The sequence below is a fragment of the Akebia trifoliata genome, chromosome 4 (genome assembly GCF_017979445.1).
Source record: "Akebia trifoliata isolate Shusen 1 chromosome 4, ASM1797944v1, whole genome shotgun sequence".
In the NCBI taxonomy this organism is placed as follows: domain Eukaryota; kingdom Viridiplantae; phylum Streptophyta; class Magnoliopsida; order Ranunculales; family Lardizabalaceae; genus Akebia; species Akebia trifoliata.
The window spans coordinates 11,478,693-11,547,769 of NC_141378.1; the positions used below are offsets into that span (position 1 = coordinate 11,478,693).

A 69,077-nucleotide genomic window follows, 5' to 3' on the forward strand; every position below is an offset into this window, starting at 1 on the left:
GTAAAGTTATTACTTATATGAGATAAATAATCTCTCTTTTTAAATATTATTTTTAATTTCATCCAGTAAATTCTAAACAACAGGTTACTAAACAATTCAACATTTTGACAGAACAATTAGATAATGTTATCAAATAATATACTCAATTTTGAAATTATTTCAACAAAAATAATAATAACTTTCACTCAACTTCAATAATTTAATTCAGCATCAGCAAATTTACATATAATTTTACCAAATAAAGTATAATAATGTTTATGTTATTATTTATATTTTAAGTATGATGATCAAATAGAAAATATTATAATTAATAGAGGGAGAAAAAGATTTTAATAACAAATATTTTTGGTACGTGAAAAAACTCCTTGAGTGACATAATGTCTCTTTGACGAAAAGACTAGGCCAGCTTTAATGGATGCAAACTGTTTTAAGAGTCGCAATATCCAGTGGACACAAACTAAAGGTCGAGACGTAAAGAACCCCAAAACTCTCCCTCTTCAAAAGGAAAAAAATAGTTATTATTATTATTATTATTATTTTGAAATACTGAGGATGCCGTAACACCAAAATGGTCCCACACTTGCATCATAGCTATAGAAAGATTTGAGTGAGACAAAAATTAAGAATAATGGGATAGAAATCTAAGAAACATGATCAAGGATATCATGACAACGTGACCCACGTTGGTAATAAAAATGTCACAATTAGGACTGTAAATGAGCCATATTTAAGGGTTTTTATTTTTTATTTCTTTTTTTGAAAAAGGCCGAACCATATATGTATATAGCTAATAATGCCCAAGTGATTTAAGCATCTCATTTCCTTTTGACTTTTCAGGAGGCTTAATTAGGGATTGGTACTAAATTTGTATGGAATCCGTTAAGAAATTTATTAGAGTTGAAGCCCATTGGATTTGTTATCTGAATATCTATAGCCAATTTGATATGATATGCAGTATTCCAAATCCAATCCCAAAAAATAAAATTCTCAGATTAGTCTAGTCTAATCCCATTCAAATAGGAAAATACCACCCCATGGATAAAATTTGTGAAATTACTGGGAATACATGAGTCACTTTTTGCTCACAGTGCCATGAGCAAAGCAGCTACCAAATTAGTCATACACATGGTATATATGTAAGAGACACAACTCATTCTTTCCATATAAATTAAGGAAATACTGAGGCAATTACATGAGCTTGCATGTAATAAGCGGACAATAGAGAAAGATATACCACATACGATTGGTTATTTTTTCTAACATGTTTAGTACCAACTAATTCATTTAGGTGAGACATCTTACGATGTCATGATGTGCCCATTCCTATGACCATTCCTTTAATACTTCTGACTTTCGGGAGTCTCTTCGTAGGATACTTGGCCAAAGTGTGACCCGTTAGGCCATAAGTCAATACTGTGATGAACTGGCTGTTACAAACCCGACACGATTGTGCGAGGTAACAATTCACCCAACACGATCAATATGGCATAGATGACGCAAACAATAAGAGAGAAAATTACTCTCCTACCCATAGTGAAAAAAATGAAATTTCCTAATTAGATCACCTTGTGGAATTCAAAAACATGATCGAATACCCCAATGTTGTAGAGGATAAAATTCTATGAACTTTAAAAAAGGTTAATTTTCACCATTAAAGTTAAGTTTCGCTATTTGCAACACTTCAGATCAAGCTCGAAAAACTTTGTTTTTTGACCTTGAATTTTTTAATGAAATCTAGAAGGTTTTAATGTTTGATTGCCAATATGATGACCCATTTGGTTCCCAAAAGCCTTTTTAAGGTCTGAAATCTTAAAACAAACATTTATGGGCAAAGGACGTGTGGGTAGAAGAAAGAAATTTTCTCTCTGATGCTTATGTCATCTGTGCCATATGTCAAACAAGTATTTGACTGTGAGCAAAAATCACTCGGAGTACATGCTTTCTAAATTAATTACCAAATCATGTTTTATTTTTTATTTTTTTATTATTGATTTTATAATTACATATTTTCTTAAAATAATTAATTATGGGTAAATTTCCAAATAATTATTGAAGTTTTCATAAATACAGAAAGTGTTATATGTATTGACACTACCACCACATAATGTTCACAAAATATTATCTAATTGTCAACATTACATGAAAACTTTATTAACATTAGCAACACTTTGGAAATAGCGAAAACTTTTGTAATTATCCATGAGTTGTAATAGAAAAATACCCTAATTAATTACCCAGATAAAAAATGAATAAAAAAATGGAAGATTTAGACATGGTATGTCTTTCGATGAGGTTCTTTTATAGCAAAGAGATCAAGGCAAAAATTGGCAGCTAAATCTATATAATAAACACAATGGTTGACTTCCCCCAATGTTGATAAAGAAGGTTCAAATTCAATCTCTCATGTATCTCAAGGAACAATTTCAAGATTATTCCCTTCTCTCCCTCTCTTTAAGTTCAGGAATACCCTTTTAAGTTTTTTTTTTTTTTTCTCTTATGCGCCCCCCCTCCCCCCCTCAATTCCAAGGAGGATGATAGCATAGTAAAAAAATTCTCCGAATTTTTTTAAAAATTTGTAAAATTCTCCAAATGAAGGGTAAGCCAATTAATTTGGCGAATTGATGAATTATATAACGATCCCTCACGTAATCATGGAATATGATAACATTTTTAGCTTTCACCTTCAAAATTTTAGTTTTTCCAACATTCAAATATCACAAAGAAGACAGGATTTAGAAAGAGGTTAAAGATGGTAGGTTTTGATAACAAATCTAATAAAATATTTTATATAATCTCCAAAATTTTCCCCATTTTTTTACAAAACTTTCCCAAATTTATCTGAATTAAAAGAATTGAACCCTCACCGAATAATTACCGAATTCAAACTTTGTTACTATGGATGATAGTGCCGTTGGCACAGACAAACGCTAGTGTTCCAATAAAAGGGTTGCTTATGGTATTTAATTTTTTTGCCCAAGTTAGTTATCCGTTAAAAAAAAATCTTAATTCACCAAATCAGTTTTGCAGTGATTTTGTAAACTGTACCATTCAGGTAGTTTTTCGATGTTCATCATCAAATGTTTGCTAAAATGTCATATTATATATCCAAATAAATATATTATATATGCATCATTTTTCTATGCTCAAACACATTGCCAGATCGAGTACTTATAGGATCAGATTGGTTTCTTCATGGTCTTACTATGCCTAGTATCCAAAAACATCTACAATATCCTAATTAAAATGTTGTATTTAATACCATCCATTGCCAAAGTACAACACCGAAACACCTGTGCTCATACAGTATGATCAAGAGAAAAGGCAGAAACTTCTAAGTGCTACTCTAGTAACTTCTAGGCCATTTAGACCTTTTTCGCTTCATTTTTGGTTGTCTAAAGTGATAAAATTGCATTATCATTTAAGATCAAATATTACATGGCTGAATTTTGGTTTGGATAGTCCTCCTGGTGAGGTTTGTGTCTTAGGCAATAAGGATTTATAAAGATGCTCTCCCCATTAATGGAAAAAATCGCCATAATGTGGCAATTTCTTGAACCTATAGCGGTCCTCGACTCTCGGTTGACCTCAGTGTGACTGTTATGTTGATGTTGTTAAGGCCAGTTGGTCACCCAACATTAAATAGAAACATTTAAATCTTTTCTTTCTAGAATCGAACAGTGTGTCATACAAAAATTTAATAAATAAAATGGGAAATAACCATGATGCAAACAAATACCTCTTCTGTCATTTCAAATCCCAAGGCCCTGCATAAAAACCAATTTAGCATCGGCATCTGTATAACATGTCACATTTAAGTTTATAACATGTACCACTAGGAGCATTTATACCTCATTGTGACATTCAGCTCTTTGGCATCAATGGTCCCTTGACAAAATAGGTGCAACAATAAAATCATGTTGATATGTTCAACATATAACAAAGACAAGTTTACATTATAAAAAATAATGTTCATACCTGATCCATCTGTATCAAATAGATCAAATGCTTCCTTTATCTCTTGCTTTTTTTGGTGAGTTAGCCAATGATGGCGCCCTCTAGGTTTATCTATCCTAGATGCTCCTCTATAAAGGCTTGCCTGACAACATATGCCCAAAATCAACGGTTAAAAATATATAGAAACTTTTTCCCTACATGGGCATTATGAATAATATTTAGTTATAGTAAGAAAGGAAGTTAATTTAGAGAAAAAAGATATTTTAGGAACATAATTACAGGTTTGGAAATTTGTTTAAATGACAAGAAAACCTACATTCCTTAATTGTTTAAAGCCACTTTTCCTAGTTTTAGTAAATTTGCTATTGCTTTTTCTCCTATTTATAAAATGTTAATAAGACTCACGTAATTGAGGATTAATAAAGAGATACTCATATTCAGCAACCAAGTGTTTGAAAGATCCTGACACAAATCGTACTGTATGTGTGTGTTTGTTTATGTATGTATGTATGTACGTATGCGTGTGTGTGCACATACACACACACAATTGCAAGGCCGTGCAACATCCAATATCCCAGACTGGATGACCACCATTGGTCCCCAAACATTGACATTCATGGACATTAGGGAAAATAGCTATTTTGGATCAGCACAATCAAAAGATACATAGATTTGTGATAATTATTATCTAATAGGTAACAGAAGATGTCATTCAATATATGGCCAAATCTGATAAGCAGACCTTAAATCATTCATTGACCACACTAATATCAAAATGGGACACACAACTCTTCATCATCATCCATGACTAGCCAATATTACTGAGGCAGCAATGTGAGTATTATTTTTTCCATTTAACTCGACCATAAACCATATCTTTAGTTAATGCATGTTAACCATAAATTTTATTATTCTCTCCATCTATGTCATTTGGGTCTTCCTCTTAGAGATCCATTAATTTGCATCAAAGTGCTCATTCTCACCGGTGTTGATATCGACCTTCTTTGCACATGACCCAACCATCTCAAATGACTTCCCATAATTTTATCATCAGTTGAAGATATTCCAATATTTTCTTAAATATATTTACTTTTCATTTTGTTTTTCCTAGTCTTACTACCTATCTATCTCAACATCTTTATCTCTACCACACTTAACATGTTGTAAGTTTTCCTCCATTTTATCCTCAATATAAATTCTATGAGAAAAATTCTCACCAATTTCTCTATCTTTGTGTTTAATTGAACCTAAGTAACCTAAATTATCTATTTCTTGCATTTTTATCAGTCAATCTTAATTGATGCATTATCCCTAGAACAGTCCTAACTAAAGTTGCATTGCATAAATTTCAGTTTTGTCATACTAATCTTAAAACCCATAGTTTTTATCGTGCAGAATATAGTTCTAGTTTTGAATTTACTTTCCCTCTAGTTCATCTTTTAACACTACATGATCTGAAAATAAAATACAGTATGGAACATCCCCCCATAATTAGTACAAAAAAGTACGATCTTTAGAATAGATCTCTAGTGCAAACTCATTGTAAGTGAGAACTCTTTCATCTCATCATCTGGTAGCACTCAAGTCCAACATACAAATCCTTAATAACATCAATATATTCTCTTGGAACCCCCATCTATTTCCTAATACCCACCAATTCAACTCTCTAGGGACTTACATTAATTCATACAATTTTCACATTACCCTTCTTTTTTAATAAATGGATTCTATAAAATTTCTCTCCCAATCATCTAGTATTCTCTCAGTAACCAAAACCTTATTAAACCTTCAAAAAAGCTAATTAAATATGGAATTCGCATTTCTCTTAATATTTTATTTAAGTGAAATTTACTAATCATGAATTTAAGGAAGACAAATCCGTACCTAAAGCATTTGTATAGCTAAAGTATTGCATTACATTGGGTGTTGTATACAAATTGTTTCCAAATCTTTAACCAGGGCTAAAAGTGATAAATTTTTGTTGTCTCAACAAATCTATCTTCTTGCCCATGAAGTAATATTGAATAAGTCGTTGTCTATATCAAAAGGCTATCCAAAAGCAACCTCACCTCTATACAATTTTCCACACCAATGGGTTTGGCTCAAATTCTTCAACATAAATAGGAAGAATTGAGTTCTAAGATACCCAACTTGTTTTCTAAAATGTTCTAAGATTGATCCAATTTTGCAACTCTAGGAGGTTCAATTTTTTATTTTTTTTTTGGTTTAGAGAGGAAAATTCTTCTTGTTTAAAATAAATAAATAAACAGAGTCTGATTCTTCTCACATTGATGATCATGATGCTAATATTGAGATCAAATAATCATTAATTCCAAAAATTCTGAATTTAATCCATTAGGGATGAAATATGGGTTGTAAATTAAAATTTTAAAAATGTATTAATTAATTTCGAAAACATCAAAACCCACAAATAAAATAAATTCGAAGAAAAAAAACAATCCCTTGTAACCTAACAGGAATAAAAAAGAACTCGAAATCGAAATAAAATCGGACAGAGAGAGAGAGAGAGATTAATTTGATTAACGCACCATCGATTTGGCTTACGATCTCTCGCCTAGACGTTTCTCGCGCTTTCGGATTGAGTGTCTCCGCGCTTTCTGCCTCGAACGAGTTCCTAATAAATAAAAACCAGACACCCTTTTGACTTGTCAAAATTACGAGTCACCTCGGACGAGTACTCCAAAAATCCAAAAGCATTCGCGATTTTAGCAAACCTTGGGGGGCGTTTGTTTGGAATGTAGAACCTGATTCCTGATTCTGATTATGGATTGTCATAACATAATCCAAAATTTTATTTGCAAAAATCGATTCTACAATCCAAAATTAGAATCTCGTCTGCCTAAGATTGTTTATGAAACTTCACTTATGCAAAAATTTACCTGATTATACATCTTGAAACCGAAGATGAGGGTAAAAATATTTTCCATAAAGAATGAAGATGACAGATTTTGGGGGAGAAAAAAAAAATTAAGAGATCTTAACTAGAGGTCGAAGATGAGCAATTATTTTTCTTTCATTGATCCTTAAAATAAATTATATGGTCAATATGTCTAAATTGCCAAAAAATAAAGGTGGTTTTGTACTTTCTACGAAAAGGCATTTTAGTCATTTTATACAATAGTTTAACATTTTTCAAGAAAAATTATTTTGATATTAAATTGATGTTTTCAAGTCAAAAATAAGTTTTCAATGTGAGGAATGATCCTAGATAGTTTAGGATTGGCTTTAAAATAAATAGGGGTGTCAATGAGTACCCATTTAATCATAATCAAATCGGAATTGAAATAAAAGATCTTGGTTCCGATTCATTTTTTATTGAAACCAATTAGAGGGTATAAACTTATCCGAACCGATCGATAGGAACCGAAACCGTTAGGTTCTGTCTGATGGGTACCCATGAGCATTTGGAACTGATTTATTTTGTCATTTTTTTTTTAATATATATTATAGATAATTTAAGTTTTTTAATATTTTAAAACTAACACATTTCACATAAAAGTTCTTCAATTTTTTCTCATTTAAATTATATATTGGAGTTTAGAATGAGTCATCTCTTCTAAAAGTTCATTACTTTTAAAGTAGATACATTTTAATTTTTAAAAAAATCATTAACTCTTGTCTTTAATAGAACAAATTGTAATTAAGTTGATATTTTTATAGATTATATGTTAATTTTTTTAATGGAAAGAAATAATTTTTTTCTCATTTGATTCTCAAGAACTGGAGTTGGCGAGGTCTTCAAGTCTTTGAATTGTCATCGATATTTTGTCGCTCGATTGAAAGATTATTCGGGTTAATGCTTAAGAGCGAATCGCCTTCACAAGAATCACAGAGCTGGTCCACACTTATTCGAGTCAAAAGGGCCAGGCCAGCCGCATTTTGGTGGTTATGGTTCTAATTCCATTTATTTTAGAATTGAAAGTCATAATTTAAAAAATATGTAATGGTTCCGATTCTAAGTACCTTAGGAGTTGAACCAAGATTGACCCATTGACACCCCCTAAAAATGACTCACGATGGCCTTAGGAAATGTTGCTCATCAATAGAAAGAAGTCACAAGTAATGTGACTTATAGACTCTGTAACAAGGGTTAGGTCTTATCCTATGTCTAAGGTTTGGGGGTCAAATAATTGGATTTAAAAGGTGTTAGGCCATGATCCCACTTGACTAAACTCGGACCCTTTTGATTCAATAATCAATTTAGGTTAGGCTATTAGATTCTAAACTAATGTTTTAAAAATCAAACTAATGATCAAATTCAAATATTTGTTAAATTGGTTGGGCCACAGTCGGACCATGGTTCAATTCAATTGGACCCATGGTTTTAAAACTCGTTTTGATATCTCGTCTCGTCCGTGAACAAGATCGAGTCATATCGGACGAGTTTTTCGATACATTTGAGATGTCTTATTCAACAATGAGAAAAATGAATGTGGGTTTTAAATCTCATCCAATACATTAACTTGTCCACCTGACGCGTTGCTGGGTGATATCAAGATGACTTGGGTGATACCTCTCGATCTTGGATGGGTTTTGAAACCATGGTTGGACCAATGTGTAACCTATTGTAATTTTTAGAAATTTGTATATATTTTACATAAAATACATTAATTTATATTCATAAAAGGATAATACTCATAGAAATCAATGGATCATCAGTCAAACAAATTTTATTACAAAATTTTTGTCAAACCAAATCAGATCGTGGTTCCATTTGTTTTGTAAAACACTATTATAAACATATAAACCACATAACACAACGTGAAAAAAAACTTAAATTTGACGGCCTAAGACCGTCGAATTTCATAAAATTAGATGGGACTGGCCAAGGTGTTGAATTTTTCATTTTCAATATTTTTTTTCCAATGGACCGAAACCATCAAATTAACAGAGGATGGGAGAAATTTGATGGCTTTAAGCCATCGAATTAGGAACATCAAAAATTTCAACGGCCATGGGCTGTCAAAATTTGATTTCTAAAGTTTGTGGGCTTTGACTATTCGAATTTTCTTGTCAAAATTTTCAATTTTCACATAGTGTAATAAATTAGAAAATATGAATGAAAATCATAAAACATGCTGAAAATTCAAAATCATGAGACATTTGAGCAAATATGCTCAAAATAGGAGGCTGTTAATCTGTTCCAATATTTGCACTGCGAGTGGTTCAAATAACTTGGCCAAATCTAGTGCATTATATGGGTCAAACTTGATTCCTTCAGGTGAAAAAATGATCATCATTGAATATGATTCAATTTTATTGGTCAAGGCCAAATAAAGATTATTTTTAACTTCTTTTGATAAAAAGAAAAGATAGAAAATAAATCAAGTTGCTTTTAAAAGTGTAACTTTTTTAAATTCTATTTTCTTCTTTGCAAGAGCCCAACCACCTAACCATTTTCACTATGGTCCTACATAGCTTTGCTTTTGTATAATGCCCTAAGGGGCAGGCCCCGACAGAAAGTTGGAGTGCCACATCCTATGGTACCGATTATAAGGGTCAACTTAGGGACCTCAAAATCTCGAACATGTTGCTCATAGCCAAGTTGATGCAAGACCCATAATCTCAAAGTAGCACAAGCACCCTTTAAGAAAAAAAGAAAAGAAAAAAAAAAAACTTAGCTTAAAAAGCATTTAAGGATCAAGAACACCAATATGTTATTACCATGATTTTAAAACTCGTTTTGACATCTTGTCTTGGATGAGTTATCAATGTTTGAATCATCTTGTTCAACAATGAGACAAAATGAACTATGATTTTAAATCTTGTCTGATATGTTTGATTTGTCTATCTGTTTCGTTGGTGGACAATACCAAGACATATCAGACGAGAAATCTCAATCTCGGACGAGATTTAAAATCATGGTCATTACTAAACTAGAGGTGGATAGTCATGGGTTCAAAATACTCATAAAGAATCCAGCAAGAGAGCCAATTAATGGATGCCTCAACGAAACATCCTACCCGAAGGTCAATCACAATATTGAATAAACATGTAGAAAACTAATCACAAGAGATTAGTTTCAAAATCAAGTTAGTCCACCAAGGACCATAGCCCATATGTGCCATTACACAGTGGTCCCTTCTCCTCCACTAACAATTATATTAAATGTGGAAGGTATAAAGGTAAGCTATTTTTTTTTTCTTTATCATGAGAAATTATGGATTGGCATGTTCCTAGTACTCCTATCTCATATAAACAATGATTTAAATTCATAGTCCTACCTTTCCCCATCTATTATATTAGTAAATAACTGGGACTTACATTTCCTCGACAATTGTTCCAGAGGAGAGACAAAAATAGTTTGTTTTAGACAAATTATCCTTGATTTTGGTATGCTATCCTTGCATCCAAACAACCACTACTATATGTGAAGAAAGAAATAGTAACCATGGTCATACTATTCTAGTATCTTAAACATCTACAATAACCAAATTATTTTAATACTACCCAATACCCATTGCCAAAATACAGAATTCAAACACCCATGCCCATACAACGGAACACCCATAAACTATGGCTTAGGGAGCAAAGACAGAAACTATTGGACTTGTTACAACATGGTTCCCATCAACCTCGGACCAGCTGAGATACCCATAATTTCCTAGGTAATCATCCCGAGCTCTAAAATTTCCCAAATTAATCTCAACTGTTACCGAAAACTTAGCTTTGCTATATTTACTTCCGAAGGAGAGAGTATTGGGCTTCACAGTGATCTTCATTCCAGTTTGAGCCCTCACCACAGCACGATAAACTGTTCGAGAATCAGCAACATTCGTTAATACCCTTTTAAAGGTGTACTTTGAGGTGTTGGTGCTGTTTAGGATGACAACGAACGATGGATAATTGAGATCGAGATTGACCTGATCACAATGGTAAGTCGATCTCCTAGAAATAACCCTAATTTGCTTACGAGTGTAGTTTAGCCCACATAGAAAATTGATGTAGTCCTGTGTTTCTATATCATAAACTAGACCTGGGTCCATGGCCTTGTTAGGGTTTATATGCCCCGCTCCAACATCAAGAGGGCTCCCAGATGTTCCTGTAATCATGTCAATGATCGCTCCATTCATATTATCTTTCAAATCTGCAGTGGTCATCATTGCCGATCGGATGGCAGCTGCACTCCAATCACGGTGCCTCACTTTTAGCAAAGCAGCAATGCCAACTGCATGGGGCGATGACATGGATGTACCAGATAGTAGTTTATAATCAGAGAGCAAGTAATCATTCCCAATTTTTGCACTGATCTTATTAGGCACAAACGCTGCCAAGATATCAACTCCGGGGGCTAATATATCTGGTTTCAATATCATTGGAGCGAAAAGATTAGGTCCTCGTGATGAGAACGAGGCCACCTGAGGAGCTGGTTTAGTACCTAATATTGTTATCTGAAATTTGATGTCCACAGTTGGGGGTTGCTTCGCCTTTGTTATGTACTCTTCCACCACCTTTCCGTCAATTGGACTAATGGCCACAAATGGCATAAAGAAGTTTTCTGGTTCAAAGAACGGAGCCAAGTAAGTTGCAAAGATTGCTCCTCTAGCACCTGTTCTCTTTACTTCATCAAATTGTTGTGATATATTCGATTTTTTGCTTGATTTGCAGAAAACAATCTTTTTTGAAACATCTTTGGGATTTAAAGAATGAAAATCACATTTCTCCTTGCTTTTATTACCATGTCCATAATAGAGGGGAACACCGGATACTAACAAGTTCTCAGGAAATATTGATCTTCCTTTAATGGTTGCAACACCTTCACCGAGAGTCACATAAGCAAAAAAATCTCTATCGATAGTGCCAGCACCGACGGTTGTGATCCAAGGAGCACCATTATTGATAGTATAAGCACCAGGGCCACTATTTCCAGCAGAACACGCCACAAAGATCCCTTTCTCCATGGCTGCAAATGCTCCCAATGCAATTGGGTTCTTGTAGAACGGTGTTTCGGCAAATCCCAATGACAATGACATGAGATCCACACCGTCTTCTATGGCCTGATCCATTCCGGCTAATGTGTCAGTTGCTGCAGAAGCTAAAGTATCGTTCTCAAAAAGCACTTTGTACACGGCGAGCCGAGCAAGGGGTGCAGCCCCAATTGCTGTACCCTTAGCGTATCCAAAGTAGTTAGCATTGGGCACTCTATTTCCTGCCGCTGTCGATGAAGTGTGGGTGCCATGTCCATCATAATCCCTTGGAGAATCATAATCACCTGTGATCGCTAAGTTTGTGCCTATTTGCTTCGCTCCTTTACTAAAATAACGAGCTCCAATAAGTTTTCGATTACAATTTGAGGAGTTGAACTTGACCCCTGCCTCACAGGCACCGCGCCACCGTTTGGGCACTGGTGGCATACCGTGATCATTGTAACTCTCATTTTCAGGCCAGACTCCAGAATCAAGAATACCTATGATCATGTCATCTCCAAATCCTCCGGCCGGCCACAATCCAAAATGTTTGTTTAAGCCTAGAAACTGTGTGGTGTGGGTGGTGTGGAGCTTTCCAAATGTTTCTGGGTATGTGGCAATGTGACCTGGCATTCTTTCCAGCACTTCGAGCTGGGACTGGGATAGCACTGCGCTGTAGCCATCCATCACATGGTTGTAGGTGTATAGATGGATTGGGGTAATGCCATCTGGTGTCGATAGTGAGGAGAGTGTTGAGGTGTACCAGTTATGGTGAGTGGAGAAAGGAGATGGCATGGCTGATTTGTCCATGTGGATGATATAGGTCTGACGTTGTTCCACAGTTGAAGATGATGAGGTGATTTGAGACAGAAGGAAGAAGAGAGATAAGAGAAGGTTGAGAGTAAAGATCTGATCCATTGTTAGGGACATGGAACATTGGTTAGCTGGAGTAGGATATATATACACACATATGAAGGCTTCCTTGCTCTTCCAAGATAATGGGGTTTAATCGATAGGGCACTTAGAAAATCTTCCCATCTCATACAATTTTGGAAAAGAATATAGGTCCACCAAAAAGGGCAGCAACTATGACAAATAAGTTAGTGGGAGTAAAAGACTCCGTGCCCCGTGCTCCACGTTGTGGTTTTAAAAGAGGCAAGGAGTTGGGGTAACCTTGTAATATTTCTTCTATGTTCAAATCACAACAAAAAATCAATATTGAAATCATGCAATAATGGAATAAAACATGCAATAATAAAATTAAAGTACAAAAAAAAAAGTAAAATTAATCTAAATCAAGTATGTTACGACATTGTTTCCCATAAGTCAATGACAAGGAAAATATAAAATACTCCACATAAGTGGGAAAAACTCTCAACACTTAAAAGCAAAAGAATGGTGATTTTATATCACCAAATCGAACAGATTATAATCAATGCTACCCTCCCTTGATAATCATATGTTTCTTGTGAATTTATTATCTAGATTATGATGTACTTATATGGACTTGCTTTTGAAAAAGATTAATTTATTCCTATTAGAATATTCGATCCTCATTCATTCTTGGCTTATAACTTTTCAGGGTGCTCTTTGATGGGTTTTTGTAGGCAGCACCATAGTAGCATTCCATGTATTTTGCGTCTTGTACAATTTCTCTGAGTGTGCTATGGAAAAATTCTAATTGGGGTGCAATAAGTAATAGTTGGACTATTAATAGGAAAAAAACCTATTAACAACTCAAGGAAATGGATTAATTTGATGCTTGAGATCATATAAAAATCTTGATTTGGTTACATACATTCAAATAATGTTAGGTCGTCTGAAAGTATAAAATCCAAATTTTGAGAAATCATGAAAAAGGTTGAAGGCAATGGTCCAATAACATCATTTTCTTCATACTTGGAACCAACATTCAATGGTGTGTTCATACAAAAGATCATGAAAATTCTAATGGTTAAGATAAGATCTCCTGTCCACAAATGAAAAAAAGTGGGATAGGTGTCCTACATAGGGGCCTTCATAGGTACCCATTTAATTGTAACCAAAATAAAATTGGAACTGATTACATGATTTTGGGTCCCTTTTATTGGAACCAATTAGCATTGGGTCTCTTGTAATCGAAAAAATTGATAACCAAAATCAAAGAAAACAGTTTAAACAAAGAAACAGAACTGTTTAAAGAGAAATTTTTTTGATGGTTTTTGTTCTGGTTCCATTGATTTAAGAAACAGAATTAGAACCGATAAGAATCAGAACCTCTAAAAATTAATGGTTCTGGTTCCAGTAGGACCCCAACCAGACTAGGATTCATTGACATCCCTATAGTGCTACATTATGATGAGTGCACTGCAAATGATCAGGGGTCCACCATCCCACCTCTCCCGCAATAATAACACTGGTTGAGCAGCACTTGCAAAAAAGGCTTGGATAAAAAGCAATATTCGTTTGTGGCTTTCATGATAAGAAACACAAAGTGTTGTGGTAGCTGCACTTACTGTACATCCCCCACAGTTCAAATTGTTTTGATTGAAGGATGGCAGACTAGCCTTTACAAAACATATAGAAGGATCTATCACAATTTTATTATTGAAACTTGCTAGGTGAATGTTTGAGTGTTCACATTATTGTGTGGAGATTTTTTGGAAATCTCCGGTTTCATGTTAGGAATCATTTGTTTACCTATCTTTTTTTTTTTTTTTTTTTCCATGAATTTAATTATGATTGATGTCATAAAGATACATTGATATTCAAGTTAAAAGGTAATCTAATAGCATGTAAATAATACAAAATAAACATAACAGGTACTACACCATCTAAAGTGCAGTGGGGTTATGCACCATTTTTTTTTTCCCTGGAAAACACTAGCCTCAGCCATGAAATGATTCAGATGCTACAAATTACAAAGAATATATCTCTATAAAAATTGTGTTAATCCCTATAAAACAATAATTAATCTTTAAGAAAATTTAGTTTTTTCTTATTATCTGAACTTTCTATTTGATGAAGAGTCTCAAATGTGGGCTGATATTAGAAAATTCCCTTTTTAAGTGTGTTAGTGAGTAAAGCCAGGTTTTGAACGTGGTCATGAAATCAACACTCACAGACTTCAACCAACTTAGCAAGTTAGCACTTAAAGGAGGGTTAAGTACCCATTGGATGGTAGCTAGCACCAAAAGCACCGTGCCAACACTTATCACACAGCACCCAACCCAACCGAACATATTTAGCATCTATTTTTGTCAAGCTTTCAATACATGAAGAAGAAAATTTGAATCCGAAATTTGATTTCTAAAATTTGTGGGCCTTGGCCCATCGAAATTTTCAGTTTTCACATAGTGTATGCCAAGGTTTGTTGATTTTGCTTGGAGCAGTGTTCCACATTTATGATCTAATTGAGCCTGATCAAATCCTGCCCTCCCTCAAATATGGAAAGAAATACTATTATAAATCCATGTTCCCATTGGGTGCCTGATGAAAATAGATACCTAAATAGAGAATTAAAATCGCTAGTTTGAACTTTAATTGTTCCCACATGACGTTTAGTAAAACCAACACGAACCCAACAAATATATGAGATCCATTCATAGAATGAACCCAACTGATCTAATAGTCCGTTTGTTTTAGCCTTCGCACGGCTCAAAACATGTTGAACACGTTCATTTTTTGGAAGCTATGCGTTTCGGAGCATTAAAGAATATTTTCCATTGTTGATTCTTTTAGAAAAATCAGTTGAATCTCTCGACCACCAACACTTCAACGAGCCTCCACAAAAGATACACGGCGTATACAATTCTTAAGATATTTTCGGCATTCTCTCTCTTATTGAATCCCTCTCAGATTTTTTTTGAAGAGTTTGACCTTGCTCTCCTTAGGTTAGTTCTTTTTCTTCTCTCTTCTTCTTCTTTTTCTTCTTCAAGTTAATAGCAATTCTATAATCACATTTTTCCTATATTTTTTTTAATTTTAGATTGATTTTTTAATTGATTTGATTTTTTTCCTAAAATCAATATCAGATTTATGTGTTTAATTGCAAATTTCACCTTAACCTCCATATTTTAACTTTCATCGTCAAAACCCTAAATTTTAAGAGTTGCTATTGGCACCCCAACTTTTACTTATTACACCCAATTAAAAATAAAGAAAATAAGTGAATGGGGTATAATAAATAAAAGTTGGGGTGCCAATAGAATCTTAATCATTTTCTTTTTATTTTTTTTTGGCTATATTTATATTTGTATTGATTTAAATTTATATGAATCTAAATATAATTGTAAAGAAATTATGTAATAAGTAAAATTTGAGTGCCAATAGAAGTTTATTCTTTTTTTTCACTAGATTTATATTTTTTAGGTTTAAAATTTTATGAGCCAAAACATAATTGTACAGAGCTTCTGTCAACTAGTGTTATAATGTATCGCAGTGTTGAGATTACCATTTATAATGTTGGAAGAATGTGTTTTAATCTTTAATTAGTGTGATAAATAATTTAAGAAATTGGGGTGTAACAAATAAAAATTGGGGGTACCAATCAGATTGTAATAAGTAAAGTTGAAAACAACTTTTGGGTACACATTGGGGTGGATTGGAGATCTTAAATTGCAAATCACATGATAATTCTCTAATTCAATAAAATATCATATTGCATGGTTTAAAGAATCAGGTTGATGCATAGACACATTTGTGGGTTGATTAATTTATTACTTTCTTTTTCTTAATTTTTTTTTTAAATTTAAATTTTATTTTTATACTTTTATCAAGATCATATCTAGCCAACTATCAATAAAGGCATATTAGGATTTAGTGATACATAAATTTTAGGTGGAATGTTATGTTGAAGTATTTCAAAAATATGGTAAAGGAAGGGGAGGTCTAACCTCAAAAGGATATGATTATTTTACAAATATATTTAAAGAAAAATAAAAATAAAAATCTTATACCAAAGTTCAATACAAGCATCGTTGGGATTACGTGAAAGATAAATGAAAAAAAATGAAATAATCTTAGGATGAAATCTAAATTATGATGTGATGCAAATACGGGATCCTTTGAAACAATTGATGAACAATGTAAGTCATATATTTTGATAACTTTTTTTATTTTCATATAATAATTGAAGTTAAATGAGTTGGTTAATTTTTTTTTTATATTATATTTTATATCTTTTATCAGTTAAATAAATATTACAATCAATTTCAATATAAGGCATCAAAGTACGAAGATAAACTAGACCAAATATTTGGTGGAACCGTTGCAATTGAAAAACATCATATGACCTCAAACAAGACTTCTTCTTCAATCGTGCAAGATAGTCATATTTTTCTTGATAATTTAGATGCAAATATTGATGATGTGAATGAAGGATTAACACTTGAAAAAATATCTAGAAGACGTCATAAGAGATCGAATAAGTTTCCTCTTCTACCACAAGTGTGAATGCAAAAAAAGAGTACAAAAATAGGTGATGTTGAAGTCCATAGAATATTTTATGTGCTGGCTGACAATATATATGCTAATTTTAAAAAAATAAGAAATTATGCAAAACGCAAAATGCAAACAAATATGCTTCTATTATCTCATACATCAACCTGTTGAGTACTTTTTATAACATTGATCGATGTAGATCAGTATGAATGTTTTTAATTGATAAATTATTCAAAAAGTTTTCTAACAATGAGATTTTTATTGGATTAATGGATATTGACTGCATGTCTTCATCAGAGTGGATTAAAATGAAGTTTGAAGAAGCTTATAGGATCTCGTAATAGACAATCTTTTGAGAATAGAGTAAATTTATAATTACAATTTCTTAAATGTCATAATATAATAGTAATATTTTTTTTTTATTACCATTAGATAATTTGATCATTCGGGGATGGATTACACCTAATTGTTGCCCGCTTTGTTTGAAGGATGAAGAGTCTGTTGACCATATTTTAATCCATTGTTCCTTTTCTCACAATATTTGGTCATATTTTCTTGGGTTATTTCATAGTCAGTGGGTCTTTCCTAGTAAGTTCTCCTCGTTGGTAGAAGGGTGGGCCAATAATGATTTCTCTCCCAGAAAAAGATTCATTTGGGCTATTCTTCCCTCGACTATTACTTGGGGGGTGTGGAACGAGAGAAATAATAGGGTTTTCAATGGCAAGACGAGAAGTGATCACGGTAGCTTCTTAGAGATCTTAGGTTTGTTGTACTTATGGTCCAAGCAGAACATACAATTCAAGGGGACTACTTTTGATGATTTTGTCTTTAGATGGAGTTCTTTATGTAATTCTTGATGTTTTTGCTTTTTTTCTATAGCTCTTTGAGAGGCTTTCTCGGCCTCCTGTAATTTGTTTTCCCTCCTTTTTCAATATATTATACTTTTCAAAAAAAAAATATATTTTTTTATTACCATAGTTGTTAAAAGTCATTATTTTAGTTTATTAAATTTCTACATGCATTTTTTACTTATTAATTTTAAGTTATGATTGATAGAAATGTTTGTGTTTATTTATTTTTTATTTTTTTCATTTAAACTATATATGATTGGATGATTATGAATTGTTATATGGTTATAGTCATGCGTTTTGCATATAATTATAACAGATGGATGTTAGTACAAAAAAAAAAATTAATTTACTTTAATATGGCATTATTACCGTACAAGAAATTGACACATGAAGCAATCATGTTGGACTTTACTACTTTCTGGTGACTCATATGTCAGAGAAATATTGGATTCAGACAACCTAATATCTTGCGACAACAACTTTCATATGAATAAATATGCCGTAAATAGATTATGTTATTTTATTAGAGATAGAAAATTACTTCAAGATAGTAGAACGATGAAATAAATAATTTTTTTTTAATATTATTTTTAATTTCATCTAGTAAATTCTAGACAACATGTTATCAAATCGTTCAACATCTTGATGGAATGATTAGACAACATGTTACCAAAAAATATATTCAATTCAACAAGTTACTTAAGCAACAACAACAACAACAAATTTCTCTCAATTTTAATAACTTAATTCAGCATCAACCACCTTACATGCACCTTTTTTCAAATAAAGCATAAGGTTGTTTACGTTGTTATTTATCTTTTAAGTATGATGATCAAATAGAAAATATTATAATTAATAGAGGGAGAAGAAGATTTTAATAGCAAATATTTTGTGTATGTGAAAAAGCACCTTATTTGAAATAATGTCTCATTGAAGAGACAAGACCACCTTTAATGGATCCAAAATGTTGGAAGAGTCACAACATCTAGTGGACACAAATTAAAGGTGGAGACATAAAGAACCCCACGACCATCTCTCTTCAAAAGGCGGACCAAAAAAATACTGAAAATAGCTTTTGTGCTGATGTGAGGACGCCGTAACACCTAATTGGTTCCACACTTGCATCATAGTTATGAAAAGATTTGAGCGAGACAAAAATTAAGAATAATGGGAGAGAAATCTAAGAAACATGATCAAGGATATCATTCCAACGTGACCCACGTTGTTAATTAAAATGTCACAATTAGGATTATAAATGAGCCTTAATTAAGTTTTTATTTTATTTTAAAGGCCGCACTATATATGTATATAGCAAATAATGCCCAAGTAATTTTAACATCACGTTTCCAATTGATACTAAATTTGTACGGAGTCCGATAAGAAATTTTTTAGGCTTGAACCTGAATGGATTTGTTATTTGAATATCTAGATCCAGTTTGATATGATATGCAGTATTCCAAATCCAATCCCAAAAAATAAATATTTTCAGATTAGTCTAGTTTGATCCCATTCATGTAGGAAAATACCACCTCATGGATAAAGATTGTGAAATTATTGGGAATACATGAGTGATTTTTTGCTCACAATGCCGTAAGCAAAGCAAGTACTTAGATTAGTCATACACATGGTATATGTAAGAGAAGCAACTCAATCTTTCCATATCCATTAAGGAAATACTGAAACATCCGGCAATTACATGAGCTTGCATGTAATAAGCGGGCAATAGAGAAAGGTATACCACATATGATTGGCTACTTTTTCTAACATTCTTAGTACCAACTAATTCATTTGGGTGAGACATCTTACGATGTCATGATGTGCCCATTCCAATGACCATTCCTTTAATACTTCTGATTTTCGAGAGTCTCTTCATATGATACTTGGCCAAAGTGTGACCCATTAGGCCATAAATCAGTATTGTGATAAAACGGCTGTTACTCACCCAACACGATCATACGAGGCCACAATTCACCCAACACGATCGATATGGCATAAACAATAATAGAGAAAATTTATCTCTCCTACCCATAGTGAAAAACTGAAATTTCCTAATTAGATCACCTTGTAGAATTCAAAAACATGATCCAATACCACGGTGTTATAGAGGACAAAATTCTATGAATTTTAAAAAAAAGGTTATTTTTCACCATTTAATTTCGATCTCGCCATTTGCAACACCTTGGATCAAGTTCGAAAAATTTTGTTTTTTGACCTTGAATTTTTTAATGGAATCTAGAAGGTTGTGATGCTTGATTGCCAATATGATAATCCATTTGGATCCCACAAGTCTTTTTTAAGATTTGAAATCTTAGAACTAACATTTGTGCAAAGGATGTGTGGGCAAAAGAAAGAAATTTTCTCTCTGATGCTTATGTCATATGTACCATATGTCAAACGGTTATTTGGTTGTGAGCAAAAAATCACTCAGAATACATGCTTTCTAAATGAATTACCAAATCGTGTTTTATTATTATTATTATTATTGATTTCATAATTATATATATTTTTTTAAAACAATTAATTATGGGCAAATTCCCAAATAATTGTTGAAGTTTTTATAAATGCCGTTAAGTGTTACATGTGTTGACACTATTAGCACATAATGTTGACAAAATATGATCAAATTGTCAACATTACATAATAGCTTTGTCATCATTGACAACACTTTTGAAATACCGAAAACTTTTGTAATTATCCATGGATCGTAATAGAAAAATAACCTCATTAATTATCTAGATTAAAAATGAATAAAAAAATGGGAGATTTAGACATCATATGTCTTTCAATGAGGTTCTTTTATAGCAAAAAGATCAGGGCAAAAATTGGCAGCTAAATCTATACAGTAAACACAATGGTTGACTTCCCCCAATGTTCATAAAGAACAGTTCAAATTCAATCTCTCATGTATCTCGAGGAATAATTTCAAGATTATTCCCTTCTCTCACCTCTCTTTAAGTTTAGGAATAACCTTCCATTTTTATTTTTTTTTCTTTTTTCTCCTATGCCCCTATTCAATAATCCCCCCTCCTCCTCCAAAACCCCTATTGCGTTTAACCTTCTACCCTTTCTCTCCACTATATCCCTACAGTTTTATTATTTTTCGTCTTTTACCCCCCTTAAGTTCCAAGGAGGATAATAATATGGTCATAAAATTCCTCAAATTTTTTGAAAAATTCATAAAATTCCTTGAATAAAAGGTAAGCCAATTAATTTGGCGAATTGACAAATTAATCGACGATCCCTCAAGTAATCATGAAATATAATAATATTTTTATCTTTGACATTTAAAATTTTAGTTTTTTCAACATTCAAATATCATGAAGAAGATATGATTTAGAAAGAGGATATGGATGGTAGGTTTGATGACAAATCCAATAAAATATTTTTTGTAATCTCCAAAATTTTCTCGATTTTTTTACAAAACTTTCTCAAATTTATCCAAATTAAATGAATTGAACCCTCACCAAATAATTACCATATCCAAACTTTGTTACAATGGATGATAGTGCCATAGTGTGATGGTCATGCACTACGAAACCTAGAGTTAGATGTAATTCGCCTCGATGTCATTCGGGAGTACCCATGTAAATCTATGTAAAACTTACATATGAAGTCATATTAGCCCCATGCCAAAACATATATGTTAGGTTAGTGACATTATTATAATAAAAGAGTAAAAGTATGACCAATCTCTACTTTTGATGTTTCCTTCTGAAAATCTAGGAAAGACTAAACGTACTCTTCGTAGAAAAGGTGTCTTTGATCCCAATCCCCGACCTACACCCACGTTGACTTTGAGTCCTCGCACAAACTACGTGGTTTCCTATGTATACTAGATCACTAGTTGCTTATAACACATCTTATTAACTTTATTAACGTGTTACTTTATGTAATTGCGTATTATATCAATAAAGTTGTCTCCAGACTCTACATCGTGTTGCTACCGTTCTCTTATTTTTCTAACTACATTTTTATATGTATGAGATATTTTTGATAGGCTTACTTGCGGATTATCACCTCAAGCACCACACGACCTCGCTTCGAAAGAACACAACCGTGACACGTAGGCACGGATAAACTCTAATTTTCCAATAAAAGGGTTACTTACGGTATTTAATTTTTTTACCCGAATAAGTTATCTATTAAAAAATAACTTATTCACCAAATCAGTTTTGCAGTGATTTTGTAAACTATACCGTTCAGGTAATTTTTCAGCGTTCATCATCAAATGTTTACTAAAATGTCATAGTATATTTCCAAATAAATGTATTATATATGCATCATTTCTATATTCAAACACATTGTCGGATTGAGTCCTTAGCGGATCGGATTGGTTTCTTCATGGTCCTACTACGCTTAGTATATTAAAACATCTACAATATCAAAATTAAAATGTTTTACTTAATACCATCCATTGCCAAAGTACAACATTGAAACACCTATGCTCATGCAATATGGTCAATAGAAAAGGCAGAAACTATGTAAGTAACCACTTGACGTGGAGAGACATAAAGATTTGAAAGTATGACTTGGGTAGCAAACCCAGTTGGTCTTACCGTAGGTGGGGCTGATTGGATGTATCGTCCATTATGCATGTGCACAATGAAGATATTGTTATTAGTCACAATCCAGTATTAAGTTCCTATAATAATAAATGGTGTCTACATGGCATTATTTTTTTGTTTGAGATTAAACACATTTGACTACGTGTTTTGTAGAAAACAGCTTGTTTAGGAGTCGATCCGTTTTAAAGTCCAATCAAAACATGTCATGTAGACATCATTCCTATTCTATAAGAATCGGACACTGTTCTAGATCCTCATCCTTGTTAGTTGTAATTATAGAGCTCCAGTGACTTGTAATAACAGTCAAAGTGATATTGTGTACATAGAGTAGGGGTGGGTCAGGTCAGGTCGAGATAAGGATATTACGAAAAATTATCAAAGCCAAACCTAACATATTTATTAAATGAGTAACTTGATCCAACCCATGTAACATGTTTAATAAAATTCTAATCTTAATTGAAAAAAAAAATTTATTTTCACCAACAAAAATAAAATAGCATAACTAAAAATAAAATCACATAACCTTAAACTAATATCTACCAACATAAATTAAGTTTCACAAAACATGAACTAAATTTCATCACCAAAAATGTATCACAACTGATTATTGTGTGTTTATTATGCGAATTTTAAAGTGAGCTGTGACGGACCAAGAATGAACATATGTTAAATTTTTGGATAATTTACTCTCACTACGTGAAAATCTCGAATTTGCATAAAAAAATTTGTTGGACCTGGCCCGTCGAATTTTAAAACCCAAAATCCGCGGCCCGTGAACCACGTTTTAAAACTCAAATTATAATCATACTCTCTCACTGTTTCTCTGCCTCTCTCACTCTCTCATGGCTTCTCACGGTCTCTTTCTCACAGTCATCCATCGATCGATCGATCGCCTCTCACGGTCTCTTTCTCACAGTCATCGATCGATCGATCGCCTCTCACGGTCTCTCTCTCTCACAGTCATCGATCGATCGATTGCCTCTCACGGCCTCTCGCTTTCTCACAGTGTCTCTCTCGAACGATCGACCTCGTTTTTTCATTCGCTCTCTCGATCGATCGACCACTCCATCGATCGATTGACCTCTCTATCTCTCTCTCACAGTTTATTTCTCCATCGATTCTTTAAGTTTTTTTCTTAAACTGTTGAGGATTGATGTTCTAGTTCGATCTGAAAAGCTACCAGGACCGCATCCCGGGAGATTGCGATTCGCAGCGTTGGCTCGATCTAGGGATTCGAGACGAATTTTGATGAGTTTCGCTTTTTTGAGTGAAAGTGCGACATCGGAGTCCATTCGAGATCGAAGATCTTTAATGGATTTAGCGTTGTGCATCGTTTTGCTTTCTTCATGAGAGGATTGAAGCTTTTGATGAAGTTTTTCTACTTCTTTGAGCTCATCTTTGATTCCTTCGACATCTGCGAAGAACTTATCCAAATTGGCTCCCATCGCGCCCATCTCTATATCTCCATCTTCGTCTCTGGATCGAGAGAAAGATCGTGACATGAGATCGTTCATCTTTGGCTCCTGAATTGATCATAGATGGAAGTATCGATGAGGGAAACTGGTTTTTGAGAGAGAATTTGGAAGAATTGTGAGGTTGGGACTTTGGGGGAGAATTGGATTATAGATAGAGGAAAAAACACGTTTTGAAAGTTTGAAATCGTGGCATTCGAGTCTGAGTTTCCTTCCTTGATGGCTACCTGACTAGTATGTCTCCCTCGATAGATCTCATCTCGATAGATCGGATTGTGCGCAATTGGTGGATCAGGGAAGACTACATTGGCTGCTAAGCTTTGTCGAGACGAACAAGTGAAAGGTATATCTATCTATTCAAAACTCACATTGAACATTTTTTTTAACTTATGGTTATATGATCTTTCTTAGTAGATTAAAAAATTTAACATTGAATTTTAGACACAATTGAATCGTGGTGAAAAGAAGAAAAAGATCACTTTATTCACCTTTGATAAAGAACTTTGAATCCACAAGGAAAACAGAGAGAATTATTCTAAGAAAGCTAACATTCTATTGATAGTCTAGATGTTGCAAAATGTATCTCTCACCATGGTTTGAAATATCAGGATGTATCTATCGATACGTATCGGTATCAGCCGAGCTGATATGAAACATTGAATGTTTTAGGTATGTATCAATTGACACCATATTGAAACTTTCATTAACCGAAAAATTCAATCAATACGATATTTTAAACATTGTTGCTCACCATCATTTAAATAGACTTTCAAACTTGTAATGTGGTGCAACTTCTACTAATCTAAAATAGTAAATCTTTCTAAAAAAAAATTCAATTTTGTTTGAACTTCCTCTACTAACACTAGAATACTTACTAATGACCTTCTAAAACAAATCCAGGCTCCAATTTAGACTCTTAAATGATGAACCTGCCTGTAATGCTTATGCTTTTTATTGGTGTTGTTGATTCTCTTCATAGACTACTATCGTTCAAATTTTAATGATAATTTTGCAAAAGTGAAAAAGAAAAACGATTTTGAGAAAAGTTTACGGGAAGAAGAAGTACTTGCCACTTGATCTTTGGGAGACACCTTACTAAACACTATGTAATCATCTTATTTTATGTATAATTTCTAATTGGGATCTTATTACTTTTGTTATAAAATTATTTTAATTGGTTCAGATTTTTATTTTAGAGATCCTGATTTTTACTTCAAGATGCTTAGTTACATTAATTTATGGACTAATCACATTAATCAATGGATCTCATACAAGTCAATCCACTTAATTTATATTTCTGACTTAGGTTCTCATGGACTAATCACATTCAGCAATTACAAGATTCTCTGTTTTTTAATCTTCAATTCTTATATGTTTAGGTGTTAAAGGAAGTAATTGTGTCTTTTCCACGTGCATTGATGAATAGATTACATGGTTTCTTTCTATATTGTTTGATTCTCATCTGGGAAGTAATTACAATATTTGATTTGTGAAGTTTGGAATTTGGGGTCCTAACAACTACATATTATATATATTATAGCAAAAATTATTTTGAGTCCTCTATAAGGACTTGGGACCAACAATGTAGTGTATAGGAAAACATTATACAAGTAGGCTTGTAATTTGAAATTCACTCATTGGAAAAATTCTAACCATTTTGTGATGACTTTCATTCTTTAATCAGTAGCATTCAGGAAAAAAGTGATTTTTGATGGTCCAAAGCAACGTGGATGGTTCATCGAATCATTGTTAGGGTCTTAATTTTGTGTACCCAAATTGATACAGTATTTTACACCATAAGGAATTCACTTTCCTTTTAAAAATGTAGCACTTTTGCTTTGTTACATTAGGTACCCTTTGAAACAAAAAGAAAAAAACAAAACAAACAACCCATACCTTATGTCTTCTAGTAAACACCGATTACCTCACTCTTGCTACTGCTTTGTGGAACTAAGTTGAAAACCCCCACACCCTAGTTGACTTCCTAGCCTTCTATCTCTTCAAACCCCTAAAAACCAGCAACTAGTCTATCTGCATGGGTTATGGAGAGTCTTATTTCTCTATGCACTACTCTAATGTATCTATGTTTCTAATCTATGAATTGTCATTATATAAAGGAAAAATTACTTAATACAACTTAACATATAGGGTAATCTTGCTAAATGCCCCAACCTTTAGGCCACAACTATTAATGTAATTAGTAATTTATTTTAGCAAAATTCTTGCTCACCTTAAAAAATGTCAACATAAATGTCTCCATGTGTATCCTTGTCAGTGTGTGGCAACATGACCAAAACCCCTAACAGTGTTGTGTCATTGTTGCATTGACAAATCCAAACTCATTGTGTCTTATATGGTGTACATGGCGAATACTGCCACGTACATGGTGTATTTCTGTCCATTCCAATGGTTCATTAAGATTGATTGGACTCACTTTCATTTTCAGTATTTGCTCTCATCTTGACTGGACAAAATAGTTTGGATGTGGTATGTGGCTAGCAATTCTTGCTTGAAAATGTTCTAACACAATGATTATGGTGAGTGTAATGTAATGTGATCTCATAATGGAATTCTCTATGTTCCTAATCCTTGATGTTCTAACTTTGGTGCTTGGTTTTGAAGCTTTCCATCACTTCTGATTTTAATATCTGGTATGCAATATTATTGCAAATTTACACTGCTATTTTTTAGATTTTCCTTGACACAATAAATAGTTTAATGAGTTAACTAGTTGAATGTTGTGTTAACAACATTTGCGTTAACAACCAGGGATATCCCGCAGGACCTGCCCATGACTGGTGATTCACTGCCAGAAATTATGTGCGTGTGGGGGGCAGAGGACTAGTTGGGTATTATTGTGTTAGAGTCCCTAGCAAAGATTGACCAAATCGAAATTGGTTATTGTTTAAGCTTTCAACTTGGTTGGATCAACAAAAACTCACCCACCAACTTTTCTTTGACTTGACTTTCTATTAAATAAGAAAAAGACTCCAATTTCAACTTGTTAGACCAACTGTTCCAACTCTATGTTGGCTTGCGATGTAGAGGATGCCTTTGCTTTCTCACTACCCTTAACAAATGTATTTTTAAATGACACAAATATTATGCGTGCGAGCACACACACATACACAAATGATTTCCCTTTGTCATAATATATCTTTCTTGGAATCTACTGCTAATAACTTATAAGAAAATGATTGTTGTTGGAGCTATTTCATTCATATGTGGAAGCATTCAAGATAAATCTAAGACAATTAAAAGTTCTTTAATGATACGGCTTACATTCTTTTCATATTTGTCGGGAAAGATACAGCGGTGGAAAAATTAGTCATCTACATTGTTGAAGAAATGCCTTATTCTAATAAAATTTCACTTGTTTGAAATGGCAAAAATCAGAGAAAGGAAATATGGAATAGTGAAGGAGTTGCAAGTTCATAAACAGCCCAAGTCCTTTTTTCATTTGCCTTTCGATTATTGAATGCATTTCCTCAGATATGGAGTATATGACTTCCTTCTAGGTAACAATCATTTTCAAGCTCACAAAACTCATTTCAGGCATCTCCTTCTTATCACTTTCTAAAGTGATTTTGTTTTTTGGATCAGTTTGATCCATATGCAGAAGCTATTTGCAAATATTTATTTATTCTTTTGATGAATTGAAGTGTGAAGATGGTTATCAAAACTAGATCTGTGGCACTACCACTTGCAGACTTGAAAATAATTCTATGACAGCTAGATGTGCTTTATTACTGTGGACAATATAGTTTTTATTGTAGTAAAATCTCACTCTGTTTGATAGGGGACAAAAATAAAATCATCAGAAGTGGTTTTTTATTTTATTAATATATTGGATGCTGTCAATTCATTGGTTTGCCAATTAGGACACCAATTTATTAGTGAAAAGTGTAATTAGATCGTTCTACATTGGAAGCATTCACCTATTTATTGGCCGAAGGCATAGTTACATTGTGCATGATTGCATATATCATGTGTTATCAATCTTCCCCCCCCCCCCCCCCCCCCCCCTTCTTTCAGAATTAGATACTAGACCATCCAATTTTTGTTTTTCTTCTCTATATTTCTGGTATTGATATTTATTTTGTATATCTTGTTTACATAATCATATTCTAGATGGAAGGGAGTGACATTGTGGTGGAGGGGCCACGGTGCAGTTTGCATAGTAAGAAGTTATGCACTGTTAGATATTTCAATCTTCTTCTTGGTAGTTTGTCATTATGGACATTGTGTGTAGAACAATAAAGAATAGACAACTGTTTGTTGTATGGATTTTGACTGCACAATTTGTTGTGCCTATGGATTGGGCTAGGACAATGTGCGTCTTCTGGACTCTCTATCTTCATCTTAATCTCTCATCTCTTGGAGCTCAAGTTGGACTTTTGAATCTTCTGGAGCACAGTCTGGTTTGAACCCAGACTCTCCATCCTACAATTTAATGATGGCAAGGGTGGTGTTATTGGCACCCTTTAACGGGCTCAACCACCCTCTAACTTCTCTTCCTAGGGAATGTAGGACTATTTCAATTATAGGATGCAATGCATCAAATCACACTATATTCATTATTTTGGCTATGAAACCTATATGTATATAGGAACTTACCCCAACCACACTTTCATTATATAAATTATTTGTTTAAAAGCATTTAAATAACACTTCAAAAAAAAAAAAAAAAATACTCCAATAGTCTTGCTTCTAAAAATTAATGAGTGTGGGTATGGTTAGTTATTAGTTGTTTATAACTCCAAGCTTTGTCCTTATGAATGGTGCTGATTATTTTCTATTGTGAAATCTTTTAATCCTATAATCAGTTACATGTAATATACACTTGTTTAATGTTTAGTGCTGCTCCTTTGTGCTATTGTAAATAGCTTAGTAATGGTCATCTCCTCTTACTATTGGTCCTTGTGATTAGCTAATGTATAACATTTTGCAATGTAACCAATATTTCTCACTTGACAGTTTGTGAATAAATTGCGATATGCTAAAGAAGGTGCCAAGGATATAATGGATAGAACATGTGCAGACCTACCATGGAAAATTCGCCTCGAAGTTGATGGAAAAGACATTGAGATTCCAAAGGTGAAGTCACGCTTTCTTTGTTGGGGTCTTTTACTATAAAATTTTGTTATTATTGACATAATTAATACAATAGGCCATTGTCGATTTTTTTCTCGTCGGTCCTGATGTTCCTTCGTAATCTTTTTCAGACAGGATGCTGAGGGTGTCATCGTGCTCAACATCGGAAGTTACATGGGAGGAGTAGATCTTTGGCAAAATGATTATGATCATGATGATGATTTCAATCTTCAGTCCATGCATGATAAACTGCTTGAGGTTGTATGTATCAATGGAGCATGGCACCTTGGTAAACTTCAGGTATGGGTTTTGCTGTTTTTTTGCATTATTTCTGAAGTTTTAAATATAGAGATTCTATTGCCACACCAACTTTTGATAATGCCACCCCAATTTATTTTCTAAATCACCAAAGAATTAGCACACACTTGCAGTGATATTAGCAAAAGTTCGTGTGACAATAGAAGCTCTCTTTAAATAGCATGCCAATCATTGCTGAAATGAGTTGTTGTTTTCATCGTTATAATTATTGGGGTCTTATTCTACAGGTTGGACTTTCACAGGCAAGGAGATTAACCCAAGGAGGAGTGATAAGAATACAAATTTCAAGTTCTTTCCCCATTCAGATAGATGGAGAGCCATTTATACAACCACCTGGCTGTTTAGAAATAACACATCATGGACAGGTATAATTTGTTCGGAGTTTCATTCACACTGATATGTCCTGGCACAACATCCTCGGTTGCGTACTTCACACACACACACACACAAGGTTATCCAATTCATTCGAAAGGTACGAACTGCGAACCGGTTCAAACCAACCTGTTCGCTGTGGGTTTGTGAAATGTAGCAAATCTGATGAATTCCATTCTACTTTATTGTTTTTAAATCCCCCTCCCCATGATAATAGTTGTGAAAGCCTATCATGCTTCCCGTTCTCGTTCTTTTTTTTTTTTTTTTTTCTTTTAGTATGTAGTTATAGTTCTTCCCCTTTGAATGGTTTTTACTTATCGATGGATGCAATATAGGGAAAATGATTAATGAAATGCTGCATGCAGAAGGATGTGCTGGAAAAGGCGAAAAAGGCCAAGGAAAAAACGGCACGTGAAGCACAAGAGTTCATTCGTCAATCTACAACGATAACAACACCGACCTCCATCAAAGATGTTGCCGATCCAGTAATTTCAATATCATTTGGTCTTATTTAGTTTAATTATTGTTAGTTATTTGTAGCTTCGACAGAATTTTCGATCTTAACAAAGAGGTTTACATGTATATTAATTTTGGGTTATTTAATTTAATTTGGAGCTTGTTTTATGATTTTTCTTTTTCTAATTTTTTTTAAAATTATTTCGTTCATTGTGATTGGTGAATTAGAGGACCGTGTTATTGTTTGTTAAACCTCCAAAATTTGACGGTCATACTCTATGGATTTTTTTTTTTTTTGTTTTTTTTGAAGTCCATTCTCCAATAATTTGATAGTCTAGGGCCGTCAAAAAAAAAATTCTACAAGAGAATATTTGACGGGCATATTTGACGGGAGGGTCCGTCAAATTTCTCAAAATTTAGGGTAAGATCTTACCCTACTAAAAAATTGGCAAAATTAGTGATACCCCCATCTTGCATTTTACAAGGGGGGGTATCACTAATTTCACCAATTTTATAGGGCAAGTGAACCGAGTTTTAAATTTTTTGTTTATATTTAAAGATATAATATAATTTTTTTGATTTGTCCGAGTCAACTCAAAAGTTGTCAACTTTGAGTTGAGTTAACGGACATTCAAGTTGAGTTTTAAAGTGAGCCATGAAGGGCCAAGAAAACCTAGTTTTTTAATTTTCCTTTTTAGTATTATTAATTGGTTGAAAATGCTGGAATCAAATATTAAAAGTTTTTTTTTATATATATTAAAAGTTTTAATATATTTTCATTTGATTTTTGCCAACTTGACTAGACTTAAACGGACACGAATTGACTAGACTTGAGAAGGGGGGTGGGCAAGTTTTAAACTTAGCCATGAAGAACCAAGAAAACCTCTTTTCTTAAGTATTAATTCATTGAAACATTAAAAGTGGTTGACTTGACTAGACTTAAGGGGCATTAAAGACAAATTTTAAAATTAGACGTGAAGAAATCGAAGAAAAATCACTTTTTTTTTTTTTTAACACGATTGATCATCTGACTTAGGCACGTGGCATACTCAACAAATTTACCTGATGTGACAGACTCGAAAATCATACATTTTCTCTCTTTTAGGATACAAATTACAATTCTCCATGAAAGGTGTAATTTTGTATTCGAACAGGGTAAACCTACAATTTTCAAGTCCATCACATCAAGTAAGTCAATTGAGTATGCCATGCGCCTAAGTCAGATTATCACGACTCTTTTTTGAATATTTAGCTGAAAACATTGGAGCTTGAACTCCTTTATAGCAGGAGGTTTTTTTTTTTTTTTTAGTATAAATTATTTGATTAAAAAGCAACAATTTTTTTAATATTACTTGATTTAAAGTTTTAAACAAGTAACACTACAACATTTTGGGCTTATAGCAACTGGTTTTTCCGTTGCTAACCTATTAGGACGGAAGTTGAATCCTTACCTATAATGACGGATTTATCTGCTGCTATTGGCATGAATTTCCATCCCCAAAACCTATACTACAAAAGTTGAATCCTTATCTATAGTGGCGGATATTTCTGTCACTATAAATATTTTGATTTTAAAATTTAAATAATATCTTCCACCAACACAAATATTATCCACCACTATAGTCCATTTTTTAAAAATTATATACAATATACAAAGAACCTCACAAAACACTGGAAACTGATAAATCTAAACATTGCAATACAGAGCAAAATTTAAACAATATTTTACAATGAATTGAAGACAATAACTATTGTACCAATTGAATAAATTGCATTGGGCATTTTTGATTCCTTGATAAAAATAATGTCCTGTTTGATTTTATTGTCCAAAGTGCCTACTAACTTTATAATACATAGGGGTGCAACTTGGTTCGATTTGAGGCCAAATTGAAACCGAACCAACCTATGTCAGTTATAATAAATAAGAACCAAAGCTGAACGAAAATGCCATTGCAATACAGAGCAAAATTTAAACAATATTTTACAATGAATTGAAGACAATAACTATTGTACCAATTGAATAAATTGCATTGGGCATTTTTGATTCCTTGATAAAAATAATGTCCTGTTTGATTTTATTGTCCAAAGTGCCTACTAACTTTATAATACATAGGGGTGCAACTTGGTTCGATTTGAGGCCAAATTGAAACCGAACCAACCTATGTCAGTTATAATAAATAAGAACCAAAGCTGAACGAAAATGCCATTGAAACCAACCCAAACCAAACTAAGGCCAGCTTGGATGGTTTGGTTCTATGGGTTACCAATATTCTATAAATTTTTGGAAGTAACATACTTTTTATGCAAAAATAAACATAAAATTTCATACAATAAATCATTAATCTACCTATAAAATATCATTAATTTATCCATAAAAAAGGTAATTAATTGATGTCCTAACTCCTAATATATTTGGTTCTCAGTTTGATTCTATTTTATACAACTTGATCCGAGAATTGAACCAAATTGATCGGTTCTCCATTTTCTTAACCTAGAACCAAACTACTACTTGTTCAAAACCACCCCAAAGCTATCAGTTTGATCGATTCTTGGTTTACACCAAACCGAGTTACACCCCTAATAATACATAGAGGATCATTTTTGAAAGACATGACCAAAAAATTCATCAAACGCTAATCTATAGCTAATAACTAGAACCTTAACAATTGACAACCAAGCTTGCTTGCAACAATCATTATCTTAGTAGAAATAGGAACGATAATGGTAGATCGGTTCCAAATATATATTCCTAGGGTGTGGAGAACCCTTGCATGCACTTTGATGGATATCTTCACCTTCAGTATCCTATAAACAGAAATTAACATTGGTTAGTAACTACAACCAATTGGCCATAACCAACTGAACAAACAAAATGATGTTCCTTAGTACAAGGAAGACTACACTGGCAGATTTATGCTTTTTAAGACCAAAATTGTAAATATTATCCATACGTAACATATATCATGTATGTTTGGAGAAGGAAAACCATAGGCAGTATAAATTTGAATGTGTTTCTAGTGTTTTGAGATTTTTACAGTTAACAAACAAAATTCTCAACTGCTGCTTTATTATAACTTAGACCCTTGTAGGAGCCATGCGTCAACATGAAATGGATGGCCTATAGAATGCATCTTGGATCACACTTCTACGAAAAATGTTAAGGAGTGACTAACAAAACCATAAACCAAGGAATTAACTAAGGAAGCCTATGGACGGCATATTATCCCAAAGGCAGAAGTGGAAACTCCCATTGTTGCTTAGGAACTGTGATGACATACGACACAACCTGCGAAAAACCGAGGACTCCTACAAACCGCCAAAAAAAAGGAGGAAGATAAGATCCAAGATGGTCAATCAGCATTTATTAATATATTATATGTGTAGAAACATGCCAAGACAGCTGCAGCAAGAGAACAAGGAGAGCTATAAAGCATTGATGTCTCCTATGTTTCACAGTGAAACAGATTAAGAAAACCAAATTCCAAGCACTCACTAAGGTTTCTAAGTAATTTGGAAACAAATTAACTATAGCAAAAGGGAACCAAGTAACTGAAGTAGAAGATCCAATAAGGAGAGCAACAATACAAAGCAAACAACATATAACAAATTTTTTCTCGTACAAGATTTAAACATGGCTGTCTCCAAGTGTCTCCAATTGGTGTTTAACTAGGTTCAATTCTCTTTAGAGGCACAACCAACTCTTTTGTGACTAACAAAATTTAGTCTAACGGAGATTTGAAACCATGTTGAGAAGAGGTCTCAACCTCACCCATGTCTATGTTGGTTGGAAAGTTTGGTATTTTACATAACAAAATTAAATTTGTATGTAACCATACAAGTTGATGGAGTGAAATTGAAAGGTATGGATGATGATGAGGATTTATCAAATAATGATTATGTTGGTTGGAAAGTTTGGTATTTTACTTAACAAAATTAAAGATTTGTATGTAACCGTACAAGTTGATGGAGTGAAATTGAAAGGTATGGATGATGATCAGGATTTATCAAATAGTGGATTGATTATAGTGTTTTTCATCATGTTCCGAATGAATCATCGGCAAATTTTCAATAGAAAAATTAAGGGGAACCTTAGTAAAAGAATAAAGGAACGAGGATTCCTATATCAAAAAACTAGTGAATTTGAATCATAAAGATGATGCATGATTACGTTACAGAATATTTGAATTGTCACACCCTAAAAATTTTGAACCTTGATTCGATCAATGACCTGGTTCAAGATCCTAATTTAAGGGTATAAGAAGAAATAAGAACCATTAAATCATATCAACTAAATATCTAAAAAGAAAGAATTAAAATAAATAGAAATTAATGCTTATCAAAATGGAGAGCATCATCCTAAAATCCAATCAAAATGTCAAGTAATACTTGTTGGGTACTTATTACATTCAAACCAAATATAACAAAGTAAAATAAAACTATTCTAAATCTGAATCCTAAAGAGACTAAACAACTAACTAAAAAAAAAAACTATGTCCACTGATGATTCTGCATTTCTATCGCCCTACTCTAATCTCAATACTCATTATCTAAAAAAAAAAATTCCGATAGAATCGGTAAGCTAAAGCTTGCAGGAAAGTCAACGCTACACTAACATCGATTCATACATACATACAAATAAAAAAATATATATGATCATATTATCATCAATTAACCAAGTCATTCCAAAAAAAGCAATGCATTGAATGATGACAAATTTTCACATCGGTTTCGATATAACCATCATCACTGATTTTACCAACAGCTCAGTCAAACTCTCTGTTCTAAAATGCAAAACCTTCCTCAAGAGCCTTTCAGGTCTTTCACCCAATGACCTAAGCCCTAACTAGTTCAATTTATCATTTCAAAACGGGTCCATAATTATGCAATTTCACATTCATTTTCTAAAAAAACATTCCATACAATTTCAACATAAACATTATCATGATAATCAAAGATTTATCACCAAAATCTATCAAATATTTATATCTAACATTATTCCTCGATAGGAACATAAAAAATATATACTCAAGTTATATACTTAATTTTTATTTGTTAGATGTGTCGTGAGAATCTACCTTAATCAATGTTGAAATCCACTAATGAAATCCGATTCCTTTTTCTCCATTTTGCGTCTTCTTGATTTTCTACACTAAATAATTATATAGATAAAAATTAAATGACTACTAATAGTGATCAAATTATCCTAATATAATTTTTAGCATCTCTCTCATCCCAAAGATCTTATTTTCTTTTAAAAAATATAACACAAAAATAAAATAATACAACATTCAAGAAAATAAAAAAAAGACTAAAATAACAATCTTGCATTACAAGTTGACTTCTTTGAATACAAAATTTATTTAAATTTTTCTGATTTTTTTTTTAAAGGGACTTCCGGGTCTTTCAAACAATATATAGATCGTTGAAAACGGATAAGTAACAAATTCTCAATAAAATTTATAAATTAACCTCACAAACCTACCTTGAATGACGAAAATCATAGATTCTTCAAAACGATGGGTTTTTTTTCTATATATATATTTTTTTACAATAGATAATAGATTTTTCATTTAAAGCTACAATACATAGAAATCTAAGACCATTAAAAGATCTAGAAGTTCCCTACCTTAAATTTATACCAAAAAATATCTGAAGAACGTAGAAAATTTAGTTGGGTTGAAGGTTTCGTATCGGATGTGATTGAAAACGCTATTTATTTGATTCCCCCTGAAGCTTACAATGAATTGAGCAATTTTCTCTAAGTAGATGAAAATCTAACGGATCCTCTAATTGAAAAAATTTCGTGAGTTCTAACATTTATAGTGTTAAAAGGATATAATGGTCATTATTCCATTTGTTTTGTTTTAATTAAAAGGTTTATGTCCCGAACTCCAATTTTTGCGATCTTATAATCTATTTCAATTAATTTTTCGATGCGGATCTAATGGTGTAATCGATTTCATAAATAAAGTGCAAAAGTACTTATCGAAAAGAAAAAAAGTGCACTCTAGTATCCATGAAAATGGTTTTTGATGATGAACCATGAAAAAGGTCAATATTATTAGGTGATATAAAGAAGGCTATTCTATTTCATAAAAATTTAAGTTCATTCTGAACTATCTAAGCAAAGGGTTTTGAACTGAATTTCCACACCACTACCTGTTCTAAATAGGCTTTTGAATCGGATTTTTTAAGGGCTTTCATGGAACTATCATCAGTTTTTGGCTTAAATTTCATCAACTGTTTTCACGTAGAAATCAGGCATGAGAATTGAGTTTAAATCATTTTCCTAATAAGAATAGAAAGCAAACAGGGGTTGCTCGTTTTGACTGAGCCAATCTCGTTTCCAATCTCAAAAATTATCGAAAGCTCCATGGTATTCTTAAAGCACTCAAATGGAAAGTCTGGGCAACTTGTGAAAGATGGAAAGGTGAACATTCACACCTGTTTTGATTCACGAATGGTGGCAATTCCAAACCATGTAGTTGAAGATCCAAGAATCCATGAAAAACACGGTAGAGCACCACAGACATTTTTTTTGTTTTTCTCAAGTACAATAAAATCTAGAATCAATAACAATTGAAATTAGAACAAAAAATCACTTACAAAATCGGAACTTTTCCTTTGGAGCATTAAACTCCAATTTGATTAATAAGATTGCCTCTTTTGAACGATTAAGTGAAAAACAGAATTGATGAATGTCAGGATAATTAAAATTAATTAACCTTTTGCATTTCTCCTTTTGATGAAACGAAGGAATGAGCAACATTTTCTAAGCTATTGTTCAAGACTTGGGTTAGAGGCGCAACAGTTATCGCCTCTGGGTTGTTTCGTGGGAACACCATGTTCTTCCAATTTTCTAACCTGGACATTCAAACAAACACTACATTTGCACAATTACACGAAATTCTCATCAAATTACACGTTCTTCAACCCTAGACCAACATTGCTTTCTTCTAATCTTTTATCAGTAATTTTCATCCATAAAAGAACAAATAAAATAAAATAAAAATTACGATGATGAAGATTAATTAGTTACCAGATTTGACAAGTTGAGATATCTGCTCACAATCAAATTTGTTAATTCGAGAACTCAAATGTGGAGAAGCAAATGACCTGATCAATGAGTCATCGATTGGAAACCGATCAACATTTGAAGAACTAAACCCTCTCAATTTGATCAATGAAACCCCCGATTTCTTCCCATACTGCAACACCCGCTTCAAAACTCCAAAAGACTCCTCCGCCGAACTCTTACATCAAATGGACTAAGGTTGCAATTGACCTTGTAATGACTCTTGAAAATTTCTGATGCCAATCGAAAGCTTGACTGGCCTTGTTGTTCTAAAGATCAACAAGAAAAGCTTGACTGCAAGCGATCTAGGGTTTTATAAACGAAGAAATTGGATGAACAATCAAAGAGAAGAGAGAGAGAGAGAGAGACAACGCGCATATAAGTCAGTCGCGAGAATTAAATTTATGAGTTATTTCAGACGAGATTTAAAAAAAAAAAAAAAAATTAGAAAATTAGAATTAAAACAAACCATGTCTCTGAGATGACTTGTCCACTCGTCTTGTTGGTGGATGGTACCAAGACAACTCAAACGAGTCGTCTCTATCTCGGACAAGATTTAAAATCATGACCCCAATTAAAGAATGTATTCACAAGAAAATCAATTGCTAGAAAAATTGGGTCTTGAATCTGTCAAACCCTTAAAAAAAAACTCATTCATTTGCTATGGAGAAGACCTAAAATAGGTTGGCTGAAGTTGAACATATTTAGTACATGTGAAGATCATCTTGGTCAAACAGGGTTGGATTGAATTGTATCATTAAAGATGAAGATGGAAAAATCATTGGAGCAATTGCTTGGTATTTGCAAGGGTCACCAGCTGATTGTTCATCTATTCTTCACTAAACTCTTGGAAGAATTGAAGTTGCTCCAATGTGGAGAAGGTACTAAAAGTAATAGAGTTGTCGATGGATCAAGTCTATTTGGTACCATCCAATAAGGATTGGATCAGATCGGAGACTAATCCGATAAGTATCTCAACAAATTCTTATTAGATCTCACTATTAAGGTCTAGACTTGATCCAATAACAATAGGCTCGCATCCACATCGGACCAAACCCAATTTTATATCTAAAATCTATATAAAACTTCCCATATTTCAACAAATATATATATAGGGAGCGGTTCAACAGCCCCTTATGGTGCCCCATATGGTGCCATGCATTTTTTGTAAATCACTTTTGATGGGGTTACAAGTTTTGGAATAGGCTGATTTTTTGTGAGGATGATCTCTACGGTGAAGAGATCATCCTCACAAAAAATCAGCTCATTTTGAAACTTCTAACCCTAGTTTACAAGTTGAAGAATCGTGGACCGTCCAATTTTTGTAATTCACTTTTGACGGGGTTAGAAGTTTTGGAATGAGCTGATTTTTGGTGAGGATGATCTCCTCATCATAGAGATCATCCTCACAAAAAATCAGCTCATTCCAAAGCCTGTAACCCATGTTTTGAAAAATGCATGGCACCATATGGGGCACCACGATGGGGCTGCTGAACCGCTCCCATATATATAGAGGGTGGGGTTCCGTAGACACATAAAGCTACTCATAAAGCTACAACGTTTTTATCTTATATGGTTAAAAAGGTTCGGAATGGCCTGATTTTTTGTGATGATGATCTCTGTGGTGAGGGGATCATCATTGCAAAAAATCATTCCATTCCAAAACTTCTAACCCCATCAAAAGTGATTTACAAAAATAGGACGATCTAAAATTTTTCAACTTGTAAACATGGGGTTAGAAGTTTCATAGTGGGCTGATTTTTGGCAAAGATGATCTCCTCACCATAGAGATCATCCTCACAAAAAATCAGCCCATTCCAAACATTTTTGCCCATATAAGACAAAACACGTTGTAGCTTTATAAGTAGCTTTATGTGTATACGGATCTTAATCCATATATATATATATGGAATTGGATCCTTATTGGAATCCAAAATATTGATCTAGACCCAAAATAATCAGATCAAAATGGATTGGATTTCATCTGATTCATTGACAGCCTTGTAAAGTATTACATTGACTATCACTGTGTCAATTTTGGGTTGGTTTCACATATACCCATATCTGAACCCTAAATAAAATCTCGGTTCCGATTCCTATTAATTTCAATTTTGGGTATGAGATCCTTGGAATCAAAATTGACCTAACAAATATCCGATACCCATCGGGTACCCGTCGGGTATCCATTAAGATGAATTATTTTGAATGTGAAAAAAATTATGAATATCCAATATCATAAACAATTATTTATAAATGTAACAATACATCTTACAATTCCTCAATTAAAAGTTAAGATGAATAATAAATTCTTCAAGCAAATAAAACTTTTGACAATAAAATCATAGAAAGCTATAGTATGAAACATTTATTTGTCATTCAAATTGTATAAAAATACAAAAAATGAATGGAAGTACATGGAGGGAAAGAGTAAAAAATTAAAGACTTTCACATTTTCTTTGTATTGAAATTTTGCTTCAACTATATTTACTTTAAGACAGTTCTTTATAAGGATTTAATTAGACTATTGATTTAGTATAATATAATAAATTTACTATTCGGATACCCATCGGATACACGTTTCATACCTGAAGGAGACCTGATTCTTATTGGATCCTTGAGATAGCTACCCACAAACAAACCCAAAAATGAACAGGTCCATATCGATAGACCCAAAACCGACTAATTGATTTTGGGTACATCGGGTAATTAGGTATCTATTGACACCCTTGAATCACACAAGTAGTACGAAAAGAAGGAAATGTTGTAACAGAAGCTTTAGCTATTCACTTGTTAAAGTTGAAGTCCCTCTGTACTTTCAGCTCCATTAGGAGAGTCCTCATAGGATGTTTATTGGATTACATGTGTTGTAGGGGTATGCCCCTAAAAACAATGTAAAACTATCTTTTTTTATTAATCAAATAATTTTTGTTTTCTTAGAAATAATAAAAAATCTGTTCGCAGTCATCATTGTCGATCAAATGGCAATTAAAGCATCTTTCTCTTTTTGATTTTGTGGAGTCACCACCTAATTATAGGTCTAACAACCAAAATTGAATATGAATAAGAATTTTGGTTAGTCTACGATAGAGGTCACAGACACAGGCTTAGATTATAAATTTCGAAAGATGTTATGCATCAAACACACCTGATTAAAAATCAATCTCTACTATGATTCATTAATTAGAGTAAGGACAACCTAATTTAACTAAAGCAGAGTGCTATCCGATGGGAAATGTAAAATCATTCTATGTGGGATGCAATGAATCAGTTTTCAAACATGTATATTTATCGAGTTGACATGATGGTGTCAACTTTCACGGGTGGTTATTAGCGAGTCAACGTGATGATTTATTATGAAAAACCAAATTTCTGCTAATATAAAACAGATTGGTCGCATAGATTTAGCACTCCAAAAATCTTAATTGAGGAAACCAACTCAGCCTAAAGTGCGCATGAGTATTTATGGCCAAACTTTTCGCAAGTGGTTATTAGTGAGTTAATTTGATGATTTATTATGAAAATCACAATTGCTGCAAATATATGAGGGATTGGTCACATATAGTACTCCAAAAATCTTAATTGAGGAAACCAACTTAACCAAAAGCGTGCATGAATATTTAAAGAAGCCTACACTTTACCTCTCATAGTCACAAAATTAATGCAAACTAAAATTAACATCCCCAAGATCTAACATGAATCCCCAATAAAGAGAGATGTAAAATCAGTCCAAAACATAATCAACCATCAAACTTATGGAGAAATTCAAAATCAATCACATGAGAAGTCAATAACATGCCTTAAGGTATGTCAATAATCAAGAATCTTAGACCAACACATAGGGAGGGATCAATGAATCAACACGATCAATGCCTCATGGGAATGCTTGCATTATGGCACCCCAAGTTTTACTTAATACACTTCAATTTCTTAAAATATTATAACACCCAAATGAATGATTAAAGGGTAGCGTTTGGTAGCCAATGTTAAGGAGCCAATGTTGGGAGTCAAAATTTGTCATATATGATTTAAAATTAGGTTGATTTTTTTGTGAGGATGGTCACTTTGGTGAGATTATTCTCACAAAAAATTAGCCCAATCAAAAATCTCATCAAAAGTGATTTACAAATTAACAATAAAAATAGATGGTTCACAATTTTAAACCACTTTTGTTGGGGTTAAAATTTTCAAATTATGCTGATTTTTTGTGAGGATGATCTCCTCACTCGTAGAGATCATTCTCATAAAAAATCAGTCAAATCCAAAAATTTTTAAGTCTTATAGGACAAATTTTGGCTGCCTAACCGGATCCAAGATTAAAACACACAATTCAAACATGAGCGGTGTTTGGAGATCCTAAAGAGAGTCAAACATGAACATTTTTTCAATGTATGGGTTCGAAATTTTGGAGTGCACTGATTTTTTGTGAGAATGATCTCTTCAATGAAGAAATCAGTCCATTCCAAAATTTCTACTTCTAACCCCAATAAAGTGATTAACAAAATTTAAATGGTCCATGATTCTTTAACTTGTAAAGCAGGATTAGAAGTTTCAGAATAAACTGATTTTTGGTGAGGAGATCATCCTCACAAAAAATCATTACAAAATTTATAATTCCTATTTTAAAAATTATCAGACACAATGTTTAGCTCTCTTTAAAGTCTTTTAATGCTTCTCTTTAAACATTACAAAATTTTACTTAAAGTTATTACCTCAACGTTACATAGAATTATAACACATATGATTAAGCTTTTATAAAATCTTAACAAATAGAATTCTGGAGGGAGAGCGAGAGAGAGAGAGAGAGAGAGATTTTGGTGTAATAAATTAAAGGTAAGGTGCAAATAGCAGCTCTCTAAAAACGAATTGTAAACATATTATTACGACTCTCAGAAATACTCTTCTTAAACGTCGAACATTAAAAAGCTCCGCCGCCACCACCGCCACCACCACCACCACCACCACCACCACCAAAATCATGATGCCCACCGCCAACATCATGATGATGATGCCAACCGCCACCGTCATGATGATGATTATGCCCACCGCCAACATGATGATGATGATGATGATGCCCACCACCACCGCCACCATCATCACCAGGATGCCCACCATGATGATGATGAGTATCGCTTCCAGCGTCTCCTGCTGCTTCTCCATCAGCTCCTCCTTCATCTCCTCCTGCTTCTTCATCACCTCCTGCTGCTTCATCACCAAACGAAGCTTGTAGTTGACACAGAAACTTGCAAAACGCAAAAACAACTATTATTCCAAATAAAGATACAAAGATTATGATGGGAAAATACTCGTTTCTCATCTTCTCTTTGATTGATTTCTATAAATTCTTTTTCTATCTTCTGAACTCTCTGGTGGCAAAATAGTTTTTTTTTTTTTTTTTTTTTCGAATGACTAATGATTTCCCTATTTAAGGTATTCAATGTTGAAATTTTCTCATCTGCGATGTTTGGTAGAACACAACGACTTTTGATTGACTTTAAGTGCATGATACGAAACTCCAATCGAAAATGCCACGATACAGAGGATCCGTGTGCCATGATACTGTCCAAAAGCGCTACAGCAGGACAAACGAGCTACAGAGGATCCGCTCCCGTACTTGTGAGGATGAATAAAAAAAATTGGGAGATTAGACATCGTACGTCTTTCGATGAGGTTCATTTATAAGAAAGAGATCAAGGGCAAAAATTGGCAGCTAAATCGATATAATAAACACAACCCCCCCTCTTAAGTTCCAAGGAGGATGATAGCGTAGTCACAAAATTCTCTGAATGAAAGGTAAGCCAATTAATTTGATGAATTAACGAATTAATCGACGATCCCTCAAGTAATCATGAAATATGATAATATTTTTATCTTCCACCTTCAAAATTTTACTTTTTTCAACATTCAAATATCACGAAAAAAAAGATAGGATTTAGAAAAAGGTTAAAGATGGTAGGTTTTGATAACAAATCCAATAAATTATTTTTTCTAATCTCCAAAATTCTCTGGATGATAGTGCACGGATAAACTCTAGTTTTCCAATAGAGGGTTGCTTATGGTATTAATATTTTTGCCCAAGTTATCCGTTTAAAAAAAAATTCTTATTCACCAAATCAGTTTTGCAGGGATTTTGTAAACTGTACCATTCAGGTAATTTTTCAATGTTCATCATCAAATGTTTGCTAAAATGTCATATTATATATCCAAATAAATATATTATATATGTATCATTTTTCTATCTTCAAACACATTGCCGGATTGAGTCCTTCTCGGATCGGATTGGTTTCTTCATGGTCCTGCTATGCTTAGTATCTTAAAACATCTACAATATCCAAATTAAAATGTTTTATTTAATACCATCCATTGCCAAAGTACAACACCGAAACACCTGTGCTCATTCAGTATGATCAAGAGAAAAGGCAGAAACTACGGGACTTGTTACAACATGGTTCCCATTAACCTCAGACCACCTGAGATACCCATAATTGCCCAAGTAACTAAAAAAAGATCCCAGCTTGATGTCAACTGTCACTGAAAATTTAACTTTGTCATATTTACTTCTGAAGGAGAGTGTCTTGGGCTTCACTACAATCTTCATGCCGGTTTGAGCCCACACTGAAACACGATAAACTGATGGACAATCAGCGACGTTCTTCAATACCCTATTAAAGGTATGCTTTGCTGTGTAGGTATTATTTAGGATGACGATAAACGATGGATAATTGAGATCGAGATTGGCCCGATCACAATTGTATTTTGATCTCCTAGTAATAACTCTTATTTGCTTACTTGTGTAGTTCAGCCCACACAGGAAATTAATGTAGTCCTGTATTTCTAGATCATAAACTAGACCTGGATCCATGGCCTTGTTTGGATTTACATGCCCAGCTCCAAAAGAAAGAGGGCTCCCAGATGAACTTCCGCCCGTAAACAGGTTAAGGATCCTTCTATTCGTATTATCAACCCAATCTGCAGTAGTCATCATCGCTGATCGGATGGCAGCGGGACTCCAATCCTTGTGAACTGATTTTAGCAAAGCAGCGATGCCGGCTATATGGGGCGTGGACATGGATGTACCAGACATAAGTTGATAATCACTGTGCAAGTTAACATTCCCAATTAGAGCAGCTGGCCTATTAGGCACGTATGCTGCCAAGATATTTACTCCGGGAGCTAGTATATCTGGCTTCATTATCATGGGAGCTAAGCTATTAGGTCCTCTAGAAGAGGAGGCGGCCACCTGAGGAGCAGGTTTAGTACCCAACACGGTTATTACAAACTTGATGTCCACAGTTGCCCGTTGCGCCACCTTTGTTATGTACTTCATCACCACCTTTCCATTACTCGGGGTAATGGCCACAAAGGGCATATGGAAGTTGCTGGGACGCAAGGATTGTGCAGAATCAGTTGCAAAGATAGCACCTACAGCACCTACTCTGCTTACTTCATCAATTTGTTGATCTATATCTGAATTCTCACTAAACCTACAGAAAACAATCTTGTTTGAAACATCTTTAGGATTTAAGGATTGGGAATCACAAATCTCCTTGCTTGCATTACCGCGTCCAAAATAGAGGGGAACTCTTGATAAAAACAAGTCCTTAGGAAATATTGATCTTCCTTTAATGGTTGCAACACCTTTACCAAGAGTCACATTAGCAAGATAGTCTCTATCGATAGTCCCTGAAGCAACCGTTGTGATCCAAGGAGCAGCATTAGCGACAGTGTATGATTCATCACCTCTATTTCCAGCAGAACAAGCCACAAAGATCCCTTTCTCTGTGGCTGCAAATGCCCCAATTGAAATTGCACCATCGAAAAATTCTGTTTCACCGGATCTTATTGACAATGACATGATATCTACACCATCTTCTATGGCCTGATCCATGCCAGCTAATATATCACTTTCCGTAGAATCTTGCGCAAGCACTCTGTAAACTGCGAGCCGAGCAAGGGGCGCTGCCCCCATTGCCGTGCCCTTAGCATATCCAAAGTAGCTAGCGTTGGGCACACGACTTCCAGCAGCGATCGATGCAGTGTGGGTGCCATGCCCAGTATTATCCCTTGGAGTATCATCTTCACCGGTCTGATCACCGCTGTTTTGCTTCGACCCTTTGTTAAAATAACGAGCTCCGATAAGTTTACGATTACAATTTGAGGAATTGAACATGACCCCAGCCTGACAGGTACCACGCCAACGTTTGGGCACTGGTGGCATATCATGGTCATTGAAACTCTTGCTTTCGGGCCAGACTCCGGTGTCAAAAATACCTATAATCATGTCATCTCCAAACTTAGAAGCCGGCCACAATCCAGAATATTTGTTTAGGCCTAGAAACTGTGGACTGTGGGTGGTGTCGAGGTGACCTAATCTATCAGGATATGTGGCAATGTGACCTGGCATTCTCTCCAGCTCGTCGAGTTGGGTCTGTGACAGCACAGCACTGTAGCCGGCCATAACATGGTTGTAGGTGTAGAGATGGGTTGGAGAAATGCCATCTGGTGCTGACAGTGAGGAGAGTGTTGAGGTGTACCAATTATGGTGAGTGGAGAAAGGAGAAGGAATGGTTGATGTGTCCATGTGGATGATATATGTCTGACGAGGTTGGTCTATGGTTGAAGAAGATGAGGAGATGTAAGACAAAAGGAAGATAAATAAGAGAAGGTTGAGAGTAGAGATGTGATCCATTGTTAGAGCGATATAGAACTTTAGTTTGGTTGCAGATGAAGGATCTATATATGCATTACAAAGGCATAAACGTAAGAGTAAAACAGAGCAGAGTCTGGGAAATCCACAATAATTTGTTTTTTTAATTTCTTAATCGAAAGATAAAAGAAAAAAAATATATCCATGGTTTATCCCCCAATTCCACTTTCGGAAGTCAAAGTCTTTGCCCAATTGCCCATCATTACTTAGGGCTCCAATCCAGCTGGTTTAATAAAATAGAGATTAGGGCTCCAATCCAGCTGGTTTAATAAAATAGAGCAAACCACATCTAGATCTAGTGGCATCAGATCATTTGCCGACAATTTGTGTCCTTTTCAACAAGAGAACCATTTTTTTACTAACTTAATAATTATCACATTATCAATCCAACACACAGCCCTCTAAATTTCATTGAGAAACTGAGATCTGAGAAAAAAAAATCCATAAAATAATTTCTTTTGAGCTTGATCTATGGTTTAGTGTTCTAACAAACTTCCACCTCACTTTGAAAATTCAAATTCAAATTCAAAGGTGAAAAATAATTTATTTTTTGTTTTTAAATTCATATAATTTTCTCCTCTACAACTCTAAAGGTTTGGATCATGTTTTTTAATGTCACAGGACCTTGGTAAAGATGAAATCATTACTTAGTAAGGCTAATTAATCAGACATTTTGAACAATGTGGATTGCTTTTGTCACTAATGTACAAAATAGCATTCAATAATGTAGGAAAATCTTTAATGAAGAGATTTGATTCAATGTATGGAAGCGGAAATCGTCAAGTCTTCTTTAAAACTATTTTTTTTTTTAATTCTAAACTTTGGTCATGTTCCAAAAAATACAAAAAGTTAATTAGAAGAAGGCCCCACTTTTGGATAAGACACCCATTAATTTTTTGTTGTAGCATTAAAAAATTATTTCCAAAAACAATATAAAAAAAAGTATAGCATACCAAACTAATTCTAGAAAATACTATAAAAATTCTTTAATGAGTCGTGCTGGGGTGACAAAAACACGTGATGTCATGCACATTACCGTACATGCTTTTCCACGAGATACAAATAAAAAAGCATTTACGGTTATATGAGTGCCACCACATCATTTTTGTCACCGTTGTGTCGCCGTTTGTGTCATTCCAACATTTTCCTTCTTTAATTGGTTCTTTGAACATCATTGATGGTATGTTTTGCTGTCGTACATTAGAATAGGGAGGTGTTTTCCAAAAATAAAATTAGAGCCCTCGTGGAGTGACCTCAAGATTGGATCTCATATTGCATATCTTGACATGAAAGTGGATAGGAACCATAAATGCTTTTTCACTCATAGGGGAAAGCATCTATAGTCCCCATACACTTCCACATTGAGGTCACTTCAGCATCATTCATAAAATTATTTAACTCCCGTATACATTGGACACATAGGCGTTGGGAGGATTTTCAACAAAAATAAATTCTAAAAGATTTCCCAAAATCTCTTAGATAAGATAATCATGCTTGTTAGTCTCCAAATAAAACAAATTCTTTCATTTCTCTCTCTCTCCTAAGCTACACGTTCCATCTAAAGTATAAATAAAAACAATAATAATAAATATAAAAAAAAACTCAAATCAATGTTGGATCGTATTCTACTTTTTAAAAAAATAACTTATTCCATCAAAAGTTATAAAAAAAAGTACATAAATAAAAATACTCCAATCAACTTAGGTTTAGATCTCGATTCCATTTAGACTTAAAAAAATTTAACCTATTCCATTTAAAGTTAAAAACAAAAAACTCAAATCCACCCATGTTGGATGGGATCCACACAAAAAAAAATGGTTAGTTTTAAAAAATAATAATAATCTTTGAACTAAGGTCGGTTTGGTTGGTTCAATTCTATGGGTTGCCAATATTCTATAAATTTTTGGAAGTAACACATTTTTAATGCAAAAAAATAAACATATAATAAATATAAATTTCCATACAATAAATCATTGATCTATCTATAAAAAAATCATTAATTTATCCATAAAAAAGTCATTAATTGATGTCCTAAATCCTAATATATTTGGTTAGTGACTACGACTAATTGGCCATAATCAACTGAACAAACAAAATAATGTTCTATTGTGCAAGGAAGACCACACATGCGGATTTATGCTTTTTAAGATCAAAATTGTAAATATTATCCATACATAACATATATTATGTATGTTTGGAGAGAAAACCGTAAGCAGTATAAGCTTGAATGACTTCCTAGTGTTTTGAGATTTTTACGATTAACAAACAAAAATCTCAACTGCTGCTTTATTATAACTTAGACCCTTGTAGGAGCCACATGTCGACATGAAATGGATGGCCTACAGAATGCATCTTGGATCACACTTTTACAAAAAATGTGAAGGACTGACTAACAAAACCATAAACCAAGGAATTAACTAAGGAAGCCTATGGATGGCATATTATCCCAAGGCAGAAGGGGAAACTCCCATTGTAGCTTAAGAACTATGAAGACGTATGACACAACCTGCGAAAAACCGAGGACTCCTACAAACCGCAAAAAGAAAAAGAGGAAGATAAGGTCGAAGATGTTCAATCAGTATTTATTAATATATTATATGTGTAGAAACATGCCAAGACAGCTGCAGCAACAGAACAAGGAGAGCTATAAAGCATTGATGTCTCCTCTGTTTCATAGTGAAACAGATTAAGAAAATAAAATTCCATGCACTCACTATAGCGAAAGGGAACCGAGGAACTGAAGAAGAAGATTCAATAAGGAGAGCAGCAATTCAAAGCAAACAACATATAACAAATTTTTTCTGATACAAGATTCAAAGAAACTGGTGCTTAAATGGTTGTCTCTAAGAATCTCCTGAAGATGTTTTAACTAGGTGCAATTCTCTTTCGAGGCACAACCAACTCTTTTGTGACTAACAAAATTTAGTCAAACCGAGATTTGAAACCATGTTGAGAAGAGGTCTCAACCTAACCCATGTCTATGTTGGTTGGAAAGTTTACATAACAAAACTAAAGATTTGTATGTAACCGTACAAGTTGATGGAGTGAAATTGAAAGGTATGGATGATGATGAGGATTTATCAAATAATGTCTATGTTGGTTGGAAAGTTTGGTATTTTACTTAACAAAATTAAAGATTTGCATGTAACCGTACAAGTTGATGGAGTGAAATTGAAAGGTATGGACGATGATGAGGATTTATCAAATAGTGGATGATGATAGTGTTTTTCATCATGTTCTGAATGAATCATCGGCAAATTTTCAATAGAAAAATTAAGGGGAACTTTAGTAAAAGACTAAAGAAACAAGGCTTGCTATATCAAAAAAACTAGTGAATTTGAAACATAAAGATGACACAAGATTACGTTACAGAACAATTGAATTGTCACACCCTAAAAATTTCAAACCTTGATTCAATCGATGACCCACTAATGCAGAATCATTAGTGGAGATTGCCAAAGTACAACATTGAAACACCTATGCTCATGCAATATGGTCAATAGAAAAGGCAGAAACTATGGGACTTCTTACAACATGTTTCCCATTAACCTCAGACCACCTAATATACCCATAATTGCCCAAGTAACTAACAAAAGGTCCCAACTTAATGTCAACTGTCACTGAAAACTTAGCTTTGTCAAATTTACTTCTGAAGGAGAGTGTCTTGGGCTTCACAACAATCTTCATGCCGGTTTGAGCCCACACTGAAACATGATAAACTGATGGAGAATCAGCGACGTTCTTCAATACCCTATTAAAGGTATGCTTTGCTGTGTAGGTATTATTTAGGATGACGATAAACGATGGATAATTGAGATCGAGATTGGCCTGATCACAATTGTATTTTGATCTCCTAGTAATAACTCTTATTTGCTTACTAGTGTAGTTCAGCCCACACAGGAAATTAATGTAGTCCTGTACTTCTAAATCATAAACTAGACCTGGATCCATGGCCTTGTTTGGATTTACATGCCCAGCTCCAAAAGAAAGAGGGCTCCCAGATGAACTTGTGCTGGTAAACAGGTTAAGGATCCTTCTATTCGTATTATCGACCCAATCTGCAGTAGTCATCATCGCTGATCGGATGGCAGCGGGACTCCAATCCTTGTGAACTGATTTTAGCAAAGCAGCGATGCCGATTATATGGGGACACGACATGGATGTACCAGACATAAGTTGATAATCACTGTGCAAGTTAACATCCCCAATTTGTGCAGCTGGCCTATTCGGCACGTATGCTGCCAAGATATTTACTCCGGGAGCTAGTATATCTGGCTTCATTATCATGGGAGCTAAGCTATTAGGTCCTCTAGAAGAGAAGGAGGCCACCTGAGGAGCAGGTTTAGTACCCAACACTGTTATTACAAACTTGATGTCCACAGTTGCCCGTTGCGCCACCTTTGTTATGTACTTCATCACCACCTTTCCATCACTCGGGCTAATGGCCACAAAGGGCATATGGAAGTTGCTGGGACGCAAGGATTGTGCAGAATCAGTTGCAAAGATCGCACCTACAGCACCTACTCTGCTAACTTCATCAATTTGTTGCTCTATATCTGAATTCTCACTAAACCTACAGAAAACAATCTTGTTTGAAACATCTTTAGGATTTAAGGATTGGGAATCACAAATCTCCTTGCTTGTATTACCGCGTCCAAAATAGAGGGGAACTCTTGATAAAAACAAGTCCTTAGGAAATATTGATCTTCCTTTAATGGTTGCAACACCTTTACCAAGAGTCACATTAGCAAGATAGTCTCTATCGATAGTCCCTGCAGCAACCGTCGTGATCCAAGGAGCACCATTAGCAACAGTGTATGATTCAACACCTCTATTTCCAGCAGAACAAGCCACAAAGATCCCTTTCTCTGTGGCTGCAAATGCCCCAATTGCAATTGCACCATCGAAAAAATCTGATTCATCAAATCTTAATGACAATGACATGAAATCCACACCATCTTCTATTGCCTGATCCATGGCGGCTAATACATCACTTTCCGTAGAATCTTGCGCAAGCACTCTGTACACGGCGAGCCGAGCAAGGGGAGCAGCCCCCATTGCCGTGCCCCTAGCATATCCAAAGTAGCTAGCGTTGGGCACACGACTTCCAGCAGCTGTCGATGCAGTATGGGTGCCATGCCCACTATTATCCCTTGGAGTATCATCTTCACCGGTCTGATCGCCGCTTTTTTGCTTCGACCCTTTGTTAAAATAACGAGCTCCGATAAGTTTACGATTACAGTTTGAGGAATTGAACATGAACCCAGCCTGACAGGTACCACGCCAACGTTTGGGCACTGGTGGCATACCATGGTCATTGAAACTCTTGCTTTCGGGCCAGACTCCAGAGTCAAAAATACCTATAATCATGTCAGCTCCAAACTTAGAAGCCGGCCACAATCCAGTATATTTGTTTAGGCCTAGAAACCGTGGGCTGTGGGTGGTGTCGAGGTGACCTAATCTGTCAGGGTATGTGGCAATGTGACCTGGCATTCTCTCCAGCTCGTCGAGTTGGGTCTGAGACAGCACAGCACTGTAGCCTGCCATAACATGGTTGTAGGTGTAGAGATGGGTTGGAGCAATGCCATCTGGTGCTGACAGTGAGGAGAGTGTTGAGGTGTACCAATTATGGTGAGTGGAGAAAGGAGAAGGAATGGTTGATGTGTCCATGTGGATGATATATGTCTGACGAGGTTGTTCCGTGGTTGAAGAAGATGAGGAGATGTAAGACAAAAGGAAGATAAATAAAAGAAGGTTGAGAGTAGAGATGTGATCCATTGTTAGAGCGATATGGAACTTTGGTTGCAGATGAAGGAACTATATATATGTAATACAAAGGCATAAACGTAAGAGTAAAACAGAACAAAGTCTGGTAGATCCACAATAATTTTTTTTTTAATTTATTAATAAAAAACAAATAAATTAAGCCAGGCAGCCAGGGTGTAAAATATTTATCCCCCAATAGGATTCACATCACTTTCAAAAGTCAAAAAGTCTTCGCCCAATTGCCCCTATCATTATTTAGGGCTCCAGTCCAGCTGGTTTAATAAAATAGAGCCAACCACATCTAGATCCAGTGGCATCAGATCATTTGCCGACAATTTCTGCCCTTTTCAACAAGATAAACATTTTCCTTACTAACTTAATAATTACTACATTAGCAATCACAACACCACAGCCCTCTAAAATTCATTGAGAAACTGATATCGGACTACCGAACTTCCACCGCACTTCGAAAGTTAATATTCAAATTCAAAAGTGAAAAATAACTTTTTTGATTCAATGTATGGAGCTGGAAATCTTCAAATCTTTGTTAAAAACAATTTTATTTTTTTTATTCTGAACTTTTGTGATGTTCAAGAAAATATAAAAAAATTAATTAGAAGAAAGAAAGAAGTTGTTTCGAATACAGGGGCATCTCAAGCATAAGAGAAGGCCCCCACATTTGGATAAGACACTCATTACTATTATTTCACATTTGGATAAGACACTCATTATTATTTTTTGTTTGTAGTATTAAATAATTATTTCCAAAAACATTATAAAAAAGTGTAGCATACCATACTAATTCGAGAAAATGCTATGAAAATTCTTTAATAAGTTATTTGAACGTCAGTGATGGTATTTTTTTGTTATAGTAAACCTCCTTACACATTGGAATTGGGAGGTGTTTTTCAAAAATTAAAATTAGAGTCGTCGTGGAGTGACCTCAAGATTAGATCTCATATCGCACATCTTGACATGAACGTGGATAAAAACCATAAATATTTTTTCACTCGTATTTCGGGGGAAAGCATCTATGGTCCCCATACACTTTCACATCAGGATGTACGATGTGATGTGAGGTCCCAAAATCTCTTAGATAAGATTATCCTACTCATTAGTTTCCAAATAAAACAAATTATTTCATTTCGCTCTCTCCTAAGCTACACATTCCATCTAAAGTTTAAAAAAAATCAATAATAAAAAACTCAAATCAATGTTGGATTGTATTCCACTTTAAAAAAATTAACTTATTCCAGCAAAAGTTATAAATAAATAAAAATACTCGAATCGACCTAGGTTTAGATCGGATTCTCCAAAAAAATGGTCAGTTTCCCAAAAAAAAAAAAATTTAATTTAAAATTTCTCTTAAAACGTAATAAAACCAAATCCATCAACGATTCCATTTATGTAGAAAGCTTCTACCAAACATCGTAGATGAGAAAATTTCAGACATCGAATACCTTAAATAGGGAAATTATTAGTCATTCGAACAAATTTATAATAATAAAAAATATATATTTTACGGGCAGAGAGATGAGAAGATAAAAATATAAATCAATCAAGGAGAAGATGGGAAAAGTGTATTTTGCCTTCATAATCTTTGTACCTTTATTTGGAATAATAGTTGTTGTTGCGTTTTGCAAGTTTTGTCTGGTGATGAAGCAGGAGGTGACGCTGGATGCGATCATCATCATCATCATGTGGCGGTAGGCATCATCATCATGGTGGTGGCGGCGGCGGCGGAGCTTTGTAATGTTCAATGTCTAAGAAGAGTTTTTCTTAGGTGTTTGTTAAACTGAAAAAAATAAGTGCTGAATAGCATGAAGCGTTGAATTTAAGTGCTGAAAAAGTTATTTGTTTAGATGCTGAATCATATTGTTACACATTGCTGAAGCTGGTAAATTGTCTTTGTTACCCTTACAATCATATTATATATTTTTGCATGTTTCAAATGCCTATTTCTTATCAAACACAATAAAATATATTATTTTTTATAAAATTAAAATACAATTCATTTTTGAATAATAAATAATACTCAAATCTTCAATTTATAAAAATAATTTCTATTTATAAAAGCCCACAAATTTCAAATTAAAAATAATAATGTCATACAAGTCATCAAAATTTTAAATCAACATTAAAATAACTTAATTTTGGATGAATAATTTTCGATGGAAATGAAGGATGTGTAATTATAAAAGCACTCTATGAATTAATAAGGGCAACCCACACCATAGTCAATTTTTTTTGTTTTATATGGGTTAAAGTTTTTGGAATGAACAAATTTTTAGTGAGGATGGTCTATATGGTTTAGAGATCATCCTCACCAAAAATCAGTCCATTTTGAAACTTCTAACTCGTCAAAAATAGTTTTCAAAAAAAAAGAGACGATTTACGGTTCTTGAACTTGTTTTGATAGGGTTAGAGGTTTCAGGGTGTGCTGATTTTTTGTCAGGATGATCTTCTCATTGTAGAGATCATTCTCATAAAAAATCAACTTATTCCAAAAAATTTAACCCATATAAGACAAAATAATTTAGCCATGGTGTGGGTTTATTAATTTGTGGTGGTTTTATATACTGATAAGGAGATCATCCTCACCAAAAATCAACTCATTCCAAAAATTTTAACTTATATAAAACAAAATAATTTAGCCATGGTGTGGGTTTATTAATTTGTGGGGTGCTTATATACTTATCCATGGGATATAAGAGGTAATATCCTTTTAAGAATAAGGGCATACTTGTACATGCTCAAAAAGATGAAGGGCATATTTGTCCGTGTTGAAAAAACAAAGTGCTTATTAATCGGTTGTAGATCTTGCTATAGAGATGCAAAGATTAAGATATGAATTAAGACTTTGGGCAAGTCGAATTCGTTCCACAGGGACAATGAGGATTCAAAGATTCATTCGGTTAGAAGTCCAAAACAGAATTGGAAAACAGATTTTTCTTAAAAACAAAACAGATTTGTTGCATAAATGAAATGGAAATTAACTTGCAATTTGAAATAAAAACAGAAAGTAGAGATTGAAGATATAAGAAAGGAGGTTTAGAGAAATCAAATCAGCTTTTGCAAACTATCCATAATGTAGATCAATTCCAAGAATAACTCAATCCATGTAGCAAGTCATTGCTCATGGATCGGAAGGTGGAGCGGTTTAATTATTAAAGGTAACCAAGAGACATTCATGAAAATTCAGATTTAATTGAGATTGCCTAGCTTATATTCAGATTCTTCACAAAGCATAGCCGTTCTTGAGCTTATCTAAGTAATGGCTATCAAAGTTTGAATCAAAAATATAAGTAGATCATCTAATCAAAGTAGAATTTCTAGAATAGTAAACATGTAAGCAAAATAAGGAATTAAAACTACATTAGAGGGATAAACTTGCTTCGGCATCATTGATCTCTCTAAAGAGGATCTAGCCGATCATCGCAAGGATCATATTGCAACAATACTAAAAAGCAAAGAGAAGATGGGAGAAGAAGATGAAGATGCAACTTGATTCCTTCTTGAATGGATCTCTCAAAAAGTTACAATAGAGCCAATGGCTTACTCTTGATGTTCTCACTACTCTCAAGATCTCACCAAAAGGAAAAATTACAGAAAATTAAAAGAAGAAAAAAATCAAAACTTATGGAACAAGAGAAGAAGAGAAGAGCCCCCAATTTATAACATTGTATTCGGGTAATCGGGTCAACTTTTCGGATGATTTGCTTCGAACTACCCAATCAGTTACAACCACCGAAGCTTCTAGAAGCTTCTGTAAAAATCTCGAGGATAAATTCCTCGAAATGACCGTGGCGCGGTCATGCCTAGCCGCGGCGCGGTGACGTGGCGCCCAAATCGATCGATATTTTTCTAGAAACTTCCTTTCGGCCCGCGTATTGTAACCATAATTGTTATTTCTTTTGTTGGTTTCCGAATGTGCCCTTTTCACCTGAAATTAGTAACAAACTATTGTTAGTCACATTAATTTGGGATTTAATAAAATTTATTATTATTGTAAGGGAACTAGTATTTATATGATGGTAATCTCGGTGAAATTACGGTCCCAAAATGATATTATTGGGACCTTATCACTTATCGCTTCAGCACTTTTTTTCAACATCAAAATAGTGTTGAATTTTTTTCACTTATTTTCAGCAATAAGCGTTGAAAATATAGAATAAACAAACACGTTATTTTGACAAAAAGTGTTAAATTTAATTTTTTTCAGCAATAAGCGCTGAAAAATAGCGCAAACAAACACTGCCTTAGAATTGTAATAATATGTTTACAATTTGTTTTTACATAGCTGCTAGTGGCACCTCGACTTTAACTTATTACACTAAAATGTGGAAATAGAATCTCTCTCTCTTTCGATTTCTATTTGTTAAGATTTTATATAAGCTTAATCCTATGTGTTATAATGCTATGTAATGTTGAGGTAATAACTTCTCTGTAAATTTTTGTAATGTTTGTAAGGAAGCGATCTGAGGCCTTAAAGAGAGCTAATCATTGTGTCAAACATTTTTCAAAATAGGGCTGCATTTTTGTGAGGATGATCTCTACGGTGAAGAGATCATACTCACCAAACATCAGTTTATTCCAAAACTTCTAACCCTACTTTACAAATTGAAGAATCGTGGGCCGTCCAAATTTTGTTAATCACTTTTTATGGGGTTAGAAGTTTTGGAATAGGCTGATTTTTAATGAGGATGATTTCCTCATTGAAGAGATCATTTTCACAAAAAATTCAACTCATTTTGAAACTTCTAACCCATACATTGAAAAATTGTTAATGTTTGGCTCTCTTAAAGATCTCCAAATGCCGCTCATATTTGAATTGGGTGTTTTAATCTTGGGTCTGGTTAGGGAGCCAAAATTTATCTTATAAGACTTAAAAGTTTTGGATTTAGTGATTTTTTGTAAGGATAACTTTTACGCGTGAGGAGATCATCCTTACAAAAAATCAATCCAATTTAAAACTTTTAACATCATCAAAAGTGATTTAAAATTGTGGATTGTCAATTTTTACTGTTAATTTGTAAATCATTTTTTATTTTGTTTTTTATTGGGCTGATTTTTTAATTGGTACAGTACATGACATTCAAAGAAAGTTTAAACTCCATGATCTAAGAGGATCTACATAGAAAGTCTATAGTAAATTGGGCATAATTTTATCATACGGACTCGAAATTTGACGATTTCAAAGGCGTTGAAAATAAGACTGAGAGAATGTAATTTACGAAAATATTTTGACTTTGTTTATCCCTCCGAAATCACAGTTAAAGTTAGACTTTCTATTTATAAAATATTTAATTTCGAATAATTCTAATTCGATCATGATTCTGAACTTGATGCAAAAGAGAGTTTTAACGTATTTATGAACTTGATTGTTGCCCCTCCCCTTGTAAATCCACCCTTCTTTCTCTCTTTCCTATAAAAGCTAGTGAGATTCAATGTGAGTCTCTCTCTATCTGATTTCTAAATAATTTTTTAGTATTTTTAACTTATTTAATATTTTTTTTTCTTTTTTTTACAGTTATTTATTCAACTCCTGAATTTTCAAGTCGACACAACTCAATGGACCTTTTAGTTGAGTCAAGTTTTTGTGTTGTAAAACTGTAATTTCAAGTCACTTGAGCATTTGTGTTTATTTTTGTAGTTATTTATTCGACTTGGTTCAACTCCTGAATTTTTGGGTCCACACAACTCAATGGATTTTTTAGCTCCATGTACCACTTTTCAACAATTGAGAATGCACCACATCATCGAACCAGTTACATCTGACGGATTAAATTTAGGAGTTCATTGACCGTCCATTCTCAAACACTTGATTAAACGAAAAAACAAGTGTTTTCTTTTATTTTATTTTTCTGAATCTCGTCTAAATCATGAGTAGAAGAGAAATATGTTGTTATTTTGGTTAAATGTGATGTATTATGAACTGTAGAACAAGAGCTACACCATTTCTGCACTGCAGAGGATCCACTCCTGAAGTCATCCCAGGATGATTTAAATAAAGGGCAGCCTCCCAAATAGCCCATGAATCAATTTCTACCTTTTGGGCTATCTGAACATTTTGAGCTTTCTAGTTAGCAAAAGAAGAAAAAAAAAAAAAAAACATTGCCAAAATACAACACTAAAACACCCATGCTCATAACTATACTGGAAAGTGGAAATCACATAGTGTACTCTTGCCTAGCATAAGCAGAAACAATGGGACTTCTCACAACATGGTTCCCATCAACCTCGGACCAGCTGAGATACCCATAATTTCCTAAGTAATCACCCTTAAAACCTCTCAAATTAATCTCAACTGTTACCGAAAACTTAGCTTTGCTATATTTTCTTTCAAAGGAGAGTGTCTTGGGCTCTACAATAATCTTCATGCCAGTTTGAGCCCTCACTACAGCACGGTAAACTGATCGAGAGTCAACGACATTTGTCAAGACCCTATTAAAGGTGTAAGTCGTTGAGTTGGTGTTGTTGAGGATGACAATGAATGATGGATAATTCAAGTCAAGATTGGCCTGATCACAAGAGTAATTTGATCGCCTAGTAATAATCCTCATTTGCTCACTAGTGTAGTTCAACCCACATAGGAAATTGATGTAGTCTTGCACCTCTATATCATAAACGAGACCTGGGTCCATAGCCTTGTTGGGGTTTATATGCCCCGCTCCAAAATCAAGAGGGCTCTCAGATTTTCCGAAAAACAGTTCAGTGATTGGACGATTCGTATTATCCTTCAAATCTGCAGTGGTCATCATCGCCGATCGGATGGCAGCGGAGCTCCAATCTTTGTGCGCTGCTTTTAGCAAAGCAGCAATACCAACCACGTGGGGCGAGGACATTGATGTACCAGACAGAAGGTCATAGTCAGTGTGCAAGAAACCATTCCCAATTCGTGCACCTCCCCTATTAGGCACGTATGCCGCCAAGATATTATCTCCGGGGGCTATTAAATCAGGCTTCAATATCATAGGAGCTGGACGATTAGGTCCTCGTGACGAGAATGCAGCCACCTGAGGAGCTGGTTTAGTACCTAGCACTGTTATTTTAAACTTGATGTCCACAGTTGGTTGTTGTGCCACCTCTTTTAGGTACTTCATCACCACCTTTCCGTCAGTCTGACCAATGGCCACAAATGGCATAAAGAAACTTTTGGGATCCAAAATATGAGCATAATCAGTCGCGAAGATCCCTCCTAAAGCACCTGTTCGGTTCACTTCCTCCATTTGTGGAAATATATGTGTTTTCTTATTCAACTTGCAGAAAACGATCTTTCTTGAAACATCTTTAGGATTTAAAGAGTTGACATCACAATTCTCCTTGCTTTTATTACCATGTCCGTAGTAGAGGGGAACACCTGATACTAAAAAATCTTTAGGAAATACTGATCTCCCTTTAAAGGTTGCAACACCTTTACCAAGAGTCACAGAAGCGAGAAAGTCTCTATCGATAGTCCCTGCGCCGACTGTCGTGATCCAAGGAGCACCTTTACCGACAAGGTAAGAATGATCGCCATCATTTCCAGCAGAAGAGGCCACAAAGATCCCTTTCTCCATTGCTACAAATGCACCCACTGCAATTGCATCGTCGTAAAAATGTATTACAGGAAATCCATATGACAATGACATGAGATCCACACCGTCTTCTATTGCCTGATCCATCGCAGCTAATGTATCACTTTCCGCTCCAGAATCTCGGAAAATAACTTTGTACACAGCAAGCCGGGCATGGGGTGCAACCCCAGTTGCCGTACCCTTGGCGTATCCAAAGTAACTAGCGTTGGGTACATGATATCCAGCCGCTGTCGATGCAGTGTGGGTTCCATGCCCATCAAAATCCCTTGGAGTATCAAACTCTTCGGTGTAGTTGAGTCCTGATTGCTTGATCCCTTTGCTAAAATAACGAGCTCCTATAAGTTTTCGATTACAATGTGAGGAGGTGAAGTTGGCCTTCCCAGCCTCACACGCACCACGCCAGCGTTTGGGTACTGGTGGCATACCATGGTCATTGAAACTCTTGCTTTCGGGCCAGACTCCAGAGTCAAAAATACCTATAATCATGTCATCTCCAAACTTAGAAGCCGGCCACAATCCAGTATATTTGTTTAGGCCTAGAAACTGTGGGCTGTGGGTGGTGTCGAGGTGACCTAATCTGTCAGGGTATGTGGCAATGTGACCTGGCATTCTCTCCAACTCGTCGAGTTGGGTCTGAGACAGCACAGCACTGTAGCCGGCCATAACATGGTTGTAGGTGTAGAGATGGGTTGGAGCAATGCCATCTGATGCTGATAGTGAGGAGAGTGTTGAGGTGTACCAACTATGGTGAGTTGAGAAAGGAGAAGGAATGGATGATTTGTCCATGTGGATGATATAGGTCTGACGTTGTTCCACGGTAGAAGATGATGAGGAGATGATGTTAGAAAAAAGGAAGAGAGATAAGAGAAGGTTGAGAGTGAAGATGTTATCCATTCTTAGAGGGATATGGAATTTTGGTTGAGAATGGAGATGTAGGACTTGAAGGAGCTTTATATGATACAATGCCTAAACAGAACAGTTATATGGAAGACCCACAATTTTATTTTATTTTTGGTCATCTTCAAATTCTAGACTCCAAAATTTTGAGAAAATTGGATAAACACAATAATCGAAATAAGACCATTTCTTTATCCAAAAATTTATCAGACAATATCCATGGTTTATCCCCAATAGGATGACTTGCAAAGTAGGATGACTTGCAAAGTCATAAAGTCTTTGAGATTAACGTTTTGTAAAGCTAGCACATGGTGTGGTTCCACTCTCATCATTATGAGGGCTCCACTCAAGTTGGCTTGGACTGAAGGTCTCCTAAATAGGGGGGGAAAATCTAGTGGCTTCAGTTCACTTGCCAACTATTTTGTATCTTTGGACATTAATATTGGTAGTTTATGTTATTAATGTTACAAATTTCATTTTGGGTGTGGATTGTACAAAATATGAAGATCCAACATGGCGATGACATGGAGATACTATGAGCCATAGGGGGGGATGTCACGCCATTATGGCGCAATGTGGAAGGACATCAAGGCGTTGGATGATCATGGGGTAAAGTCCAGCTGTGATTTGACCTCATAATTTTGAATCAAGACCCTGCTTGGTACGAAGCAAATCATTTGCAAATGAAAATGATTTGTTGGAATCTAATTTACAAATGCTTGGTTATATTCTGAAATTTTTTTTGCATTGCAAATTATTTGCATGAACCTCTTAAGCCCTTCACAAATTTCGGCAAATAGTTTGCGGCCCAAAAAGTACTGCAAATGATTTGCAGTGCAAATCTTTTGCATTTGCAAATGATTTGCTTGGTACCAATTAGCAGGGCCCAAGTTTCAAAACCTCGTAAAAATAAGGAAGTGGATCCTCTATAGTACTTTGTTCCCTATAGTATTTTTCCAATAGTGGAGAAGTCATGATTTAGATCAGATTTGAAAAAGGAAATGTTAAATAAAATTATTTTAAGTCTCATCTATTCTTTTGAGAATGAGCAGTCATTGAACTTCCAAAGTTTTATTTAAGGGATTTTGATGTGTTTGCCAAGTGGCGCTCTTTCAACCGTCTAATTGCACTACAGGAACAAAGTACCACAGAGGATCCGCATCCCATAAGTTACACATTTTCAGATTTCATTGTTGGATCCCATATCTTAAACCTCTTTCCAATCGAATAGGAGAGGTGGGAAGAAATGCAGAATTCATAACTTTTTTTTTTGTTAGGCAATCTAGATTAGTGGTCTGTAATTAATAGTGAAGATGAGTTTTGAACTGAAGTTGTGGTATCAACAAACAAAATTTCCCTAAACCACCACAACTTCCTCTTTCAATTTTTTTTCCCTAAAAGTGCCCAAGGGATGATAGCTAGTAAGTGTCATTGGTGAACCCTTTCATATGGATGAGGTGACACAGGACGATCTCACTTGGGGTCTAGAATCTGTCTGGAAATTGATGCCCAGTGAAGATCCGTGATTTAAACCACGAAAATAAAAGAAGAGCAGTGACCTTATTGGGATAGAGAAGATCGATTTACTTGGCCTTTGTGAGATGAAAGTGGATATTAGCAATGCTAGTAGATTTTGGAAGTCTATTCTTAGGAATTAGAAGTTTATGGATAATTAAGGAGCCCATGAATATGGTAGAATTTGGGTTGGTTGGAACTTGGAACCCTTAAAGCTATAGAATTGAGAAAATATAATCAAAATGTTGCATTGTAGAGTGGGGCAGGCGAGACATAGATTCAAGTTTGAATTTACAAATCTTTTTTGCGACTAATGGGATAGCTGAACATGTGAACATTTGGGAAGATATTATCCACTTGTCTTTGCTCGAACCCTGGTTAATAATGGAGGATTTCAATATTATTAGATTCTAGAATGAAAAAATTGGAGGAATTTTATTTTATTTAATTTTTTTGCTAGTCAAGCAAATGGAATGTATTGATGAAAGAATGGGGGATAACTCCGAACTGCATTTTTTTTAATAATTAGGAGTCCCAAAAGATCTCCCATATAAGATTTTCTAGCTATAAAAGTGGAAGATCGGCACTAGAATCAAAATAAGAAGGAATGGCAGAATTAAATGTGTGAGAAGTTAGTGCATCTGCAACAAATTTTTCTTCCCTGTAGACATGACAAGCATCCCAACAAATTCCTTCATGCAATTGGAGGATAAACTGCTTCAATAAGATCTATATTTTGGACTAGCCTTTACTCATCAACTATATTGAATTTTAAGGACTTGCATTTCATTGTCAATTCCAATAGAGATACAAAAGGAATAGCTTTTAGACAAATTATTATCCTTGATTTGGATATATTATGCTTCCAAACGACAAGTCATGAACTATTGCCTAGGAAAAACAGAAACTATTGTACTTGTCACAACACGGTTCCCACCAACCTCGGACCAGCTGAGATACCCATAATTGCCTAGGATACTAAACTGAGATCTAGGTTTCAAATTAATCTCAACTGTCACTGAAAACTTAGCTTTGCTATATTTACTTCTGAAAGACAGTGTCTTAGGCTTCACAACAATCTTCATGCCTGTTTGAGCCCTCTGATAAGGTCCCAATAAAATCATTTTGAGACCGTAATTTCACCGAGATTACCATCATATAAATACTAGTTCCCTTAAAATAATAATAAATTTTATTAAATCCCAAATTAATGTGACTAACAATAGTTTGTTACTAATTTCAGGTGAAAAGGGCACATTCGGAAACCAACAAAAGAAATAACAATTATGGTTACAATACGCGGGCCGAAAGGAAGTTTCTAGAAAAATATCGATCGATTTGGGCGCCACGTCACCGCGCCGCGGCTAGCCAAGACCACGCCGCGGTCATTTCGAGGAATTTATCCTCGAGATTTTTACAGAAGCTTCTAGAAGCTTCGGTGGTTGTAACTGATTGGTCATTTGAATCGAATTATCCGTTAAATCACCCCGATTACCCGAATAAGAACATTATAAATTTGAGGGTTGATTTCAAAGAAGGGGTCCCCTCTTGGGTCCCTCTTAGGCTCTTTTCTTCTTTAATTGTCTTTAGTTTCTTCTTAGAATTCTTTGTAATTTTCTGTTGAGAGACCTCTTGAATGTAGTGAGAACTTCAAGAGTGATCCATTCATACTTCTTGTAATCCTTTGGAGAGCTATTAAAGGAGCATTACTAATCAATCATCATCTTCTTCACCCAATCTCTCTTTCTCTTTTATTAATTTCTGCAATTTTAGTTCTTGCGATGATTGGCTAAATTCTCATTAGAGAAGTTAAGGAAGCCATAGCAAATTAATCCCTCTAGTGTAGATTTAAATTCTTGCTTGCTTACATGTTTTAATTCTGAAAATTCTATTCTGATTAAGGTAATCCAACTTATAATTCTGATCCAACTTAGATAGCCATTACTTAGATAAGTTCAAGAATGGCTATACTATGTGAATAATCAGAATATAAATTGGGCAATCTCCATCATATTAGGATTTTCATGAATAGCTTCTAATTTCTTTCAAAAATTTAATTGATCCATCTTCCGATCCATGAGCAATGACTTGCTCCATGGATTGAGTTAATTTCAGAATTTATTTACACTATGGATTACTTGCAAAGGTTTACTTGACCTCTCTAATCCCTCTCTCTTAGAATTCTAATCTTTATTTTCTGTTTAGATTTCAATTTAGTTTCTACTACAACTTTGTTTTGTTTTTAAAACTAATCTGTTTTTGTTTCTAAATTCTGTTTTGGCATTTTTATCCGAATGAATCCTTGAATCCTCATTGTCCCTGTGGAACGAATTCGACTTACCCAAAGTCTATTTCTTAATCTTAATCTCTGCATCTCTATTGCAAGCTTTACAATCGATCAAAATGGCGCCGCTGCCGGGGACAGCGAGTTGATTCATTTTTCAATTCGGAAAGTATCCGAAACAGTTTCCGAAACAAAACCGAATTTGTTTTGCTTGAAACAGAAGTCAAACGAACAGAAAAAAATTTGAAAAAAATTTCATTACAATCCTCAGGATATCAGAAACCATTTCCAATTTGAAAATTCGATTTTCATCAAAATTTTACCGCGCCGCGGTTGTCCCTTGGTGCGCCGCGGTGACGTGGCAATATTTTCTGCTGATTTTTGTTGAACAAGCTTCTGACATCATGGACATTGTAATGGTCATATTGATTTTTTTTCTTAGTATTCTGATTTGAATAAATTTGTTATTTTCAGGTGGAGGACTCAACGGAAGTCAACGAAAAATTGGTGAAAAAGGCAACACGTGGAATTTTTATCCACTGAATTGATTTCCTCACCAAGAAGATCAGCAATTTTCAATTCTCTGCATTTTTTTTTTTTTTTAGAAACCAACTTGTATTAGGAACTTGAATTTGTATTAATTTTTAATTGTATCCGAGAGGGCTCGGATTGTAATAGATTTAGGGACGGACGATAGTGGGACGAAACTATCTCAACCCCTCGGGTTCGTACACCAAATTTGGTGTTGGTGGCCCGAGTCGACTCAACTCGATCATCCCCCGTCTAGAACGGGAGGTAAATTTCGAAACACTCACGCATCACTCGCTAGTGAGTTTCTGTATTGCTTTTGAGTGACTAATCTGTACACATTGGATTGCACCTAGTAATAAGGGCACCCTTACGAGGATGGCACCATAAGATAAGAATCGGATTTCATCACCGATATCTTGCCCTTTTAGGAAAATTGAATTCACAGCCATTTAATTAATTAAAATTTGGTTAGACTGGACTTTAGGTTCCATCGAGCTCATTAAGCAAAGCTAATCAAAAGTTGCACCAATTGCATTTCTTGATCGTGAACAGTGCCTAGCGCAATCTTGCCCTGTATTTCTACGTGAATTCAGGGGATAGACTACGTCTATTCAAGACGAGAGGTGATCTAAGAGTGCCCTTGCTCAGCATTGTGCGCCACCTCTCCTCTGGAGATTAAACTGGCTGTTCCGATTTCAGAGATTTGGGTTGGAGGCTTTGATTAATCCTTTGAACCAGTTAGGAGCTGTCTAGTCATAGGCACCCAGTGATCAAGTGTGAATTCCTTCCTCTTCTGTGTGCAATTCAATAGTGTATGTTAGGTTAGATACATAACTTCGAACAGATTTATATCGTCATGGAGTTTAGGAGAGAATCATTGATCTCGTGCGGCTTATGTGATAATTATGGTCATTCTCCCGAGCATTGTCCGAGTCAACCCATGCTTCATGCTACACAGGCCAATATGCATCATTCTCAAAACTCGTATTGGATGCCGACACCCAGTTCGTTCGACCAACCATACCACATAGATAATTTGTTTCCACAAAATTTCATACCGTGTCAGAACGAGTTCACTCAGGGTAGTCATTTTGGTAACCATGAGGATTTTTATTTGCATGACACTTCGATGATGAATCCAACCATAATTTCTCAACAATCCTATGATTCTCGACATTTCTCTGATTATAGAGCTACAGAGCCTGAGCCAACATCCACTCACTCATATTTGTCTCCTCCTCAATCGTCGTCATTAGAGTCTATGATGTCTGCCTTCTTAATTCAACAACAACAGTTAATCCAACAACAACAGCTCCATCAACAAATGTTGGTAAATCATCAACAACAGTTGTTAAATCATCAACAACAATGGGATATGGGTCAAGCCTTAGTCAACATAGGAACTCAACTGAATCACCTAGCGTTATCCTTAGAAGAAGGAAAATTTGATAAATTTGAAAATGAGGATATCTCAATCCCAGAAAATCCACCATTCTTTCAAAATAACCTTAGTGACCAGTTCTATTCTTTTGAAGATGTCGATGATTATCCATCAACAATTGATAACCCTGTCTGATGAGTAGGTTTTATACCTACGAATTAACCACTTTTAAATATAATATTTTGTTAATTTTAGAGTCTTTTAGTTGTTTTTATTTAAGTTTAGCTAGTTTTATACTTTTTATGTGATTATATGTTTTTATTTGATTTTTATGCTTATTTTACAGATTAGGAACAATATGGAACATTGGGATAGGTGCATACGTTTAGGAGAAATTCTGACTCCAAATTGGTTCACTCTCGGAAGAAGGAAGCTAAGCATACAAGCTAAAAAGTCTTCAAGCCGCAGCTTGATAGAAAACGAGGCCGCGGCGGGAATTCAAGAATGGCATAACAGAAATATAAAAGTACAAGCCGCGGCATGATATATTGGGAGGCCATGGCCTGCTTACGTTTCCAGCTTTACACGTTAATTTGTGGTGACCGAATTAGAGACGGATTTTGGGACTCTTAAACCCTAATGACTCCATATCTATAAATAGGAAAGTTTAACCCTTATTTGGGGACAGAAGTTTTGGGGTTTTTCTTGGAGGCAGAAGATTGAGAAGGAGGACGGGAATTGGAGATCGGCTCTTGAGTTTTATCTTCTTTAACTTTAACTCTTCTCTTAATTTTGTAATCTAAGAATGGCTAAATACTTTTGTGATTTTGTTTTCTTTTCAATGAAGAACTAATTTCTATTCTAGGGTTATAATGGAACCCATTCATGATATTTGATTAGTTTTCTTTCTTTCTTCTATGATCTCACATGTGATTGTTTATTCTATCCACTGTTTAATGCGATTTGATTAACTGATCATTAATTGAATTGATTTGGTGAACCTTAATAATATCGGTAGAGTTATTTTGTGTTCATGACCTAGATAGATTAACATGTGCTAATTTGAGATAGGAATATACTCAGGTTGCATGTGCATTCCTTATGAGAACTTATTCTTAATGAATTCTTCTTGATTTGATTCTCATAGGCATATAGGGAATTAGTCTAGAAGGGTATTTTTACATGACCATCGGAAGAGGCTTGTAGAGAATTTAGTGTTCTTGGATGACAACCATAGTGGATTAATTTATCATAGAGGGAAGGAGAATTAAATCAAGTGGATTGTTTGGGGGAAATTATAAACCTAGATTTTATCATTCATTGATTTTAAATCTGCAAGTTTATTTTCTCTATTAGTTTTCTTGTTTAGTTTTAATTCCTATTTTTACTTTTGTTTGGATAAAATTAGAGTGAGATAAATTGGTAATTAGCAATAGATTGGTATTTAGTCTCCGTGGGAACGATACTTTCTTATCACTTTATTACTTGTTTCGATACGTATACTTGCGTGCGTAAAATTAGACAACACTGTCTCAATTGAAGTTCAAATTCAAACCAATGAGGTTACAATTCCAACTGAAGCAACGATGGAAGTCCAACTAGGTCAGCTTATTGTGCCCTTAGAAGAAAGAGAGAATGGACAATTTTCAAATGAGATAACTCATGAGAGCCAACCAATGTTTCAAAGTCCTAATAAGCAAGGCGATTTTACAAATTTGGCTAAGCAAATTGATCCGCCATTAGAGGATACTGTTGTCCAGGAGGAATCAACGACCAATTCTACTTTGTTAGTCACACCAATTCCGATCATTATTGATTCAATTTCGTATCCCATCCAACCCATCATTTCACAAAAGTGTAAAGACCCTTCATGTCTTACAACCTCCATTCTCTTTGGGAATATGATGATTGAAACTTGTTTTAAAAAGGTGATGACACTAAGAACTGAGGACAAACGAGAGTTGTTGATCATTTTTAAAAATAATTTCCAAGTCCTAACGATGGTAAAAATTTGCCTACCTATTAATTGGGGTAGGAAATCGATCGTTGTATCCGTCAAGATGAATGTTAGGAAAATTCCTAGATATCAGACCTTTTGATAGGTCCGGCTGAAGACGTTAAACTTAGCGCTGCTTGGGAGGCAACCCATGTGCTTTTATTTTAATAGGTAGTGTAGTTAGGAAATAAAATTTTTCTTAAAAAAAAAAAAAAAAAATTACTTCGAAAATTCTCATTGTTATAACTTTCATTCTTTTCAGATTAGTTGTAACAGAACTTTGCACATTAATGCTCAATCCGTTTCAGGTGTGATCTAACCTTTTTATTTTTTCCTTACTGCTTGCATATTGAGGACAATATGTCATTTAGGTTTGGGGGTATTAGGTTAGTTCACAATTGCATTGCATTAGTAGTTTAGTTTCAGGTTTATTTCATTGCTAGTTTAATTTCATGTTTAAAAAAAAAAAAAAAAATTCAAAAATATTCAACACTTTCGAAATATTTTCTTCAAAATCTTTATATACTTTTTACATATGAATTTCAAATCTCAGGCTCATGTCCTAATTTTTGATCAAAAGTTCTTTTTGGTTATTCCTCATTAAGAAAATTATGAAAGAATTACTTTAAAATTTTACTTCTGATTAAGTATTTGGAAAGATAAGATTTTATGGAACAAAAGTTGACCCTCTTCTCTGTCTAGAGTGTTAGGGAAAACCTAGTCTAGTGAACTATGACTTCTTTGTCCCTTGGTTGGCTTGTTAGAAGAAAAACAGAACTGAAGTGAGTATTACTTGGACAGCAACCATAGGATTAGACTGGGTACCTTGAAAAGGGCTACCTGCTTTTTGTAAAAAGAATACCAGAAAATGGTGAAGTGTGATAAAATCTAAAAAAGAAGCAGAAAATACGAGAAAAATG

General features: G+C 34.4%; 2 protein-coding genes, 1 long non-coding RNA gene and 5 pseudogenes across 15 annotated transcripts in view; 1 reads left to right on the forward strand and 7 right to left on the reverse strand.

The window, feature by feature from the left end:
- Nucleotides 1-6,975, reverse strand: part of LOC147403772 (putative calcium-binding protein CML20) — a 7,788-nt gene extending 813 nt beyond the window's left edge. The window contains exons 1-5 of one of the 4 annotated variants that reach the window (XR_015177596.1): nt 6,504-6,645; nt 3,976-4,096; nt 3,849-3,885; nt 3,737-3,764; nt 2,814-3,594 (exon numbers count right to left, since the gene is read on the reverse strand). Coding sequence is in view for 1 of the 4 variants with exons in the window: in XM_086439501.1 (XP_086295627.1) it covers nt 3,737-3,764; nt 3,849-3,885; nt 3,976-4,096; nt 6,504-6,506 (189 nt within the window). In the remaining 3 variants the exon portion in view is untranslated. Of the gene's footprint in view, nt 1-2,813; nt 3,595-3,635; nt 3,765-3,848; nt 3,886-3,975; nt 4,097-6,503; nt 6,650-6,854 lie in introns of those variants that run through there. The other 3 variants (XR_015177595.1, XM_086439501.1, XR_015177597.1) reach the window with 3 other exon arrangements.
- A 3,389-nt stretch (nt 6,976-10,364) lies between these two features.
- LOC147403773 (subtilisin-like protease SBT3 pseudogene) lies at nt 10,365-12,889 on the reverse strand (annotated as a pseudogene).
- Nucleotides 12,890-23,427: 10,538 nt separating this feature from the next.
- LOC147403774 (diacylglycerol kinase 2-like) lies at nt 23,428-30,604 on the forward strand. 9 transcript variants are annotated; one of them, XM_086439507.1, is made up of 8 exons: nt 23,436-24,534; nt 26,638-26,728; nt 27,588-27,709; nt 28,323-28,371; nt 29,169-29,288; nt 29,417-29,585; nt 29,831-29,968; nt 30,341-30,604. In XM_086439507.1, the coding sequence occupies exons 5-8, from the start codon at nt 29,263-29,265 to the stop codon at nt 30,488-30,490; spliced, it is 483 nt and encodes a 160-aa protein (XP_086295633.1). In that variant the 5' UTR covers nt 23,436-24,534; nt 26,638-26,728; nt 27,588-27,709; nt 28,323-28,371; nt 29,169-29,262; the 3' UTR covers nt 30,491-30,604. The 9 variants fall into 9 exon arrangements, with proteins under 9 accessions (XP_086295638.1, XP_086295633.1, XP_086295629.1 ...); XM_086439503.1 differs by having other exon boundaries at nt 26,638-27,709; XM_086439509.1 differs by lacking the exon at nt 28,323-28,371.
- LOC147403775 (syntaxin-121 pseudogene) lies at nt 23,823-24,233 on the reverse strand (annotated as a pseudogene).
- A 1,465-nt stretch (nt 30,605-32,069) lies between the features above and the next one.
- LOC147403776 (uncharacterized) lies at nt 32,070-37,931 on the reverse strand. Of its 2 annotated transcripts, none has more exons than XR_015177599.1 (3): nt 37,157-37,931; nt 35,507-35,575; nt 32,070-33,236 (listed from the first exon to the last, which is right to left on the reverse strand). It is a non-coding gene; the product is annotated as an uncharacterized LOC147403776 (long non-coding RNA). The 2 variants fall into 2 exon arrangements; XR_015177598.1 differs by lacking the exon at nt 32,070-33,236 and adding an exon at nt 33,258-33,737.
- Nucleotides 37,932-43,833: 5,902 nt separating this feature from the next.
- Nucleotides 43,834-46,279, reverse strand: LOC147403777 (subtilisin-like protease SBT3 pseudogene; annotated as a pseudogene).
- Nucleotides 46,280-49,527: 3,248 nt separating this feature from the next.
- LOC147403778 (subtilisin-like protease SBT3 pseudogene) lies at nt 49,528-52,050 on the reverse strand (annotated as a pseudogene).
- A 6,049-nt stretch (nt 52,051-58,099) lies between these two features.
- On the reverse strand, nt 58,100-60,675 carry LOC147403779 (subtilisin-like protease SBT3 pseudogene; annotated as a pseudogene).
- Nucleotides 60,676-69,077: the final 8,402 nt, after the last annotated feature.

Excerpts from the sequence above, each read along its gene's own strand:
- LOC147403774 (XM_086439503.1), top strand. The coding sequence starts at position 29,263 with ATGGAAAAGACATTGAGATTCCAAAG. Across the intron at positions 29,289-29,416 it reads AAGACATTGAGATTCCAAAG|ACAGGATGCTGAGGGTGTCA; the intron begins GTGAAGTCACGC and ends AATCTTTTTCAG. Across the intron at positions 29,586-29,830 it reads GGCACCTTGGTAAACTTCAG|GTTGGACTTTCACAGGCAAG; the intron begins GTATGGGTTTTG and ends CTTATTCTACAG.